The 72089-nt window shown below is 43.9% G+C and overlaps 2 protein-coding genes across 2 annotated transcripts; one reads left to right on the top strand and one right to left on the bottom strand.

Annotated features, from left to right (window-relative positions):
- Nucleotides 1-17400: 17400 nt before the first annotated feature.
- Nucleotides 17401-53396, bottom strand: EPDR1 (ependymin related 1). The gene is made up of 3 exons (XM_055710023.1): nt 53037-53396; nt 22752-22960; nt 17401-19889 (listed from the first exon to the last, which is right to left on the bottom strand). Exons 1-3 carry the CDS (start codon nt 53273-53275, stop codon nt 19699-19701), a joined length of 639 nt encoding a protein of 212 aa, XP_055565998.1. The 5' UTR covers nt 53276-53396; the 3' UTR covers nt 17401-19698.
- Nucleotides 53397-54902: 1506 nt separating this feature from the next.
- SFRP4 (secreted frizzled related protein 4) lies at nt 54903-67545 on the top strand. The gene is made up of 6 exons (XM_055708794.1): nt 54903-55516; nt 55662-55742; nt 55831-55896; nt 58526-58724; nt 61820-61883; nt 64315-67545. The coding sequence occupies exons 1-6, from the start codon at nt 54919-54921 to the stop codon at nt 64501-64503; spliced, it is 1197 nt and encodes a 398-aa protein (XP_055564769.1). The 5' UTR covers nt 54903-54918; the 3' UTR covers nt 64504-67545.
- Nucleotides 67546-72089: the final 4544 nt, after the last annotated feature.

The raw sequence follows: 72089 nt of genomic DNA, 5'->3' as shown, positions 1-72089 counted from the left end.
ACTTATACACTCACAAGGTTTAATTTCATCAAGTGATTCGAACAGACAGATATTTTCCCCTTTCACTTAAAGACAATACACTGTAAATTAGTAAATACACGATATATTCCTCCTCAGATTCTGGTAGAAGAGAAAACAGTCGTTTTCTCATTGAAGTAAAAAAAGTTCCATTTTATCCTCAGCTGCAAGAGTATTTGATCTATATTTAAGTAAATGAAAAGCCTGGCTACAGACTAAAAGTTTGAATTTCAGATCAGGTAATAATGATAATAATACCCCAAGAAATCAGTTATATGATAAAAGAGGATGAAAAAAAAAAAAGATCTAGAAAATTAATCACTACACAGTGTAAAATTTCTAGCACTATCCGAAGGGAAAATTATAACACCTCCTGTTAAAATACACAGTATGAGACAATAATACTCGCACAAAAAAATTATGAGTTTGAGTGCCTAAATCTGGGAACTTTGGATGATCTCCTTCAACAATATTGAAAAAGACAAGCTTCATGTAGTCCAAGACAGGTGTTAACAAAGTTACCTGTGTTGCAGATAGGTGAAAAGATTATTGTTTAGTCAACAAAGGTTATAAATAGGCATTTTGAGAGACTGATTTGTCTCCTAAAGCAGATCTCTCACTCAGGTCACACAGCTCACTCCATAAAGTACCTGTTTTGCCTCTAAGGGGAACGTAGATTTCTCAGCCAGGTGTAGAGCTTCCCATACTGGTGTCCAAGGTTGAGTACAATGAATCCCACCAAAACTGTCCAGATTGCACATGTAGCTTTGAAAATATCAGAGTGATTTTTAATTAAGAAGCCTAAATCTATGACTTTTTTGTTGTTTTTTTACAAATACTGAGCTTAAAAATTCCTGCTTAACTGAAAGACTTTGTTTATTTCCATTAGAGAGCTATGAAATGAGTCATGAAGTCTTTGACCTAAATGCCTGTTTGCTTGCATAGGTTTTCTGCAGAAGGCAGAACTAAACATTATTACGCTTTAGGTTATTTTTCAACATATGTACTACTTTCCAAATTAAGTATAAAAAAGAATTTCTACCCAGTTATATATGTCTGCTACCTGTGGCTGCTTTGCCCTCTCTTTCATAGGCACATCTGCGCTGTGCATTTCTTTCATGGAAATAGAAATGTCCTATCCAAAGTTTCTTCCTAAATTGAAAATTCAAGCAAAAAAGGTCAGAAAAGGAGAGGTTAAGCATAATTTCTAACACTACAAATTCATTCAGGCCATAAATAGCAGGGTGATTTGGTTTCCTAATGCTTACCATGACTTTGAAACTAGTAGTAAGGAGTCTCCAATGCTGGACAGTTGAAGGTTATTAAAGGGTTGTGAATATCAACCAGAACTTAGATGTTAACAATGGGGATATAAAACAGGCCAAATCTGGGCTGGCTCTGAAGAAGTAAGGGTAGGAGCAAGACTTGCTGAGTTTATGCCAGAGAAATTCTCGTTTGAAGAAATCATTCCACAAAATCCACTGTACCTTGTCTGTGTGCCAGCAGCTTTCACAAAGGCAAGGCATTGCAGTGGGACATTTTCCTGCTCGCCCCATGCAGTTTGGTGCTGAGCACCGAGTAAGAGCAAACATGCCACATTTCAGACCTCCAGTTCAGGCTGAGATCTTGCATGCTGGGTGCCACAATTGAAAAAAAAATGGACAGTTCTTGCCCAGGAGAACAAAACTTGCTCTGGAATTAGCTTGATGACCACCTTGGGTTAACCCTTGGGCTTACTTTGAAGGTGCCCATTCACAGTCCTCTGGTTAGGGTTTGGGTCTTGTTTTGAGTTCATTCACTGTGAACAGACATGTAGCTCAGTATTATGATGTCCTAGTGTTAGTACAGCATTATGCACTGGATTTTTCAATAGGTTATCTCAGTTTTGCTGTTCTGGTTCACGTGTTTCCTTGGCATCCTTACAGATGTCTCTGTGGCCTAAGCTTGGGTCTTGTCAAGGTATTTGATCCAAGTGAAGAACTGGTTATCCAAATTATTAACAGAGGATGCCACAAACTACATTGTATGGAAGCCTCAAGCAACAAGGACCTCTTGGACTCACACGTGTGCCTGTATGTGCACTGCAACTTGGGAGGCCAAACATTACCTTTTGTGTTTGTTGGGTTGGGACTACCTTTTGTTGTGCTCCAGGTGCACCGAGATTAGACCCATGGGGTCTGTGCACCAAACAGGACACCCAGGCAACGTCATGGAACCCACGAGTGATGCTGATGAGCACAAGTAAAGAAAATCCAATTTGTGCAGAGCACCAGTTTGCACAGCTCCCAAGTCCTGACCTTATGAAATGCACTTACTGGCAGAAGGCTGCTGTTTGCTTCCGCTTTCTTTTTCGCTGGAGCCATGTCTTTAATCGCAGCGAGTGCCACCCCTGCGCGGTCTGGCATGCACTCGTTAGGGGATGCTGAGCTCCCGGCAGCCTCCTGCCAGGAGTTCATTAATTACAAGAACAGAAGTGCCGCCTGTGTGCTGTGCCAGCGTGTGGCTTCCAGGTCTTTGATGGCGTGTGTTTATGCAACTGCAGACAGTGCTGGCGTCTGCTATGCCTTGCAGGGTGACAAGGAAATGACAGTAAATTCAAGGGTGTGCTCGTCCACCGCTTACGTGAAAACATCCTGCTTTCCTCACACCAGAGAGGGGCCAATGCCAGCACTCAGTGCTATGAGGTCACTTCACCAGTGTCATGTCACGCGTCCCCTGGGGTAGTTGCAAGGACAGCTCAGCCAAGTTGAGGGGATTCACAGTTTGTTTCAGAGGTAGTTGACCAACATGCCACTGCTGAGGTCAGTGAAAACGGAGATAAAACAGCCATACTGTGTAACGCTCTAACGTGGCTCTCAGAGCTCCCCAGACTCCCCAGCCCCAAATGGGTTGTTTGCCTGGATTTCACGGATAGCAAATGGTAGGTAAGAGTCAGTGGGTCATTCGGCACCAGCCAGTGTAGCTCCACTGGATGCTGTGAACTGACACTGGTTTGCACCATGCAAGGGTCTGGCGCACGGTCGTTTGGGCCTCCTGATTGCTGTGAGTCATCCACATTCCAACTGAAAAGTAAACCCATTTTAAGACAGTTTAAAAATGTAAAATTAGTGCTTAGTTTCTTGACTGCTAGCATCAAACCCGGCCAAGGCAGCTATCTGTAATTTTAGAATGTCTCAAGAAGATTTATAGATCTCATGAAAACATTCTTTTCCATCTCCCTGGTGATGATTAAGCCTTCCACTTGCTTTTAAACTTCAGTCCATCTTTAGATCCTGTGGAAACAACACTAAAGCTAAACACAGAATAAGAATGAGCTCACACCATCTGCAAAGACTTCTCTCCTGCAGATGCTGTGCTTAACTTAGGAAAACCCCTACCAGGGCAGCAGGAGTCCAAATGAACAGCTTTCTGTAATAAATGTATTTTAAGGGTGTATACAGTGATACAGAGCATCATACTTGCTGATATCCTTGCCAGAATTTGCTACAAAGGAGCATCAAAATAGAAATGAGCTTCATGAGTAGATGTCAACCTTTTTTATTGTTAGACCGAAACAAACTTTATAGGAAAAGAAAAACAGAGGAATAAGGTTGGAAAAACTTAATCTAATGATCATAGCAGTGGTGGGAACTTCCAGACATGGTGTTATGATCATTGCATGTAAGACGAACAATCTTCTTAACAATAGTTTCCATGTAAATAACCACAGTAATAATGATCAGTGCTTTCATACTTGGCAATTACATGTTAACCTTGTACGTACATGTGTTACATGCATACATGTACTGTAATATAATACGCTGTTAAGAGTGAAGGGTGAGGTGTTCTCAACTGCCATCTGAAAAGGGATCAAGTATTTTAGTATCATAAAAGGAATGTTTACAATATGCTTGTGAGTGTTTTACAGTACTCAAAAAATGGAAGCAGTGGGATGGAGTAACTGGAAAAACAAAGTGGGAGCTTGGAGCAGAGGCAAGCCATAGGTTGTGTAGGGAAGGAAGGACTTTTGAAGGAAAGTATAAGCTTAAACTTCAGTGGGTGGCAGCTGAGCTCTGCAGCTACTGCATCTAACTTGCAATAAAATGTTGGGATCTATAGAGCCAACAGGCTTGTGCTCTTCCGAGAACTGCATAAATTTAGGACACCAGTTTTTCGTCTTAAAGAGTTTTCCAGTCTTCCAGAAAGATATTTCACAATGGAAAATAAAAAACTGCAATGAACAATGAACAAATAAAGGGCCCAGTTCATTGCCGTATTGGGCCTGGAACTAAAGATATTTGATAGACTCTTTCATGGTGCTTCTTCACGTCCATCTGCAGATTACAGAGCCCTTGAGGCTCCTGCTACTGAGCGTTGCGTTGTCAAGTTTGAATTGTTTGTTGGGATGTCTGCTTTCCTATCGTACTTGCCAGGAAAACATGTGGCTGAAAGCGTGATTGGAAACCAAATACTTTATTTCTGTTATCTGATGCTACGCAATGGGTGAGACTAACTTCTTACTGTCTCTCAATGAAATAAAAAAATGCACTCCCTGGATTAATCTCCCAAGATCTATCTGGTATGAGGAAGATTTGAAAGGCCAACAAATTGTCCTTGGCTCCATACTTGCATAAACTCACAGAAAATTTAGGCTTTGACTTTTCTAAAAAATTAGATAATGCAGTAGTCCAGGTATTCTTCACAGAAGAGTATTACAAGCATTACAAGTACATTACCGTTACAATTAATGAACAAGAGCTGTATTCTTGAAGGCATTCCCAACTCCCTTTTTGTAGCCCAGTTAGCCAATTATGCTACTCCAGCAAACATGGTGATGGAACCAGGTGCTTTTATGCAATAGAGGTCCCCCCAAGTGGAAATTATCCAATGTTATTTGAGTTTACAAGAAGGGCATAAGGGAAGACCCAGGAAACTACAGCCTTTAGGGAAGACCCAGGAAACTACAGCCTTTAGTCCAACCTCAGTACTTGGAAAAATTATGCAGAATGTTATACTGGGTGTTAGTGAAAGACATTTAAAGTAGAATACAGTCATCAGGCACAGCCAACATGGATTCACAAAGGGAAAGTCCCGTTTAACTAATTTAATATTTTTCTACAATAAGGTCACCTGCATACTGGATGAAGGGAAGGTGGTGGGTGTAGTTTGTCTGGATTTTAGTAAGGTTTTTGATACTGTCCCTCACAGCATCCTTCTGGACAAGTTGTCCAGCTGAGAGATGAGCAGGTAGGTGAAGAGCTGGCTGAAGGGCAGGGCTGAAATGGTTGTGGTGAACACGGCTACATCTGGCTGGAGAGCAGTCACCAGCTTCGTACTTCGGGGTTCAGTTACAGGGCCAGGTCTGTTCAATATTTTTATCAATGATCTGGATTGCAGGAGTTGAACGGGCTGTTAGTAAGCCTGCAGACAATACTAAATTGAGAGGTGTTGTTGACTCTGCCAAGGGACAGGAGGCCTTGCAGAGGGATCTGGATAGACTGAACATTGGGCAGTCATCAATGGCACGACATTTAACAAGAACAAATGCTGGATTATGCCTCTGGGATGGGGTAATGCTGGATGCAGGAGTAATTGGGAGAGGAGTGGCTGGAGAGCAGCCCCGCAGAAAGGGGTCTGGGGGTGCTGGTTTCCAGGAGGCTTAGCAGCAGCCAGCAGTGTGCCCGGACAGCCAAGGGGGCAAACCCCACCCTGGGGTGCACCAAACACAGCACAACCAGCCGGCCAAAAGGGGTGATTATCCCGCTGTATTTAGCGCTGGGGTGGCCTCACCTGGAGCACTGTGTGCACTTCTGGGCCCCACCACTTAAAAAGGCTGTGAAGGTCCTTGGCTGCATCCAGAGGAGGGCAACCAAGCTGGTGAAGGGGCTGGGGGGCGTGGTGGCTGAGGGGCAGCTGAGGACACGGGGTTTGTCTAGTTTGGAGGGAAGGAGGCTGAGGGGCGACCTCGCTGCTCTCTACAGCTGCCTGAGGAGGGAGGTGGAGAGGGACGAGCTGAGCTCTGCTCCCTGGAACCCAGTGCCAGGGCGTGTGGGAGCAGCTCAAAGCTGCGTCTGCCAGGGGAGCTTTGGACTTGGCATGAGGGTGGTCAGACCCTGGGACAGGCTTCCCGGAGAGGTGGTCGATGCCCCCCTGTACCTGTCAGTGTTGAAGAGGCATTTATTTGGGCAATGCTCTTAATACCATGCTTTAACTTTTGGTCAGCCCTGAAGCAGTCAGGCATTTGGACCAGGTGATTATAGGTCTCATCCACCTGAACTATTCGATTCTCTTCTCCTGCACTCGTGATGAGTTGAATAACAATGAGACTGCTATTTACCTGAAATGGCAGGGTTTTTCAGCTACAAAACCACTCTCAAGGACACATAACACAATGGATGCAAGTGGAAACAGGATTTTTGTTCTCTGACTGTGTTTCAGGGCTGATGTTCACAAGCATTAACAAAATGCACAAGTGTAGCCAGGAGCAGGCTGATGCAATCCTCGCTTTAGCTTGAAAAATCATCACATGAAGTCTGGCAAAGGAAAGTCAGAGAGCTATAGAAAGGCACGAATGCCCTATGCCTTGTGGAGAGCCGTGTGCTCTTGAGGCTGCCTGGGGAATACCGATTTCTGTCTCGCTCCCATGTCTCTTGTGAGGAGGAGTTAACAGCACAGCTGGTACCCAGCACAGTTGCTAGGATCTCCACCTCTCCAGGCAAGTTTTCACACGGAGTTTCTTGCAGTGTCATGAATGACAGGCTGTTTTATCTTCCTGGTGAATGTCCTTCATCCAGGAGCAGCAGGGAATGAACTTGCCGGTCTGTAAACATCATTCCTTCCTAGGATGCTCTTTTGACCACACATCCTTGCTGAAGCCTGACATAGAGAAGACCCCAGACAATGGGACTGCCTGGAGCCAAAAGAAAGGGTGCCAGCTGAACCCAGCCTCCTTCAAATCAGGGGCAGGCACTGTGTCAACCCACAGCTGATACAACAGTCCTGACAATATATATCTGATACTGAAAAAACAGAAAATAAGTATAAAATACTCACCTTTGGCAGAAAGAGGAAAGCAGATAACTGTTGCACAAGACAGCTCTTTCAGGAAAGAGCTCAGAAACAGCAAGAATGTCATTTTCTCTCTTCTTTTGTAGTAAAATTCTTTGACATGTATTTTAGCTTGAAGAAATCCAAATCCCAAAGAATCCCACACCTAGTTTGTAATTAGATTCTCTCTTTGATTTCTAAATTATCTTGTTCTTTTAGCTTTTGACAAGAAAGGACTATATCTAATGTCCTGAATCACTGAGGATGCCAAAGCTTGGATAATATGGCAGCATGAATAGAGGCCAAGCAGCCGCTGTTTCCTGGAGAGTGAGGATGAAGTGCATGGTATTTCCAAAAGCATGGCACGCAGTGATGACAGGTATACTCTTCTGCCTTCAGAAACTTGCTTCGCTGTGCTTCTTGGCCAGGGATGCATGGAAAGCGCTCTTGTGCCTGCCGTGTGCTTCCACTGCACACAGGGAGAGCTGGAAAGTGGCAGGTCCTGATGGGGCAATGAGCCTGGAGCCCTGCCAAGCAGAGGCTGTTTTGCACAAGCGAGAACCCTTGGGGAGATAGTGCCAAGGGCAGAGCAGAGCTGGCCCATGGTACAAAGCGGCAATGGGCGAGAGAGTCTGAGAGAGCCGGGGCACGAGCGGTGCCTCGGGGGTGCGAGAGCAGCAGGCGAGAACCTGGCTGAAAGGGCTCGGAGGAGCCCTGGCAAGGGGCTGTGCTCGGTGCGACAGAGGACAAGAAGCAACCTGCGGGGGCCAGACTGGGGCCCCCCTCCCCGGGAGCCCCGAAAGCTTCCTCCCCCCGGGTGCGGGGCACGAGGGCCACCTTCGTGGAGCACGAGCAGCGGGCACCCAGCCAGAATGGCCCAAAGGAGCCCTGGCCAGGGGCCCTGCGCGGTGCTGCAGAGAAAGGCAAAAAACCCCCGGGGCGGGACGCTTGGTAGCCCACTGCGGGGGAAAAAAAGCCTTCCTCCCCCCAGCTGCGGGGCACGAGAGGCCACCTTCGCGGTGCACGAGCAGCAGGCGGTGACCTGGCCCGAGGGACCCGAGGAGCCCTGACAAGTGGTCGCGCTCAGTGCTGCAGAGGAAGGCGAAAAACCCCCGGGGGCCAGTGCCAATGTGCCCCGGGGGAAAATTCCTTCCTGACCCCAGGCAGCGCTGGCGATCGGCTGTTCCCTGAGCATGTGAGCGGGACCTGCTTCCTCGTCCCGCGGGCTGGGCATGCCTCCCGGGAGATGCCAAGCCTCTCCCTCTGACCTGGAGCCATCGCAGGGGCTTCCAAGAGTGACCAAATGCCCCCGGCCCGAGCTACTCAGGGGGCAAGACTCCTGCTGGCACCTGATGGGACACCAGTGGGTGCTCCAAAGCTCCGGGACCCCTGGCAATACCGCTGCATCTTGTTTCTTACGGCTGTTGCCCCTGGCTCCACGGGGATGAGGACGGCGAGCCCTGCGGCGCTCCTCAAGAAGGCGTTCCCGTGGTGTTGCCTCCGCTGTCCAGCTGAGAAGGCCCGACAGCCTCGGGCACTCCCAGGGGTGGGTGGTTCTTCTCCTCTCCTGAGGGGCTGGTGTCTGTTCCCCGAAGGCTGAAACAACATCTCCACCCATCGGATGGGCTTTGGCCGTGGCCCTGCCGGGAGCTGCCCTTGCAGCGGAGAAGCTCCAGCAGCCTCGTCCAGGCTCCAGGCTCCCTCCCTCAGCCCCCAGGGAATTCCATGATTCCCTCGAGGGCTCCCTCTCGGGTGTCTTCAGGCCGGTGCCAGGCCAGCTCTGGCAGGGGGACCCGGGATGATGCCCCTTTTATACTCCCCCAGGGCACTGTGACAGCGCGTTGCCGGGTGACGGCGCTGTGACATGGGGTAACACGGGGGTGACACATTGCCCCATGCGCAGCCCCACCCCCGCCCAGCACCCTTGGGAGGAAGGGCCCAGGGGGCTGTCCCTGCCCTCGGTGGCCATGCACGGGGCACAGCTGATGGGTGTCCCTGACGCCTCCTCTGCCACTCAGCTCCCGAGGACAAACCCCGGGCTGTTCCTCCTCTCTCAGGCTGTGGCAGGGACCATCCCTGCAGCCCAGAGCCCAGCCCTGTCACCATCCCCTCTCTGCGCCAGAGCTGATGTCCATGAGGCCACACAACAAGGAGGACCAGGGACACAAACTCTTTTGCGAGGGGATGACAGGATGGTGTTGGTAGCTGCAGCCTGGAGCAAAGCCAAAAGCGTAGCCAGAGCTGTAGGCAGGGATGGTCGGTGCCACAGATGCCATGGAAATGGCACAGGCTTAGAAAACCAAGTGAGCAGAGGTTTTGCTGGTGTGGCGGAAAGGCTGGTCATTTTCAGACCTAGAACACTTGGGTCCATGCCCAAAGCACAGCCAGACAACTCTTTCTAACAGCAAGTATAGCCCATTGCTGCTATTGCCGTCACATCTTCTCCCACTGAATCCAAGCTACGCAGCTGGCCGTGGTTATATGGGGTACAAAATATGCTTCATTTGTGGGGTAAAACTTCCACAGTTCATTTGTGACTTCCACCTTTATGAGCGCTGTTTACATACCTTGATTTGTGAGAAGATGTTCAGAGCTTACCTAAACCCCTGGCAAATCTCCTTTTCCTTTACGATTTAGTATTTTGAGTACTGAAGGATTAACACAAGTACTTTGTTCTTGTTTTGTACGTGTGTGCCAGAAGTCATATGTACATTGAGGTTATATAAAAAACCCAAAGGGGGAGTCGGTTTTATACCATATACATTTCTTTGGTTGTCATGATGCCGGAGACGGAAGAAAGGGGGGTTGTTCCCTCTGTGTAAATTTTGCAGAGACAGACGGCATGCATGACTTCCTCATCATTCCTTACCAATGCACAAAATGCCATGTGTTACAACACTTGTTATGGTGAGGTCTTCGTCTGGGAAAGAAGTCCTGGGTTGCTTTGTGTTCTTTTTCAGTAGCTCTTTTCCCGCTTTAGGCTTCCTCCTTGATACCTTTCTTGGGAGCGATGGCAGCCCTTTCAGCCTTTGTCTGGCTTCTTGTAGTTGTCGTCTTCTGTAGGTCCTCCATGCTCCTAATCAACTGCCTTTGTCTTTGCCTGCCTTCATCCCAGATGGAACATACCTTTCTTGAGCCCAAGGAATGAGAAATGTCCATAGTGGTGCAGGTGGGTGCTCCCCAGGGCTTTGCACAATGCTTGTCCTTCCGATACAGATACCTTGCCTGTCACACAAGAATGCGTTTGCCAGGATCACATCTGTGGCTTATAGTCACCCTGTGACTTACTTGTGCCTCCAGGAACATTTGCCTACTCCTGTCTTTTCAAATTGTAGCAGAAACCGACGGCGCTCCACCTGACGTTGTGTTACCTGTTCCTGCCCCGCAGTCCTTCATGCGTGGTGGGTTGATGTAGGGGGTATCTCTTCCGCGCGAGCTTCAGCCGGTAGCGAGGGTGGGGGCTGCAGAACTCTACCGTGAGGTACATCTTGTTCTGGTTTGTGGGTGGCATGAAATGGAGACTAGGATGTGTGCAATAAACGTATCTTTGGAGAAGGCAGGAAGCCTACCGATCCTGAATGATGTTTTTCTGCAATCTAAATTTGAAAGACTTGAGCATGAACCTCGCTGCTTCATAGATCTGATGATGTCCAGGCATGAATGGTGGAGCCTGAGAGCTGTGTTAAGGGGGCTTTCACCCATCAGTAGCCTGGTGGTGTCCAGCTCCATGCAGCCATGACCAGCAGATCCAGCCCTGCACCTGCCGGCTGAGCAGCAGACGGGCCGTGTGGGTGGGCTCTGGACGTGGAGCTGGTGGTGTCAGTCCAGTCACTTTCCAAATGGATGTCTGCTTCTTAGGGAAGAAAATAGCCACAGCTGATGTTAACGGAGCTTCCCCTGTGGAAGTTCCATTGGAGAAAGCGCCCCATCAGCCCCGAGAGTGGAAAAGCGACAAGAGTTCAAGCACTGGTGGGTCAGTGTGATGCAGTTAGTGGCACAGCTGTCTGCAAGGATATGCTTTACTCTCCAGCTGTGTGCATAAAGGTGGCTGATGATTTTTTAAATGAATCCTGCAGTGATTTAGTGAAGAGGAAGGTTGTTGCTGGTCATGCTGAGATGGGTATGGAGGTGGCTGGCTACCTGGCCATCCAACACTAAAAGGCCAGCGCCTCTCCGCACCTGTAAGATAGCTGCAAAGAAGGACTGAAGATTTTGCTTTTTATACACCTGCCTGAAACCACCTGAGAATGCTGGTGTGATTAAATGACTGATTATGTTACTTGGTTACAAAGGAACGTACTTAAGACTGGTTTTGTAATTAATGAAAGACACTATGGAAAACAGTCTTCTAACACACATTTTGTGGTGCTAATCAGTGTGCAGAAAGCTGCCAGGCTATGTTTATTCTGTTAAAGGATCTCAACGTTTTGGTGACAGCTCAGTGTGACGAGAGGCCCTCGCATGTGTCCAGATGGGTGTCTGATGGATCAGCCATCAGAGGGAGGCTGGAGATTAATTCCCTTGCCGCGAGAGCCCCCTGTCCAGACAGCTCTGAGGCAAAAGGCAGACTGTCAGTAGGAAGGAATTCAGACTATATGGACTTTTAAAGCTAAACGCAATGTTTTGAGTGATGCTGGAAAATTAACCAGTAGCCAGTGCATTCTAAGACCATGCTTCCTCTTTTCAGAGGGCCCTGGGAGGCAAAGGGATGCTGAAGGAGCACATCCCAAAAGAATTAGCTCTAGCTGTACTAATTGCATTCCTGTACTGTGCTGTATCTAGCAACAATCCAGACTGGAAGTAACAATTTCCTATATAATTGGCACTGACTGCCACATCAAAAAACCAAAGGTCACTCCTTTTAGCCAATGTAGATGGAAATTTTTTTGGAAGTGCAGGTGTTACTTGGCTTTTCTCGTTTATTCACAGTTTCTTGGCTTTTCTGTTTTAACTATGGCCACTGTCGGCCACATCTTGGGTTCATATCTCATCCCAAACAGTTTCCTATGAACCGCTGTTACGCAGCAGGGCACTTGAGCGTGAGCGTTATCGCTACAAAGCAAGTGCTGTTTACAGCGCTCGAGTGTGGGGATTGTGCTCACACCCTCGGGTTCAGGTGGCCCAAAGTTCATTGTAGCACTTGAGACACCTGACCAAACACATGCCACATACGTCTTCCTGCTGTAAAGAAAGCCCTTTGACAGCTGTGTTTCAAGCAGCTGCTGTAGAAATAAAGGAGGAAGCTTGAAAGATGTATTGTGCTTGGCCAGCCTTGCCTGGTGCTTTTGGCTGCCTGGGACATGACTTGCAGGGAGGCAACATCCAACATTTCCTTCTGCTCTTAGAAAAGATCCTCCGGGGAGGCAGATTTCATTTGCAAGCAGCGCCTGGCATCATACGAGCGCTGCTCTAACACGGGCCATACTGGCGCCACTCTTTGAAGCACAACAGCACTTTGCCTTCCCGTGGCTTAGCTGTTGCCATTGCCCATTTCACAAGTCCAGCTCGGGTGGCTGGTGCGATGGGAGAGGCAGCAGGTGCATGGGAACGTGTCCTGCCTTGCTTTGTTCTGGCCTTCTCCCTCTGATGATTTCTGCTAATGTCTCCCACGGGGACCATCTGTCCTTTTCATCCACATCTGTAGGAGTGAGACTGTTGGAAGAAATAATCCTAAGGGCAATATCATTTTGGCAGCGTGCGCTAGCACAAGGTGGAAATTAAATGGAAGGGAGTTAGGCGCTTTCCCTGTCCAAATTCAGCAGCTCAGTTAACTAAGAAACTTTTCTTGGAAAGGAGAGGACAGGGTCATAAGCGCTGACTGTTGATTTCCAGCACCTAGAGATGGTTTTGTGCTCAATCTGGCCGCTTCAGCAGGAGGTGCAAATGTCCGGTGCTTCCTTGAAGTGAGCCTGAAAGGTCAAATCTACCCAAGGCCTCCTTGCCACGGAGGAGATGGAGGCTGGTCCCCACGGGGCTGTTGGGCTCCGAGTGAGCAGCGCCTGCATGAGCAAACCCCACGGGTACCAAGTCAGGCTGGGCAGGTGTTTCAGGGATTTGCATTGCCTGAGAAGAAATGTGGGTGTTTAGGAACCTTTACACCTGGATTTGGTCCCCCGTGTCTTTTCTACAAACCCATAAAACAGGCTGAGAAGGGCAGCCAAAGATGGTTATGTGTCTTCTCCCTTTTCCTTTCTTTTCTCCTTGTTTTATTTGGGGCATGGTTGACTGGTTTCTGGGCTACCACTCTGTTGGCTCTCTGCTTTTTTCACCTTGCCCTTTCATTGTTCTCCTATTCTCACCTACATGGAACACGAACCTTAGAGATTCCTTGACTGTGATTTCCAGTCTAGGGTGTCAAGCAGGCCAGAAGCAGTGAAAAATGCCATCAGTTTGGGTAAGCTTTCTCCCATGGTAAGGGACACTGCCTGTTGCTCATAGCCTGCTCTGCATTCAAGCAAGTATATTTGACTAGAACCAAATCCAGGACAGATCTAGTGCTGACATAAAACATCCTCTTTCTTTGGAAATCTGGAGAATACCAAGTGTACTCACAAGTAAAGAAACCCCATCCCTTTGGCAGGACAAGGTTTCTAGGAAGAGGCAGTATCTTCATTAGCTCAATTGGTATGGTTGGAAAATGTATCAAAGTCGAAGCAAGAGCCCCTCTTCAAGACCACAACAGAAGCAGCTTCTTTTAAATCTGAATGCCACTTGAGAGTACTTATTCAGCATACACTCCTTCTGACAAGCTGCATTATTTATTTACTTTATAGTAGAAGTTCTAAGGCTGAAAAACTTTAGCTTAAAGCTACAGATTGCTTTATAGACACCGCTTTTGTTTCACTACAAATCTTTGGAACTTTTTACATACCATTTCTCTAATTCAAAAGCCAATTATTTTCTGCTGATAACTAAGTTTTACATCACTTCTGTAGAAGTGTGCTGGGAGAAAACATTTGTTTTTCTGTCCCTCTATGAAGCAACTGCTCGAGTGGGCTATAGTCATGCATACAGGATTGAGTACAAGGTATTACTTTAATAAAGTAAATGCAATGCAGTCTGCCCTGAATAGCTCTTGATTTTCCTTTGGAGAGGTGTGGGGTATTACTTGGGGTGAAGTGTCTACAGCCTATCCAGAGACCCCTCCCCAGACGTTTAACACTGTTGTGGTACTTGGTAGTCACTTGGGCCACCAGAAACAGGATCTCTGCTGTCACTCATCATTACTTTCAGTATCTCCACCCCCTGTGCTCTTACCAGTGCAAGCTGCTGCCGACATCAAGAATGTCTATCACTATTCAAGTCACTGAATATGAGATACTGCAGTAACAAACAAGGGCTGCTACCTGGCACCAAGAGGATGGTAAAAAACCCCAAGCTCAGCATCCCTATGACAAATTACCCCATCAAATTACAGAAGCAGCTCTCATATAAAGAAGAAAGGACCAGTTGAAGCAACCACATCAAAAATGGATTTCAAAATGGTACGGTGGTGGGAAGAGAGGAAGGGCTTTTCCCATGCCTTTGCAAAACCCATAGGAAAATGGAGAATAGCTGCCAGCCCTGTGAGCAGGGACAGCGAGGTTCCTGCTAGCACCTTGCTTGTCCTGGTGAGTGGGGGATGGGAAGGGAGCAGTGGGGACTGAGGTACACTGTCCAGCTGCCCGGGTGGCTGTTACAGACCGCTGGACAGGGGCAGGTGGTGCAGGCACAAACCCCTGTGAGCCAGGCTGGGACAGCAGCGGCAGGGGTGATGGGAACAGGCATGTTTTCTCCACCAAAACCAAGTCCCTGGCCTGGCCTGAAGGATAATTTTAGCGCAGAGGCTAAAACCCAGTCCTCTCCTTCAACATGACATGGGCTGTGACGCAGAGCTGGCAACTCAGCTGCTGCTGTTTCAGGAATGTCAGAGATGTTTATCAGCGTGGGGCAAGCGTGGGGAAAACCCCAGCCGGGAGAGGGGTAAGCCCAGCAGGCTTTCCTTTCCCTCTCCTCTCCCCTCCGCTCCCCTCCCCTCTCCTCTCCTCTTGCTCACGAGCCCCTCTGCCATCAATGAAGCCCGAGCTGAGCTTGCGTAATGCTGACAGCCACGTGCTGAGTGCGTGAGCAACAATCCTATGCACTGAGTGAGCACACAGGGGTGTAAAGGGTAAGCCCACATGTATAACACACACGCATAATTTTATTGCATGTTGGAAGGCAGAGGCTGGGAACCCTTTGTGACATTCATGCTGCTGTAGCAATGCTTCCAAGCCTCCACAAGCCCCGCTGGCTGAGGCAGTGATGTTGGCCCAGAGCTATCACAGTCAGGAAGACAAGAGCAGCTGTAAAGCAGAATTATTGCTCTCACTTTACGGAGCGGGAAAGGAAGGAGCCTGAAGTGGGTTTCCATGGGCAGGGTGGTGAGAAGAGTAATTCTTCTGTCCTTCGACATGCTCAGCTTACGCTCAGGGGCAGCAGGCAGCACTCCTGAAAGGCACACATATTTCTGTAGCTAAACAGGCAGGTCACCAGTCACTCACTCATGCCTGCAAAATGTGCACTGCTGGGCTATTTGTCCTTACTTCAAACACAACATCACACCGTAACTACGTGCATCATTTCATTCAGTACGCAGCTTCAGGCTGTTTTGAAACAGCCATATCAAACCACACAGATCTCTACCCTGGAGCATGTTAAACCAGTATGCCCTCGAAGTAAAGTCTGGAAATTTACCCTAGCAGCTTCACAGCAGCACCTCATCGTTCTTACCCTACATAGCTGCCACTGTTTTCTGAGATTACTCATTGGATCATAAGCTTTTGTCCCTCTCCCTTTACAAATCAATAAATGCTCACAAGTGTTTAAAGAGCCTTCCAAGCCTGCTCATTTGTTTCTATGCCTAAGTGCAGATGTGAAGATTAAATACCTATGGGCCTGAGTCCATGCCATATATGCAGCCTGCTGGAAAGGCAGCTGAGGGAGACCGCGGCATCTTTACAGTCAGGGACCTCTGTCTTTTTGTGCAAGTACTCTTTTGAAATCTTTATTCCTCATGACTAGGGAGCAGGCAACTAGCTGCTGATTTCCTGACGTGCCTTTCTGTCAGGTGGGAATGTCCTGCAGCTTGTCTCCAGCACCAGTTTGTGGCTGAGGATGCAGGAAATGCAGGATGTGATGTAGGAGCTGTGCTAAGCCCTCTCAGGGACTGGGATATTGGGGGACCAGCAGCTGCACCTGAGCCAATGCTGCTCTTACTGTTGGTCACCTACATGTAGTTCAGTGTACGGTGTTCACATTTCGTTATGGCTGGCACCGTTCCTGGACTTGAGAGAAGACTGCTGGTGAAATTAATGAGGTCATTCAGGTCCAGATCAGATCCACCAGGTACGTAGGTGCTGAACTACTGAAATAAATGCAAGTGAGAGTTGTAAATGCTGTTTTGGAAGTGGACTCCACTGGCATTAGGAAGTAAAGGGTGGTGGGAAAAGAGATGCTGCGTTGCAAGCAGTAAGTGTGAGCACTAGAATAAAATAAACTTCAAGTTAGAAAACACAGTAATTCCATTTGTGTCCCAAAGTAAGAATATTGTAGTGTTTAGACAATTCTTGACTAAAATTTACTTTGACTACGGATTATTGTATTTCTTCCTACATTCTTCATGAAAGTTGGCATGCCCTGGTAAATGGCAGCACTTCCATGGTGTGCAGCATGGCTTGAGGCAGCAAAATCTGGCCTCAATACTAGAATTAAGCAAACTGTTAAAATAGGAACTGAACCAATTCCTATTATGCCCAGATCTCCTCCCCAAACTCAAACTAAACCTGTTTTGAGGTTCAGGAATGTTTAGTTAACTTTAAATAAAACAATGTTGTGTTTCTACACATCCTGCTTTCAGCAAAGCCTCCAAGCAGAAATACAAAAATATGGCAGGCAGATCTATGTTTGCACTATTTCTGGCCCAGCTGAAACCAAGAAGCAGTGGAAATCTCACAAAAACAGCTTTGCCTCGCAGACTATCCAGCTCCCAGGTTCTGTCACTGTTACCCAACAGAACACAATGTACCTCATGTACATACCAATTTATTACGAATTTTCCAACAGATACCTGTGATAAACAAATTCCCCAGACTATCAGACAAACAAAAACCCCATACTGTGGTAGCACACTATATGGCTACTGTAAAGTCATTTTATGCTCATTCTTACGGAGTCATTGGCACAGTCACATAAAGACAGAATGTCCCTTGTGGTACATGACAACAAAATGCAGCAAATGATAACCAAGATAACAAACCAGGCATATACATTTTGTCCTTCATATTTGGTTCACAGCCAATTTAAAGCACATAATCCAGAAATTGGTTGTTTGACATCTCTTTGACAACTCTCTTTATTGAATTTGTAAAGCATAAATAAGAAGACAACAGCATTGTTTTAGATGTACACATTTAGCCATATAAAATTGCCCTGTATATCACGGCAAGATATTTAAAGCACTTCTGTGTAGCAGACTTTTCAAAATTCATATTTAAAAGAACGTTTAATGTTATTGCTAGAAATGGATTCACTGTCAGCAAAACATAATTTAAACAGCCTGATTACTCAGCTATCTGCTTTACCACAACAAAGTCATCCCAAGCTATACAGTACCACAGCGTCATGTTTGCTAGCCAGATTTATTATATTTTCCAGATTCTAACAAGACACAGATATTAAGAAATGCATGTTAATCATTGCCCTAATAAGAACAATATGCAGTTAGCATTTAGGTTGTCACAAAAAATACAGAAGGCGAGTACAGACTAAACGCACTCTAAATTCAATGAAACCAAATCCTTCTTTCCATCAGCGTGTTTCAGTGAAATGGTCACATCCAAGAGAAATTTTCTACTGAACTACCTAAATTTTAGCAGGTATGTCTATATGCTTTCATTAGGCACGAGGCAAAGTAAAATGCCATTCTGACCAGAACTGTGAAAGCAAAATAACCACTGTACCACTTGCTTATGTACCAAAAGCTATGAGCATATAAAGCACTAAAAGCCTGCCCAGGATCTCTCCTCCAGGGACACCAAACTTCCCAGTATTGCACTGTTTTCAGCCAGAGAACTTCTGGAGCAAACAACTACCCAACACATATAAGAGGACAAGAATCTGGCTTTAAACTTATTTGCAAATAATAAATAAAGTGCATGCCTACACTTACAGAATAAGCCAATTAATTTTATTTTGTAAAAGTGCAAAAGCCATCCCTACTCCACACTTCCAAGGGCCTGAAGGTGCATGAAGATTTGGTTTGAATTTTCTGAAGCAAAATATGTGTGCTTCCCGCACTTTTTTGGTTATTTATTTATTCCCCTTAAGGAAACTTTCACTTTCCCAACAGAAAAGGATGTGGAGATAATACGGTTTGAGATGCTGATGGAACAGCAAATAAGGCAGGCATCAATGGAGTGGGTGCAAAAGAAAGCAAGATTGTAATTTTTGCTTAGATTGCAGTGCCTTGCAGCCACGCTGCACAGAGGACATCTCTCCCTCTCCCTCTGATTCCTCCTCCCACCTCCCCACAGCGGTCACACAGCCCTGTTCACTCCATCCGGATCACCTGGCACTGTGAGCACGCTGATTTAGCCTCTACTAATTATACACTAAGAACGGCTTTTTTGCACATCTACCTGGAATTACAAAGGTATTTCCATACTCTTTGAGTAAGGACTTTTGAAAACGGTTACAAAATATTAAAGCTCTTTAGAGTGCAGTATCTCTTAATGTCTTTGCATAGGTTAAAACTAGTATTGCCTTGAAAAATTGGTGCTAAAGTAGAACATGACTGAAACATATCTCACTGCACCCTACTGGAACCCTTCACTAAAAGTGTAGTAAATCCAAGAAAACTGTAGCTTACTTTTTTGGGGGTGTACCTCTCCCTCCTTCTCTTCATTCTCCCTTCTTCTCTTCATTTCACACCATTCTCTCAAGAAACAGAAAATGTATTTTGTGCATGTCGGGTAGCATTATATGAATAGGGCTACTGCCGTTTCTTTTCATAGAGAAAAAATCAGCTCAAACACTAGACTACCAGCTTCCTGAAGAGCAAAAAGCAAAAAACACAAAGCAAAACAAAACCAAGAGAATGGATTTCCATACTTTTGACGTACATTATTCAAACGGGATATTTTTTGGTTAAGGACGAGGTCTTTATACCTTGTGCCCAGGACATATCTCTTTATACCCCTAATACCCAGGACATATTTTCCCTTCCCTTCAAGTCCCCAGAAGTAACAACAGCAACAACCAAATTTAGCTTTTCCTTCTAGATGTTACCATTATCACAATCTGCTTATGCTTTGTCTTCTTGAAAAAATAAATAATGAAACCTTCACAAAAGGAAAATCAGCCACAGCTTACATAAATAGTATCGATAAATATTATCTTAGTGGTAACTATATAATACTGCAAGTGCATCACCGAACAGATTAATGTAATGAAAGAGATCTTTTGTGTTACATATTTTACTCAGTGAAATGTTTATGTTCTCTTTCAAGTGAAAACTTAACAATTCCCAAAAGAGCAATAATAAGCTTGAAAAATCAGGTTAGACGTCAGCAGCTGACTATTAATAACAAACCTCTTGGTTAATATTTGCTTGCTGGGGACAGCCAGCGTCCATAATCAGCATTCATCTTTCATCAGCCTTGCCTGGGCTGTCTGGCAGGTGCTGGGTGGGGTGAACACTGAGGGGTCAGCAATGCCCAGCTGTAGATCAAAAAAGCGAGTGGAGGTTGTCACGCTGTAGTTCTTCGTATAGGTTTCCTGTACTGGGTAACAGTCTTTGACCGTGTAAACACCGACCCAGGATTCCACTGTAACCAAGCAGAAATGGGATTACTTTAGATGACGAGAAAGAATGCATGTGTCACAGCGATGTCAGAGAAAATGGCCACTCCTCAAGCCAAGCCTACAGGCTGGAACTGCCCGTAGTTCTGCCCATGTGCATGGCAGCACCATGAAAGGCCACAAAACTGGTCTAACTCGGACACTGCAATGATCTTAAACCTGTACATGTTGGTGTCAGGCACATTGCAAATCATGATACCATCATGGCATCGGTATGTCACCTTTCCAGTATGCCTCTACTGAAGGGCTGTCATTTCTGCTTAGTTCCACATTTAGTTGTGTTTTGCACAAGTCCAATTTCTCTCATCTCTTGTGCCACTTTCATGTCAGCACTTACTTCACCAGCAAAATAATTAAATGCTTTGCTTTTCCAGAAGGGAAATTTTGGTGCCATTGGCTTGGGTAGCACAGGGGCATTTCACCTTACACTCTGTTCTTGACAAGTTGAAAGGCGTGATTACTCAGAACCTGTGGTCCATTTCACAGTGCTGGGCCTCAGCATAGCCTTTGATACTTTAAAACAGTTTAGTTCCCCCATCTATGTGGGACATCCAATTCCTCCCCATGCATATGAAGTTCTGCACTCACCTACCCAAGGAAGCACTTGTCCTCTGCTGTGCTGGGAACTCCTCCGCACCAGAACTAACAGCCACAGCACCTTACTTCCTCAGCTTCTGGTCCTCTATAATCTTAACTCTCATTCGTACGCTGACAATACTTTAATACAAACAAACACAACCTTGCTCCCATTTTTTTTCCATCTGTCTCAAGCACAGAGGGCTTGTCTCGTTAGAAGAGGGACATTCCCAAACAGGACTCCAGTGCCTCCATCTCCTAACTCATTCCTTGTGTTTACCGTCATCTATTCATATCATTATTATCATGTTATTTTTTTTAAATTCCTATTCCTCTCAGGCATTCCCTGGATCATTATTTCAAGACTACACTCAATGCTGATCTCCTCCATGTATGTGATGTAGGAAGTCTGTCCCTTTTTTAAACTTCAGTTTAATTCCATGAAGTTTTTATCTCAGAGGTGTTCCCTTGCTCTTTCCCCCTCATCCTCTGCCATCACCTCCTCTTTCACCATTACACTGTTTCTGCAATCAATATCATCACGGTGGTTTCCTTTGAATATCCTTTGCTTTTAAATCCCTTTTATTAACGCCATGCACCTCTTCTGTAATCTTTCTTTACCCCTTCCACTGTTCACCACTTCATCCAGTTGTTTTGTATTTCAGATCTCAAAAGCAGAAACTTATGAGGTTAAAATACAAAATTACCTACTTCAATCATAAATCAGTTCCTCTGAGGGTTGTCTGTAACAATTTTTTCCAGCCCCAAGGAGGCTTATTTTCTCTCACTCTGCAGTCCAACATACTTATTTTCTGTCCTTCCGGTACTGTGTCATATGCTGTACCACAATCACATTATCAGAAATAGATAAAGTGTGACATGAAATACACATAATATATCTAAAGAAAGGGTGACAAGCTGAGCAATATTTGAACATACCTCTCCAGGGCATCCTAATATACCAAAACCATTCTGACTTAAATAAGTTTGGGTTTGAGTATCCAGAAATGAAGGCTTCTTTTCCTCAACAAGTCTTGTATCAGATTTTTGAATGAAAATATTAAGGTAAAATATGATGGTACCAAGGTATCTTATGTCTCTGCTGAAAATTTTATAATTTTTAACAAAAACATAATTTCTAGAATACAAGCCAATATTAGATGAAAGGTGGATGGGTAGACAACTTTAAGATATTATTTTTATGAATGATCACACAGAAAAGCACTGGAGATACAAAATACTATAGGATAAAAATAACACATCATTAACTGGATGTATCTGGGTATTAAGTTCCATAAAAATTCCAAAAATACTGGATTTGAAAAACAAAGTTCTTGGACTAAGTGACAATTTGCCTCTTGTAGAATACCAGAGGATGTACTGACCTAGTTACAGAAGTCTAACAATCTTATCCTTAATTTTCTACTTCGTTCTTCCTACTTTTATTCAAGAAAGAAATATTTTCCCCTGGCTAAAAGCTCAGGTTCATAACCAGCCTATATATTAGGTGTCTATAACCATAAGTATTGCATTAGCTGAATAGTGCCACAAATTTCATGGGGGTTTTAAAATAATTTTTATTATTGTCTATGTTGTCAGTAAACCATAGGTGAAATTGAAGCCAATGTGCTAATAAATTGCTATGCATCCAAAATCCATCATACTATACCCTGGAAAATTCAGCCTGCTTTCTTTTATGATGCAGGTGTTCAGCTGCCAAGTGCAAAACTAAGCCTCGCGAGCAGATGTTTCTTACTGGTGTACTGGATAACAAAACTTAGGTGCATATTAAGGATGTTCATTGCTGCTGAACCATATATTGGATGTATTCCATGAGAAAATTTGATAGTAGTGTGTAGACACACACCGACACCTGCTCTGTTTCTATTATGCACACTCTAGTTTGAATGTGTCCCCAGTTATACTACCAATTCTTCTCTAGATAAATATTGGATACAGGCTGCTGGATTCAGATGCAAAATGATGCTGTTCCATGCCAAAATCTAATCTGTATGATATGAACTAAAATACAATCAAGTCCCTTGGACATATTTGATCCTACTGAGATATGAAACATTTTCTTAATAAAATGCATTTATAATAAAATGATAAGCTGCGCACAGGGTAGATTTATTATTTCTTCCAGCAAACTCTATAGAAATATGGAAAGCTGGGGTGAAACATGAATAATTTAATTTTCCCTGGATAGCAGAAATGATAACTATTGAGATGAAACAAAAGCATGCCCATACATTTCCTGGCTGGTTTTCTGTCCGACCATTCCTGTACCATAATTTCGTCTCCAGGTCCCCCAATGTAGTATTGATCTTCATAAGTTGAATTGGCAGGAATATCATATGGATCCCATGGCTCTGTCAGAGCAATCTTTGAGCAAAGCTTTGTGACTTGTTCAATCTGAAACATCACTGCGTCTTTGTAGAGCAATATATACTCAAAGAATCTGTAACATTAAAAAAAAAGAAGTTAATGTATAGTCTTTTTCTATACTAAGCAAGGAGCATTGCTGATAAGTGAGCTTGCCTTTATCTCCTCTGTTTAAGACCATTTTCACTTGCATTAAACTTTGTCAAACTTTGAGAAAGGCTAACGAGTTGGGCTGAAAGTTCCCATGCTGAAAGTCTGCCTCAGCTGACTCTTTCCAAAATAAATAATTCAAGCTGAACTGGTTCAGCCATTTCTGAGAACAACAGAACAACTTTTCTGAGAACAACTGAGAGAAAAACATGTTATTATTCCTAGTTTTGTTTGGGGGTTTTTTGTTATTTTTTTCTTTTTTTTTTTTTTTTAATAACTGTTTCATTAAAAAGCTCTAGTGCCTCTATGTTTTGGAGAAAGAACTCAAAATTTGGCAGGGGAAAAGTTTTTATTAAAAGTTGCCCAGATTTGGCTAAGTTATAACCTTTTGAAAAGATCTGCTTGCATAGGCTGGATAGATTAAATTCCCCATAAATGTGGCAGAGCCTTTCTCTGTGCTGGTTCGATGTGGTATCTGCCATCCTCACAGATGCTCCTCTGTGGCAACCCATGTAGCTTAGTGGGACACACTGATGAAGGGGGAAACACATGGTCTCAAGTGAAGAATTGAGAGGCTCTCCCCCGTAATGGCAAAGTTTCTTTCTGGAAGCCACCAGACTCAAGCAGTAGTGAAAGGAGAATGCAGAGAAACACAATAGTAAGGCAGAGATAAGGAGAGATGTGGAGATCAATAAGGTTGAGAGGTCAGGAGGTGAAGTCAACAAAATGGATAGTTAATAAGGTTTTAAAAACAATCTTATATAGAGTATGAAGTGACCAAGCCCTGTTCTGAGGAGAGATGATAAACCTCTTAATGGACATTTTCACCTAGTTACTAGTATAGTAGTTGAGTTTACCACAAACACTGACTTTGCTTCCATACCTATAAAAAGGAGTTGATATGATCCTTACCTTATAACTGGGGACAGAAACAGAAAGAAACTGAAATAAAAATTTCAGAAGTATCAGCCAGTTTTGAATACGCAACCAGAAACACCAGAAGCCTCACTTCTGCAGGGTACTGAGCATTATCAATCAGATGATGAGTTGTTCAAAGCACAACTCAAAGCATCCTCATGCGTGCTCTGCACCTTTTGCAAAGAAGAGCCAGCAGTCACTCTCTAAACTCCCCAAAACTGTGCACAGATTAGAGGTTTCCTGTGAATATCATGGCTCAAGTATCTATGCTATGCGGTGACTCCAGAGAAAAGGGACAGTATTAATTCCCGAGAAAAGGAAGGGACAGTATTAATTCCCTTGAACAGCTTCATCTTGCCTGTCTGTAATAGTGTCTCTTTCCACCTGTAATTACTCGCTTCATTCATGATGCTGTCTCCATTTCCTGAGGGGGAAAAAAAAATGGCTAGGGTGTCCTTTCAACTGTGGCTTCTTCCACTTCACAAACCTGATGCTAGCCCCTAACAGTATTCATCCTGTGTCATCAGGAAGCTGGGAAGCTGGTGGAAACCACTGCATAATCCATGTAATTGAGGAGATGATGCACAAAAGCAAGAGGGGACCTTCATGGTATTTCTCAACTCCTGCATGTTTCTCTCTGCAGTCTTCATGTTCTTTTAGGGAGGATGTAAAGTTTACATGAAACAGAGCTGACAACAAAATAAATTTACAATGTTATTTGTTGCACTATACAGTTGCATCAGACAGGAATCACTTCACCCACCACTGACACAGAGGCATTTAAATGCTGCGCTATGAAAAGCGTCCGAGTACGGTTAAAAGCATCTGAGCAATATTCCCATCACTTCTTGACAGGATCATTTATCCAGCATGTGTGGAAACACAGGCAGGCTAAATGGCATTAGCCAAATTGAACGGTGATGAAAAATGTAAAAGGGGACAAGGAGACTGACGTGGGGTAAGCTGGGGAACACCTCTCACACATGACCTCGCACAGCACGAGAAGGAGCCGCTTTCCGTGAGGGAGTCAGTCACTGGGATCTTCCCACACATTAGCAAAGACTCACACAGAGAGGCTGACAAGCTGCAAGATTATGTATTAGCTTCCCTGCGGTAAAGCGTTCTCCTGTCCATATCTTAAAATATTCCTGCTTCTGTGATGACTCGTAGTGACCTGAACTCGCCTGCCGTTTTCTTCATCAAAGGCCACTCCACAGCCATGATAAACTACTGAAGAATTCAGTATATATATACTGGTTCTTCATGTAAAGCAAAGCCTGTGACCACGTAAGGGCATACATAACTTTTATATCACATTCAGTCCAGAGAACATACTCACAAGAACACTGAAATACACTTACGTACGTGTTTGTAACCAGGCTCTAATGACTCAACTACTGTTCAGCTGGGTGCCCTGCAGCTCCCATAAAAGTGGGATTGGAAATGCCTTACAGATGAGCCTGTCAATATGTTTGAGATATTTCAGTGATAATACAGTCATTTTGTGAAAGAACAAAAAATAAATATATTAGCAAAGCATTACAAACTACTCAGAATAAAATTTAAACAATTAATCTTTTTCTATTTTAAATCCTTACTTAAAATTTATTTTGCACAGATATTTTATTCGCATTTTTAGCAAATTTTTTTGTGTGCTTTTTTTTTCCTTATCCTCTCCTTTATAAATTATTTCATGGAATAAATATATTTTGTTCTAAATTTTTTAAGCTGTGAATCAATATCATTGCATGAAGGACACATGCCACCCTTACTCCAGCGAAACAGTAGTTTAAACTTTGATCTGACAAATGCACGTATTTAACTTCTAGCACATGGATAGCCACTGTGACTTCAACAGATAGCCTGAACAGTTGCAGAAGGAGGACCACAACCCCAAAAAGCCTACTTTGACTTTGCCATCTTCCATGCAGACAGCAAGGTATGCATTATGAAACAACAATGGAGAGAAGAATTTGACAAATCCAAACAGATCAAACTCATCTCCAAGTGTCTCTCTAGCACCCATTCTGCAGAGCAAGAGGCTCCACCACCTATATTTTTATTCCTGGGAGAGGCAAGTGAACACATGTGGAACAGACACCAGTTGTATGACTTCGTGCACTGCTGGGATGAACTCAGCAGCTACACTGGCATGCCCATGAGATGAGAACTGCAGAGAGCATGGCCCTACTCACTGTGCATGGCAGCCCTGGCTAAGCAGTGAACACGAGTCACACTGTCATTATTCAACCCAGATGTACCTCACATTCAAGTTTTAAAGAGAATTGCTCCTGTGTGTGTCCTGGAAATAGCAAGCACAGAAACCTAAGATTACCAGGATTTGAGTTTAACTGCATATGAAAGGTGAATGGCTAAGTTGTTGTTTTAAAAAGACAACTATTTACCAGCCAAAATTAATAACAAAATATGCATGAATATAAAAAAATCAGGTTTAAAGCAAAATATTTAAAAATAATGTCCTCCTCTTTTTTTATTATTATTTTAATTGGCCAAGTCCTAAGTATACTGCCTGCATTTGTTTTAGGTGCCTGAGATTTCATTGGATGCTTGAGGGGAAGTGCAGAGTCCTGAAAATAGGTCTTGGCAAAAAAAGAGAAGCAGAAATGATTTTTAATGAGGTTGTTTTTTCAGAGAAAATGTAACATATTTGCTGCCTGTGACCACCTCTAATATTATTCTTATAATAAATTCATTCTTTAACTGCAGCTTCAAGAAAGCCTCAACCTGTTCACTACTGTTCACTGGGCACCTTCAAAGAGATCTAGAGAAGTTACTTAGACAAGTTACCCTACTTGCCTGACTGAGATATTTCCCTTCCTTTCCTACCCTATTCCATCCTACCCTGTCCTACGCCTCACACCCTTTGTACACTACACCCTCAGTGGGACTCTCTCATGGTCCTTAATACCTCCTTTGTCTGTGCCTGAAAATGGATAAATTCCAGCATATAAAGATGCACACATGTTTTTTGCTCCTATGCTTTAAAGAATTTCTTCATACTGGACCATATCCTGTGCACATAATTCCATTGACTTTGCTGGAAGTAAATATGTCAGACAGGTGGGATACATGCTGTGTTCAGTACTCTCTTCTCCTGAGCTACAAAAAGTATTTTTCTGAATAAGAGACCAACTGAATCTAATGCAAGGGCAGAACACCGCACCCACACAATCATGAGGCGAAGCACACGCATTGAGGACATACTGCAAGGAGTGGGTGTGCATCCAAATACCATCCTACCTCTGAGATTCCTCCTGAAATTTGGGGAGATAGTTAGAGGTGCCTCCCAGGAGACAGCCCAAATAACATAGAGTCTTTTGGACCTTCATAAATGACTGAAACCAATAAACTTAACTAATGACTTTTCTTTTGAATTGGTTACTGTTCTGCATGTTAGCAATTTGTCTGAAAAAAAGTCATCAGACTCAAGACCATGCTACCAGCTCTGCTTCAGGTACTCGGTCTTCCCTGAGTCCTGCTAAAAAGTGCCCCATGCTGAGGTCCTTCCCAGCTGGCAGTCTGTCCTGCAGCCTGCCCATCACCTAACACATCTGCATGACTCCCAGGGTTTACTTCTGCACTTCCGAAGGCTGCCTTGTGAGTGTCAAACCTAGAAGGAAGGAGCTGCTTGCTGTCCAATTGCCTTTGTAGTGACTCAGAGGAGCAGAGGTGCTGGCAGTGGCATGCCAAGACCCGCGTGATGTATTGAAGCACATTAGACAAGGTCATTTGCTAGAGAGAAGCAAAATAGTGGTCTGAGGTTGAGACTGGGTAAAAGAAATTCCTTGTGTGCTATATCTGGCTCTGCATCATTTCGTTCTGTGGCTTTGGACGAGTAACCTACAGGACCGGAGCCTTAAAATGTTATTCTTGTTATTTATTTTTTGATTGCTGTAGCACTGAAGAGACGCTAATCAGGGATCAAGAACCAGTTGTGTGAGGCATTGTATTAACAACGAACAAAACCACAATTCCTAACCCAAAAAACAATGGAACAATAGTTCTTGTAAAACAGACTTCCCTTTCCTGCAAAGACATACGGGGTTTCAGGCATCCAGGGCTTTAACCTAACCGGTTCAGTTTTCCCAGCTGCAGCTATTGTATCCTTAAAACTCCCACTCGTGTTAGCCAGGACTTGTATTACCTAGTAAGTGGTAAAAAGGATTGAAAAATGAAAGCAAAATTGCATGTATGATTTGTAGCAGAGATATTGTATTACTCAGCAGGGAACAGTATTTGCTATTTAAGATACCAAGTTGAGGTTGCTGCAATTATTCCAAGGCTAACTTTGCTTTCTCTTTTGAGATTAACTAAAAGTTTGAAGCATCTGTCTGCTTTTGTGGTCTTACTTAATTCTTTGCCGGTTCTGTTTGTAAAAAGGCATTTTTAAAGACTGCGAAAGAAGTTAAAAACACTTCTAACTAGAAGAAATTTCACTAAAAATATCCCAAACAAATTCTCTGTTCTGGTGTGCACGGACAGGTACATCCAAATACATAATTCTTGAGTTACCTTGTATCCTCTTAATAACATACCCAATAATAATAGCACTATTTTTCACACATTTCTTACTGAAGAAAGATGTACTGGGAGAATGGGAATCTTTACTCAAAGGATGACTACGAAACCTCATCTTCTCAGCTCTTCAGATTAAGAACATTTTCAAGGGAGCAAAGCTGCCAAGCAGACACGCAGACAGTTGATAAACACTCATCAGGTCAAGAACATTCATCTGCTTTTGGAAAGCTCTGGCAAGCTCATTTCAAAACTGAGAAGCATTCGTTTTTCAATGTATTTCTGGGAACTCCTTTCCTCTTTCCCATGAAGTTTTCGGTAATTTCAGGCTTGTGTTTTTCTTCTGGTGTATCAGACCTCAACAACAACAGTAATTTACCATATTTGATCTCACATGTTTGGCAGTGGTGCTGGACTATGGTATATTGTACAAATACAGTATTGTGCAAATACATGTGACAGTAAATGTAATCTGATATTGTGTAAAAGCAGTATTTTTTAGTCTGACTTAAATCATTCACAGACTGTAAAGCCCTTATTTTATTTTCAAGGGAACGAAGCCCCCTGTATCAGGTATCTAATTAGCAAGGTATATGAGGAACTTTGACAGCACTACCAGTTTCCAAAGCAGAGAGAACTAGTTTACGTCCAGTTAATTATGAGGTTTGTGTAGAAAGAAAACCTCAAATATAGGAATCACAAGCTAGAAAGCCAAATCTACACCAGCTAAAGAGTGACATATTTTTATGACTTCCATTATGAAACCCAGTAAAAAAAATTATGCAACGTCTTATTTTTTTAATTGTTTTCCCATAAATTACATTAGCTAGTTTGGCAAATACTAAGGGGAATTAAGTTCTTCAGCAAGAATGATGTTTCCCCTGCTGTCCCTTTTTGGCTATTTGACACCCCATAATAATCAGTCTGTCCACCAAGTTGCACCCCTGAGAACAATGCATTTTAATTGAAGTTGAAATTCAGGGAAACAATAAAGCATTGTGTCTAAGGAAGTCATGTTTTGCAAGGCGCTAAACGATGCACTGTCCTTAATAGAAAGCATCTGTGTGTTTCCGTAAGTAACGGTATATTCGTGAATTGGAACCCTCTGTAGACAACAGGGTAGCTCCGAAGGAAAGGAATGGAAGATGCAGCCAAAATGCCAGAATGCTTTCCAATGAATCAATGGAATCACCTCTTGGGGAATATGGTGTATACCAGTGGAACCACCTGATATCAAAATATACTTGGGGTCAGAGATTATTCTCCTGTTCTGAGTTTGTCAAAAAGTCTTGCACAGTGAAGCCTTGCTGCCCTGAGTAGGATAATAATAAAGGCCACTGGAAAATCACAGCAGGGCTTAGAGGAGACCAAAGACAATAAGGAAGGCCAGGACTCTCAATATATGCTAAAGAGTTTAGGAAGGACAGAATAATGATGAGGGAAATGACAGAGGTACATTATCATTTATTGTATTTCTCATCCCCTTTGTGGTATATACAGAAGGGAAGTAAATAACTCAATGGAAAGAGTGGATGCTCTAAACTGAGAGGTGGAAATGCTTGTCTGAGCGTGCAATTATATTAAGGCACCCTATGAGCTTGGAAAAATTAAGAAAAAGGAAGCAGAAATTTAACATGTAGAGAGCACCAGAAAAATCATGGTTACAATGACCGAGAGTATCTCAAGAAAAGAAAAGAAAAAAACCCCAACATAAAAGACATACCTCTGTTTTTAATTTTACCTCTAGAGACCTGCTGGGAGCTGGCGGCTCACAGGGCAGCGCCTGGGCAGAGCCGGGCAGGGCCAGAGCAATGGCAGCCAGGCCCCCGTGAAGTGAAACAGGCAGGGTCACAGGAGACCCCCCTCTGAAGGGGACAGAAGGCCCCATACGGGACCGGACCCACAGCTCAGGGCAGCTGCTGCCCCACTGGGGCCCAGGTTAAAGATAGGAAGGGAAAGCTTCCTACCCTGGTACGGCCCTCAGATTACCGTCCATTACGGATTTTTCAGGTAGGCAGCGATGAAGTTGGAAGAAGTAGCCCAAGATCTGCTGTTTGTGAAGGACTGGTGGGTGATGTGATGGCTACAGGCCGTCTCGGGCACAGCGATCACGAAATGGTAGGGCCCTCGATTCTCAGAGAAGTAAGGAGAGGGGTCAGCAGAACTGCCACCTTGGACTTCTGGAGGGCAGGCTTTGGCCTGTTTAGGAGCCTGGTTGACAGCGTCCCTTGAGGGGCAGTCCTGAAGGGCCAAGGGGTCCATGAGGGCTGGACATTCTTCCAGAAGGAAGTCTTAAAGGCTCAGGAACAGGCTGTCCCCACGTGCTGAAAGATGAGCTAGTGGGGAACAAGACTGGCCTGGCTGAACAGAGAGATTTGGCTGGAACTCAGGAGAAAAAGGGAGAGTATATGACCTTTGGATGAAGGGGCAGGCCACTCAGGAGGACTACAAGGATGTCGTGAAGTTGTGCAGGGAGACAATTAGAAGGACCAAAGCCCAACTAGAACTTAATCTGGCTACTGCTATAAAAGACAATTAAAAATGTTTCTATAAGTATATTAGCAACAAAAGGAGGGCTAAGGAGAATCTCCATTCTGTATTGGATGTTGGGGGAAACATAGTGACAAAGGCTGAGGAAAAGGCTGAGGTACTTAATGCCTTCTTTGCTGCCGTCTTTAATAGTAAGACCAGTTGTCCTCTGTGACCTGCTAACACCACTTAGACACACACAAGTCTCTCAGGAACAGATAGAAGCCACGCAAGGGCACTGAGGGAGCTGGCAGGAGTGCTCACCGAGCCACTTTCAATCATTTGTCAGCAGTCCTGGCTAACCGGGGCGGTCCTGGTTGACTGGAAGTTAGCCAACGTGACGCCCATCTACAAGAAGGGCAGGGAGGAGGATCCAGGGAACTACAGGCCTGTCAGCCTGACCTCGGTGCCAGGGAAGGTTACGGAGCAGATAATCTTGAGTGCCATCACACGGCATGTGCAGGACAACCAGGTAATCAGCCAGCATGGGGTTAGGAAAGGCCGGTCCTGCTTGACTAAGCTGATCTCACCCTATGACAAGGTGACCCGCTCAGTAGATGGGGGAAAGGCTGTGGATGTCTACCTGGACTTTAGTGAAGCCTTTGACACCATCTTCCACAGCATTCTCCTGCAGAAACTGGCTGCTCATGGCTTGGATGGGTGTAGTCTGGGTAAAAACCTGGCTGGATGGCTGGGGCCCAAAGAGTGGTGGTGAATGGAGTTAAACCCAGCTGGTGGCCAGTCACAAGTGGTGTTCCCCAGGGCTCAGCACTGAAGCCAGTCCTGTTTAATATGTCTATCAATGATCTAGAGGAGGGGATTGAATGTACCCCCAGTAACTGCAGATGACACCAAGCTGAGGGGCAGTGTTGATCTGCTAGACGGCAGGAGGCTCTGCAGGGGGATCTGGACAGGCTGGACTGATGGGCCAAGGCCATTTGTATGAGGTTCAACAAGGCTCAGTGCTGGGTCCTGCACTTGGGTCACAACAACTCCACCCAATGTTACAGGCTTGGGGAAGAGCAGCTGGAAAGATGCCTGGAGGAAAAGGACCTGGGAGTGCTGGCTGACAGCCACCTGAACATGAGCCAGCAGTGTGCCCAGGTGTCCAAGAAGGCCAATGTGGCCAGAAGGACTGGGGAAGGGATCGTTCCCCTGCACTGAGCACTGGTGAGGCCACACCTCGAATCCTGTGTTCAGTTTTGGGCCCCTCACTACAAGAGGGACATTTAGGTGCTGCAGCGTGTCCAGAGATGGGCAACAAAGCTGGTGAAGGGTCTGGAGCACAAGTCTTATGAAGGGCAGCTGAGGGCACTGGGGTTGTTCAGCCTGGAGAGGAGGAGGCTCAGGGGGGACCTTGTTGCTCTCCACAGCTGCCTGAGGGGAGGCTGTAGGCGGGGGGTCGGTCTCTTCTCCCAAGTAACACGTGACAGGACAAGAGGAAACAGCCTCAAATTGTGCCAGGGAAGGTTTAGATTTGATATTAGCAAAAGTTTCTTGACTGAAAGCATTGTCAAGCATTGGAACAGGCTGCCCAGGGAGGTGGTGGAATCACCACTCCTGGAGGTGTTTAAAAACTGTGTAGATGTGGTGCTTAGGAACATGGTTTAGTGATGAGCTTGGCAGTCCTGAGTTAACAGTTGGATCTGATGATCTTAAAGGTCTTTTCCAACCTATATGATTCTGTGATTCTAACTGTCAGATTTATCTGGAGTTTTCATACCTTTCTGAATCAGGCTCAGAGAAAGGATATTAAATTGGATGTTAGCTCTGCCTCAGTATGATATCTATCTTACACATCAGAAAGGCATAGCAGAACGAGGTCCCTAATCACAAATAACTACACTTAAATAATCTAACTTTTCCAGACATTTACTTTGGAATAGAAGAATAATAAAAAATAAACACTAGTTTTTCAGCTAGGACTGGACACTGCAGCTTCTTACACATTTTAACTTTTGTGTAAAAACAGAGACGGATCTTCAGAAACCATGAATAGGGACTGTAAGAAATTCAGGAGATCTATATTGTTCTTCATTGAGATTGTAAATCCCATCATGTGTATACTTGGCCAGTTAGTTGCTCTTCAGTATCCATTCCTGTACAAAAAGTAATCACAAAGAAGTCTGAGGCACAGATTGCCCTTTGGAACACATGGGGAGTAGGTCCCTATTCTGATAAAGCAAACTTTTCTTTCACTATGGAATATTCCCTGGAAAAATTTGTGAGGATACGTGCTTGTACCAGATTACTGCCCCAAGACATAATGATTTCCACCTCCCATCCGCAATGATCTCCTTAAGACGGATGATTCAGGCCTTTCAGGTATCTGTCCAATGTAAAAATATGAAAAAACACCAGGTCTGTTTTCAAGGGAGTTTGGAAGTCAGGCCAGCTAGGATAATCAAACAACACAGTTTGAAAGCTAAGTACACTTTAACTTTCTAACATCTTTATCCAAAAATTTGAGTATAGCTTATTTTTAAAGAAACTTTGTGAAAGTTGGAGATTCACTTCACTGGAAAAAAATGCAACCTGAAGTCCTGGCACTGCACTTCATTCTCCCTCCCCACCTCTGATGTAAAAACAACCTCTTCATTTCATCCAGAAGTCTTTGTGCAGGTCTTTTTCTTCTGCCTTCAGCAGCTATCAATCAAATGTAATATTGGTTGCCGAGTGTGTAAATTAGTGACTGGATTCAAATACAAAGCGTTGGCATGTTAAAAATCCAGGTAGAGCTGACAAAGTGTGCAAAATAAAAGGATTACAGGAAAGAACGTAATGTCTGTGTGAGAGAAAACATATCATTAGGGACAGATGTCAATTGCTCAATGGTTATAAAGCAAATGGCATTTTGAACACTTATCCATTGAGATGTGGTACAGTACAGTGTAATGATTTAGAAAGGCAAGTTTATGGTTCTAGGTCAATTAGAGGGGTCATTTATTCTGTTCTGCTTAGCCCCGATGAGGTCAGAAAGGTAACGCTGTTCCTGGTTCTGGATGCCACTCTTAGGGGAACAAACAGTCAAGATATAGTCCAGAGAAAAGCAAGAATGGTGCAATATTTAATAAACAGGACCTATGAAGAAACTGAGCATGTTTATTTACAAACAGAAGGCTGAGGTAGGACACATAATAAGCTGACCAGTATATAAAAGGCTAAAAAAGAATGCCAGTTGTTCCCCATCTTACCTGAAGGTATCACTGGAAGAAAACAGCATCATTTTAAGCAAAGAGGGTTTACTTACGAGATAGTCTGAAAACGTTTGTGTGTGTGTCTTCTTACATTCCAGGTTCTACAAGAACCAGTAAGAAAACCAGGGGTCAGAGACATCCCAAATAAAGCTTTGCTTCTCCAGGATGGAGGAGCAGGTTATATGGCGACTCGGATACCTTCCCAGCCTTACATGTAGGTGATGAGAGAATACCGATGGCTGCTCATCTCTTCTGGTAACAGACAACCTTAAGCAATTAGTTCTGACATTATCAGTTCTCTGTCTTGGATCCTTGGCACTGTTACCTGCCCAAAGGTGGTGAACAACCTTCGGGGATCACTTTCTGAGACCTCTCAAAAGCAACAGCGGCAACTCTGCCTCCTCTCTGAGGAGCCTCAGCAGAGGGCTGAGTCTTCATCTTATTTCACACGGGGAGCCTGGGGATTTGAAGGATGGTGCCATCTCCTGCACACTGATGATCCTCAGCTGTTTGCTTTTACAGTTAATCCTAATTACACCACCACTTTGTTATCAGTGCCTGACGGAGTTAAAGCCAAGTACTGTCTAAAATCAGGACCAGGGAGATAGGATTCAAATGATACATGCTCAGCATTCAAAGGGAATAATTAAAAGGTTGAACTACCAGTTAAAACTGCTCTTCACAAAACTGGTTTATTTGGTCCTCTATTGAGTTACTGGGCTTTTTCTTACAACTGTCCAGTAACCCACAACTTCTCTGACTTTTTGGGGGACTTTCAGCAGTCAGCACACATACACTGCTTGTAGGAACCCTCTGTAAGCAACATCCATGATGCATTACCAGAAACTGGCAGAACTCAGTATGTTCTTAAATAATCAGCTGGACGGGAAATACAGGAATAATTAATAGATGAATACGAATCTCAAAACCTTTCTCTTCAAATTATTAAGTATTTGCTTTAGGGTACACATTGGTGTATTTGATGCAGAATATTTCATAGATTATCTGCTTGTCCAGCACAAAAACAACAGCTGCTGAAGACACAGCAATCAGCTAAAGGAAGCATGGCTAAGGATACATTTCTATTTTTAAGAATGTTTATAGCCATTTTAATTGTATTAAAAACTGACACATTTATTTTTCATTCAAGGACAGTTCTAAGAAGCAGTAGCAGGGAGGGCAAGACCTGTAAATAATATTGGTATAAATATACTGCACTGGCACAGCTGAAAGTTTTCCATTACTCAGGAAAAGGTCACTAGACCTATTGAACATGTTTAGACTACCCATGCTGCTTAAAACATGACAGAAATAGCTTTACCATTTAGCATCTGACACAAATACAAACTGAAGCCTTTAGCAAACAGTCTGCCCAATTTTGGGGTGTTTTCCTGACACAGAGCCCAGTGTTCATACATACACTGCCAGGGAGCCGTAGTTTTCTTTCAGCTTTTCTTAATTAATATGAATTCAGAACTTTTTTACATGCTAGAATTATCTTCCTTTACCATTCCTATAACCATAACAAGTATGAAAATAACTCTTGTTTTTAAAGTACAAATGACTTCATAATTATTTAAAATTTACACAGTGTCTCACATACGCATACTGTAGTATTTTGCTGTTTTTAATTGTGTTATTTGATACATTTAATGGGCAAGACTTTCAAAACTGACCACTGATTTTGAACAGCTTTATATTTTGGATGTTCAACATGGAGATACTTGAAAAGGGCAGATTTTCAGAGAGACAATATTCGGTATTTTCTAAAACTCAGGGTGTCGTCGCAACCATTGAAAAAATCAAGGTGCCCAGCGTTACTAGACACCTTGTTTCTATTCAAAGACTGCATAAGAAACTCCTGAATTCTCTCTCCAGAGAAATGCATCAGCAGAAATCCCTTTTCTGCCCATCGGATTTTCCCTCCCATCTCTCATGCTACCCCTGGCTGTCAAGAGACAATTGTTCTTTCCACATCCTAACAGCAGATCCTCATGTAACTGCCGCTGTTTACAATTGCCACCTGCCAGCTATGTAATTAAGAGATAAATCTGGCTGTATAACTCCTTCTCCAAAATTACACATCAACCTGACCCAAACCCCTGTGAAATCAGCCATAAAAGTTTCACTGATTCTTACAGATGTTACGTCAGGTGTTTATTACCTGTTCCATTTAGAAGAAAAAATAAGCCGAAAAATGTTTAAAACCTCACACAGCCATCAACTTACCTCAAATGGGCAACCTGAGGATGCTGGAAGGCAAACATAAAATGTTTTACACACTCTCAACTCCCCAAAATTTATTTCCACAAGTTTAAGTTGACTTTTGAATATCCTGGCTGTCATGGCTTTTTGTTTTCTTGTTTGCTATGTCTCTTGGGGTACTTGCTCATGCAGGTTTTCTGCTTTGCATTAACCCTGCAGTTGGACTCATTCAGGGAATAGGGAGGTGATTTCAGAGGGAGCTGTTAAGGAGTAAAAAATCATAGAGGAGACTCACTCTGGCCAAGACAGTGATTCAGCTGCTGCTCATCGCTTCTTACGAAAAGTATCTGTGTGGAGGTATGCCCAAAGCCCTGAGCAAGTCCAAAGAGGAGACCTGTGTGATCACTTCTCTCACCCTGGAAATCCTACCTATCCTTACAGCCTTGCAGGGCAGCAAGCAAAGGCTGTTTTATAACACACTCGTCGTGACAACACAGTCCACCTCCTCCAGAAAACTGCTTATTAGTGCTGCCACACGTTAGGCAGGAGGCTGCCTGGCCAGAGACGCGCTGCTGGGCTACCGCGGGTCCCCTTCCCAGTGGCATGGGTCAGCCCTTCCCAGCAGAGCCAGCCACCCTCCATCAAGTCACTGCGCTTGCTGCTGAAACAAGGAGAGGAGCAGAGCAAGGAAAAAGTCTCTTCTGCACCAGCCAAGCCCCATGTTGTCACTGCCTGCCCCAGCCCTCTATAGCAGGTGTATCTCAAGTGCATTGTAGCTGGAGGCTGCTATGAAAGCTGAATTTCTACATACACTGCTTCAGTATAAACAGTTTCGGCGAATGATTTAAGCAGGTATTTGTCTTTCTATTTGATGCTTGTTCATACCTGACACTCATTTCCTTGCAAACATCATATGCATATTGTAATGATGAGATGTCCTCTTTTCGTAATATTTTAAGTGACATTTTAAAAATACAAAAATGATCTATGGATTTTTACAGCCTGAAACTGTATTTGAATAATTGGGAGGAGGATGAATTACAAAGACCAGACTGATTATAAATGGGGGCAGCAATTGCAAACAGTAGATAATTTATTAGCCCAACATAGAGGAGAATAGTGGATATTTAAAGAATGCTTCCATGGTTTAAAAAAAATAATCCAAAGGACATTGAACACATTGAACAATGTTTATAGTTACTATCGCTACGGTATATAAGCATCTCAGTTACCATACATATCCTGCAGAGATGTAATACAAGTTTTGTACGTGAATTTTTCCATTCTTTCAGAGGAAGGAAATTCAGAGAACCAAACTGTGTTTCAGATGTGTTAGCCTTCAAAAAAATGGTAAGAGTGGAGATTCCAGTCGACCCACCATGGATCCCTTTGCCAGACTCCAACTAAGCAGTTGTGGTACCTACATTTGGTGGTGCCTTAAATGGCAGCTCGTGCCTTCGTGCCAGACTGTATATCACTTTGGCCTGACGACTATATTAAGCACAACCGATGTGACAGACTAGGTAACCTGAATGTATCTGAATTACACTTAATTTTGCCTCCATCTCTTATGGCCAACTGTTTTCTATTTCAGAAGACTAGATTATTTACATTAAGGATTTTGGAACTTGAAATAACCTGCCTATGAGGTATGTATGTTGTGAAATCACCTGCTCTTACAGGCAATGTAACTAATGAAAAATTAAGATAAATATGTCAATAAACAAAGAATATGTATCAGTGTAGTAAGAATCAATATCTATGTGCTTACATTTGGTTTTGGAGACAGGCAGACCTGAAGATAAGTTAAAAAAAAATAGCAAGTCTTTCATCTTCTACTATGTTGAGGCAGTTAGATGGTCCCTTACATTTTCACTCTTCAATAAAAAGGAGGACAAACAAAATGAAAGGGGGGTCTCCACTCTGACACCCTTATCTCCTTTTACTCTCCCTGATACTTTAATAAAATAATACTTTAAATAAAAAAGTACAGGAGACACCACACACCTTCACAGTTTATCAAGCACATTACCCAATTTTTTCCCTATTGTTCTCTTCTGGGACAGGTAGGGTAGCAAACCAGTCTGGCTTTGCCAATCCATGTACATTTTTGTGCCCAGGTATTTAAAGTAATACAAGGAGGCATCCAAGTTCCCAGATGCCACCACAGAGAAGAAAAGAGAAATTTATTTCTTGTACAGAAGATGTAGGCCAACAAATCTGGATCTAACTAAATAGTGATACATCAATTTGGGAACTAATTGTAGTAAGAACTCCTTATCCTGTATGGAACTCTGCTTTCCAAATAATAAACAGCCTCTGAGAATTACCATAACTGCATAGCGTGAGTAAACTTTCCAGTGCTGGCTGCCTAAAAGTATGGCAGAATCATAAGTTTCCTGGCAAGAAAAGTATCTGAATATGATAAAACCACAGTTGCAAATGGTATTAGGAGATACTGAAAGAATGAAAATGAGATCTTTCTTTGCTGAGTTCACTGTATCAACTCTGTGCTTCATGTGAGTGTTCAAAAGCCTTTCGCACTGGCATGCACAAAACTGCCCTTGGAAAACTTTGGGGAAAATCTGGCTGTTGCCCCTCAGAAACATTAATTTCTGAAACAACATACAAACAGCAGGTTTCCAGACAAACAGACTATTTAAGGAGAAATTCCCAGCTAAACTTCATACAGGTCTCACACAAGCTTTCTTGTGTAGGGTTTCCACCAAAATAAATGGCAAATGCCAAGCACACCACATTTTTAGGAACCCTCTTATCTGCTGAACCACTTGATTCTCAGATGAAGCAGCAATCCCCATGAATCCCCACAAAGAACTGACAGAAGGACAGCAGATAAAAGTTGCTAAGTGTGGAAGAAAGGACAGAGAAATAGATGAGCAACATCAGAGACTGAAATCTCAGTGGAAGATCTTGTAAGTGGTTGTTGTCATTGCTATCTTACACCCTTTTTTTTTTTTTTTTCCTGCAATGATCCAAGCTCAGAATAAGAAGAGAGCAGAACAAAGGCAGAAGCTTCTGTTCTTTATCTGGATGGTAAGTGTTACCATTTTGTGGCGGTGTTTTGGGGGGGGTTTATTCTTAGACCATTAAAGCCTTAAGCAAAAAGTCAGTTCTTAAAAAAAAAAAAAAAAAATCTATTAGAAAATAGTTTGCTCCCAACAGACAAACTGAGATATTAGTTATAGATGTCATAAAACTTTTCCTGCTTTACTGCTAACTCCAGTAAAGCAGCTGACAGTGTGTTTTGAACATACACTCCAAAATATGAAATAGTATTTGGCAATAGCTATAAAAGAGCAGATTCTGAAGAGCACATTACTGCACAAGTCAATCAACAGGGGTCAGTGAAGCCATTTTTGGAATAAATTACTTGTGAGCTATTCAACCAACCAAAAGGTAAATATGCAGGGCGTTATTACAATGTTATTTTTTAAATGGAGTAAAGAAACAAGGTTCATCATAAATAGCCTTGATACGGGATGTTGCAATACATGTGGTAATTTTGGTCTTCTGCATTGTTTTGCTATCAGTCACAATATCACATTTCATTATGAACTGTCCTCAGGATAAATAATACATGTAGAAAATAAGGTATCTACTAAGTATGCAATATTACCTTCCATTTGAGTTGGGCAAATGAGTCTAATGAACTTAAGGATAAGCCACTTCTCGGATATTTCATATTAAAAGACAATTTCAACTGCAACGAAGAGATTACTTTTGCTTATAATTTAGGGAAGAGCTAGAGTAACACAGCCTTCTAAGATCCAAAAGAAGGCAGCAACTGAAATTTTTACTATTCCTCCAGATTTCTACAAACTTTATGCGCTTTTATACCTGTAGCTTTTAGATGGCTATTGGGGGACATTTGGGTTGAATCAGACACTTACGCAGTTCTACATGTATTTCTATTAATTTTTGAAATGTTCTTTTTTTATTAAAAAAAAAAAAACAAACCAAAACCAAAAAACAGACAAAGCTCCAGATTCAGAATAATCTGGCATCAATGATATCTAATAATCCAAATCTCTTTATCTGCCAGAATCTTACAGGTTATTTTTATCTGACAAGAAATTAATAATGTCCCAAGATCACTCAACCCTGCGTTGTTTTATATGCAGAAGAAATAAGCTGTACACATGCCGTATGGCATCTGCACATATTGCCAGTGATTTTTCCATTACTCTTCCAACACGGCAGTGCATACCACTGACCCTCATCCACAGGCGTGATTGACTGCAGTAATTTCCAACCTATGCATCCCGTCTCTTCTGCTCCTCTGACACGGAACAGGGGTGGCAGCACAGGGGGATCCAAGTGCCAGGCAATTATTAAAACAACAAGGAGCTATTCAGCAGGGAAAGGAAGAAGGCTGGATGCAAGTTCCCTCTGGGATGGATTTGGCCCACAAAATAGATTCTGGATGATGCCAGAATGAAAGGGTAAATTTCATAAGGAATGAAAGGGATAAAATAGGCTTTCATGGAATGAATAGCTAAGTAGCTCCCAAGACATATGAAATCTCAGTAGCCAAAGACTGAAAAATCATAATAACTACAATGTGAGCACTATACAAGACAAAAGTGCCTGCCAAATTCATGTTCTGATGCCAGAAATTCTGAAAATCATGAAAATCTGAAAGCAAAATCTGAAAAAGCAAAAATATGGTCATTGCTAAGTTATGGGAGCAGCCGTACTGACTGTAGAAATGTCACTAATGCAAGAATTGCAAAAATTACCCTTGTCTTACTCACCTTTTGTGGTACAGGGGAAGCATCTTTTAATAACCAAGTGGGACATAAAGCCAAATGTGTGCACATGACCTTCAAAAGAATGATTAAACTGATTCCCAAAAAAATGTTTGTCAAAGATCTATATTTATAAAAGATGAGAAAAGAAGGACAAGTTCAGATGAAAACAAGTGATTCTTTCTTTCTTACTACCACCTGTCATAAATTACGTTTTGGACAAGGACAGTTATGCTGCTGTTGGAAACCCCTAATTTACTCCTGGGTATGAAAGTATAAAAGGTACCAACTCCGGAAATTAATACACTACTGGAAACAAGGACTGTCTCACATGTTGAGCCTTCTGTACTTTTATGCATGGGAATAAACTCGTGGCAGAAAATCCCGTCCTTGACCTGTGACCCAGGTATCACAGAGTGACCACGATAGAGGCAAAAAGCTGTCCTCTGAAGTGTCGGGGGGGGGACGACACAGCTTCCCTGTGGAATCTATGATCTCTTGTCAACACACATGCATCTCCCCCAGGGCCATAAAAGTGAGGCAGTAAACAAAAACAGCTGAAAGAAACAGGTCTGCTTGGCAGGGATGAGGAGAAATTTCACTGGCCAGTGGTACCTTCAGGTTATGCAACGCCATGCTGGGCATAATGGTCCTTATTCTAGAAGAGCCAAAATATTGCACAAGGTAGCCCTGTTCCACTCAGACATCACCCCCTCCCCAGCACACCAGACACTATACCATGCCTTAAAAACACTTTGGAAGAGAAAATAATTTCCCCTTTGAGTTAAGAAGGGCAACAGGTAAAAATACTTTGAGAGAGAGAACTCGGTAAGCTGCTAAGCATGCAATTCCTTGCAGATCTACCGGGAAGGCCAACCTGAAGGTCATCTGAGATGGGGATGAAGTTGGCCCACATGAGGGTTAGAACCTGGACTGCTGCTGCTGCAGTTACACAGATCCACAGCCCAAAAGTCACTTGGCCAGACGGCCACAAGTCCACTTCTCCAGAAAGCAGGCCTAGCACGACAGGCATGGGAAAAGACTCTTTCCTCCAGCCTTTGCACAGATCTGTTGCCTAAGTCCTGGCTTGAGAGGAAAACCCCATCCTATTTTCTACTGTGCTCATCCCTGAATTGTCAATAGTCAATTTCTAAGACTGCATCAGTTTCTAATCTTACACATTTATTTACATGCATCTTATTCCTACTCCTACATCTTCATGACACGTGGCCACTGTGGCAAGTATTCTTCTTTCCCAAAGCTCCTTTAAATTTAACCTTCTCCCATGTCATGTGACAGAGAAGTTTATTTATGCTTTTTCGGCATAACTTGGTATTATTTCTTATGCCACTTTCCTTTCCTAGATTGAAATATCTATTCATGTCAAGTTTAGCCATCAGCTCATAGCAAAACAGAGAGGAAGGAAGAATAGTTGAATCCTAACCTTTCAATTCTGCATCAGCTAATGAGCTGGCATACTGATAAAGGCATAAATTATTTCCATTTCACTGACTTCACTTGTCTATGAAAATGTGATGCAGTTGAAAACCTGTCCCATACAGTTAATAAGTGGACAAGCTTGTTGATACACAGAACGAATCAGTTCTCTAGCTGGAGAAGAAAATTTTCAGAGCAGGATGACCTCTGACAGGAAAAGAATCACAAGAAGGGCATCCTCTGAACAAAATAATTAACTTATAACCAATAAATTCTCATGTCACATGAACAAATCAATAGCAATACTAACTAATGAACAGCAGTAGTGCAAAAATTAAGTACATTAGTGAAGGTTAAAAAAAAAATGTTCTTATAATTAAAACATCCTGCCTTCTTCCCTGAACACTTCCTCTCCTCTAACTGGCAATCACCTACTAAAATTCATCCTTGCAAGTACCAGCAGAGGCAGGGTGTGGACCAGATTCAGAGGCACAGGTTTTATCACTACATCTTCCAATTCCACTCACATGACACAACACTAAAAGCTGTCCGCCACAGTTATACCATTGCTGTCATCAATACAGCTAGAGGCTGAGTGATGGTTTCAGTTTTGGCAGTGTGGACCAACCTCAGGAATTGAGGCTGAGTTTGAACTGGAAACAGGCAAATGCATTTCTTGTACATACCTCCCACGTATGTTACAAATGTGCATTTAATGTAAAGCCCTGGGATGAGATCCTTGTGCCAAAGGCAAAATTCTCATCGACTTCACTAAGTTTGCAGCCCTGAGTTACTAAAGTAAGCAAAAAGGAAGGGAAGAATCTTTCATTTGTTAACCCAAACTCTTCAGCTTTTCAGTACGGTCTCAACTGTAACATACACAGCCATCATACTCAGAACCCTTCTCTTTCTGGCATGTCAAGAAAAATACAGTTCAACTGCATATGGAAGATAAACCATGGGACTGAACAATCCAGCGCATCCCCTGATCTTAGCTCTTTCCAAACTCCAGGATGCAGTAGTACATCCTAAATCCTGCTCCTGGGAACATGCCACAGCCCCTCCCCAGCTGCTGGGACAGTACTGGAGCATATTCCCTCCCCCAGAAATGAAGGGACCCCAGATAACACACACCACTCAGCCCAGGGACAGCTACAAGCACAACAGCAAACTGATGGATTCACATCTTCGGGAAGAAACCATGACCTAAACTACCCTATCGTGTCATGCACTGCAACTGCAGTGAACCAAACTGAATGGGAAGATATGGAGAGCCTGCAGATGGGAAAGATTCTAAAGGGTTATAGTGTGTTATTAACTTTATTAAGTTCTTGACCACACAAACAGACATGTTTCTAGACTTATTTCAGTAAATGCTCTCTTGAATACCAAAATCAGTTCTAAATTACTGGCCCTTTTACATTAAGGAGATCTGGATCCTTAACTTAAACAGATTACAAATTGAAGGACTAATGCATCAACTGCTAAAGTGTCCTTTGCAAGCTTTTATCCCTCAGATTTCTCTGAAAGCAATATACAGTCAGTTTTCTTCTCAGCTCGCTGCAGTGCAAGATCAGCCCTAAATTAGAAGATTATAGTTTAACCTTCAGAGGAGATACTTTTTCAGACAAATGGCACTTGGTCCTGTGAGAATAGGTGTGATGTTGCCAGTTGTGCCATCTGAATTACGTCAGGCCTCAAGCTGAATGAATCCCAAGTTAAGATCATGAATATAAAGATTTCTTTCATTGTGTTTGTTTAGCTGTGCAATCACGTCACCATCAACTGTCTGTGTGCTGTCTGCAAGCACAGAACAAATTATGAACTTGAATCTCTCTCTATTAATCTACACTCGTAAGTCTCAAAAAAAAAAAAAAAAAGTAAAAAATCCCTGAATAAAAATGACAGTGATTTATCTTGTGAAAATGTGAAAACACTGGTCCTCTGGTAGAAGTTACAGAAACGTAGGCATATTATATCTTCAGTGCAGTTCCGGTCTTGCTTTAAGTTTTCACTGTAATGGCTGACAGTACAAAATGAGCCATAAGTTTCAATGCAAATGCACATTATTCCACATAATTCAAATAGACAAAGAAGAGATGATAAGGGGGAGCAAGTATTCCCCAAATTTAAAGGATTCAGATGGATAAAAGGCTTAAGCCAATATACACTAGTATCAATAGCAATACGGTGCCAGTGGCTATCATTTAACAATGTTTTTTAGAAAAACAAAACTTATTGATGAGAACTTCTATTTTTTTAAGAACATCCAGTCAACAATATCTATAGTGGATGTCATAGTAATGACCCCATTGAGTGTCTGACAGCGGTTTCTAAGCACACCAACCAGCACTTCAGCAAATTATCAATTTGGGGTCACTTGACACTGCTTATTTACATTTTCTCTCCAGCTTTAAAGGGTTTCATGGATCCTGCTCTCTCTAACTTAAGAGCCAGTTGATTTTTTGCAGTTTGGGTGGGTGCTGAGTTTCAGTAGCATATGAAATGGCTCCAGAGTACTTAGTAAAAACAAGGGTTTTGAGAACACTACACTAAACAGAATACAGCATCCCAAAGCAACGGATCTGCTTTATTCGTACTCAGGTTCTTTTTTTTCTCCTCCCCCCCCCCAACTCTGACAAAGATGCTGCTGTCCAAGGGAATTATCAAAAGCCTAAAACACAAGACAGGAAAAGCATTGCTAGCCCAATAGTTCCCAGCTTCCTCTGAAAGAGTTCACTTGCTTGTTAGTGCTGTAGCTTGAAGGCTGAAGACTTTCAACTGTCTCCCCTGAGCCGTGCTTTAATCTCTTCTCACTCAGCCCACCTGTAACAAGGAAGGCAATTGGCTTCACTCCCTCCCTGAACTCTATAGCCTGGCTGACTTCCAACAAGATCAAGAACTTGGAAAGGGAAATGGCTGTTGCCTCTCATAGGCAGAAACAAACAAAACAAACAGTCTGGGCAAGATGAGATGTTCCTCCAAACAGCCCTCATGGACCACAGCTCCCTCTTGTACACTGCTCTTCTCCAAGGAATTGGCCACCTTGGCAGCAAGCATCACTGAGGGACTCAGTAAACTTACTCTTAAAGCAGCTTAGGATGGAAACGCAAAAGTTGAGGCTTGTACAGCCAGTCCTCTGTACCCCAACATCACACAACTCTCACTAGAATAACTGCTGCACGCTTCAGGCTGTTGCCTAGCATCTGCCTGCCAGCCTGCATCTGTCGCAACAGATTTCCAGGGCCACCTTTCCAAACTCACAGTCATTACCAGAAGCAGACACCTGAAAGAACTTGGCACCTATGGGAGGAAAGTAAATGCAGGAGGTTTGAGTACCTTCCATTAGTTCTTATTCTCAAAAGTGACTTATATACACAGCAGCTTATGAAGCACTGGACTTACATACACAGCAGCTCATAAAGCATTTTGCATCCCAAGAACTTGCGTTAGATTTAGAGAAACTGCTGAAAATTCAATTCTATGTTTCACTGCAAATTAAGGGTCTCAGAAGTTTGTACACTCTACATAATCTTGAAAAATGGGGCTTGGGTTCCCAAGTAACTTGGCCAATTCTGAAAATTGTACCCATGACCATCATTCATTCCCCTAAACGTTAAACTGTAGAAACCACTCCCAAAACCAAGTCTGGGAAACAAATTTGCAGTCACTCAGCGTAGCACAATACTTAGCCTGTTGAGTCACCATAATGACCACAGAACGGATGGATTATATGATTTTAATAGTTCAGACACCGCTGTTTTTTCCTTTACAATCACACATCCTAAAACAACTAAGAAGTAGTTGAGATAAGTCAGACACGCATGCCCACACTGTTTATTTTGAAAAGTCATCACCTCTTCCCCAGAATAATGTTGTTATACTTGCACCTGACCATATGCTGCTTCTCTTCAGTCAAGGACAGGGATTGAGACATGCATGCAAACAGCCTGCTGGAATAACAGACGTATTTCTCTAAACACAGCTTTGTTGCTCCTCTATTGTACTAGCAGTTTTTGTTGCCAGGTAAAGAGGTTAATCTTGCCCCTATCTGTGCCTGTCTTTTGCAAATACAATTGAAACAAACAAACAAAAAAATTACCAACATCCAGTTCTGGTTTTAAATAAACACTGATGTGATATCTACATGTTGGTTTTCTGCTCTGCAGGTACGGTTGTTAAGACAAGAACCCTAGAAGTCTCAAATATGTAGGCACCCCAATGTGCTGCACACTACGCAACGGCCCATAGAGGTTACTGTGAAAATACACACATACAAGAGACAAATGAATCTTCTTCCTCCTACCGACTTTCCTGACCACATGACAATTCTTTTCTCCCCACCACTGCATTTCTCATAGGACAAACTATTACTGGTCCTCCCCTGAAAATCACTCAGTGAAAAACGGTATGGAAGATAAGAGTGGAACTCTATGAATATGGTATGTGACAAGTAACACCCCAGCCTTCAACCATCACCCGTGTGATTTCTGCTCTGCTTCCCACTTTATGCTTTTCTTCCTTCAGAACTGAGCACTAATATCTGTTGACTGGTGTTGGGGCTCTTGCTGTATTGAATGATTATACTGAACTCTGAAGCAAGTGGAAAAATACTGAAGAAATAAGACGAGGTTACGGCCAGAACAGTGGGATGAAGAAAAAGGAGCAAATTGCAGATGTTTGCTCAAAAGCAAGGCCAACGGGACGTGATAAGAGGAGCTGGGAAACCGCAGAAAGGAGCCTACATGCCAGAGAAAGCAGAAACAGAAATCTTCCCAGTAAACAATTGTTAACCAATCATATTATTATACGCTTGTAAAATAGCCAACCACATTATTGCACGCTTATAGAATGCCTTATAAAAGTCTACCTGGTTTGTACAATAAACGGATCAGATCTTGAACTCTGTGAGTATTTGAATCTGACTCCCGCTCGCCCGAAATGCCCGCAGCATCTGGTGACCCCCGACGTGATCCGATGAGGGTCGACAGGATCGGTTAAAAGTCAGGAAGATTCATTAAGGATCGTGTTACAAGCTGCGGAGCCGGCGAGGATCCTGCTGCCAGCGGAGAGAGAGCTGGGCGCCCGAAGAAAGGCGGAACGTGCACGGCTGACCGGTGAGTCAGGAAATTTAAGCAGGATGGGAATCACTGCATCAGTGGTGGAAAAAGCAATCGTAGACAATTTGATGAAACTGGCAGAAAAAAAATGAAACGCCAGTCTCACGGCAGGCAGTAGTTGATCTGCTATGTTGGAGTCGCCGCCGTGGTTACCTTGCTTCTACGCAAGATATATATAATAATGAAACATGGAAGAAAGTAGGAGAGGACTTATGGGAATCTGTGCAAGTTGGGACTAAGGGGGTAAAGACTTTGGCTTGCACGTATCGAGCTGTACGGGGTATGGTCGCGCAATTACCACCCTGGTGTCCTGAAAAGGAACAAGCGGCGAGCGGCGGCGTGCGGCCCGGCAGGCCCCGTCCCGGCCGCGGTTTCTCTCCAAGGCGGCACCCCCCCTCCACCCCCCCCCCGCTCCGATCGGCGCCATGGCAGTGCAAGCGGCCAAGCGAGCTAACATCTGGCTGCCCCCAGAGGTCAATCGGATCCTTTATATTCGGAACCTGCCGTATAAAATCACAGCGGAGGAAATGTATGATTTATTTGGGAAATACGGACCTATTCGACAAATCAGAGTTGGAAACTCTCCTGAAACAAGAGGAACAGCTTAAGCTTCTCAAGGAAAAATACGGACTTGATTACAAACCCCTTCCCCCCCCCCCCCAAAAAAAAAAAAAAAAAAAAAAAAAAGAAAAAAAAAAAAGGAAAAAAAAAAAAAAAGAAAAAAGAAAAAAAAAAAAAGAAAGAAAAAAAGAGAAAAAAAAAAAGAAAAAAGAAAAAAAAAAAGAAAGAAAAAAGAAAAAAAGAAAGAAAAAAAAAGAAAAAAAAAGAAAAAAGAAAAAAAAAGAAAGAAAAAAAAAAAAGAGAAAAAAGAAAGAAAAAAGAAAAAAAAAAAGAAAGAAAAAAGAAAAAAAAAGAAAGAAAAAAAAAGAAAAAAAAAAAAGAAAAAAAAAAGGAAAAAAAAAAAAAAAAGAAAAAAAAAAGGAAAAAAAGTGCTTCAGATGTCACCTACAAGAAATGCGTTTCTGCTTTGAACTAGCTTTTGAGCCTTTGGGAGTAAACTATACGGCTATAAATCAATCATATTGGGGTTGGTTAGATAAGAAGTATAATGACACGAATTTTGGCTTTAGTGATAACTGTACCTGGTGGAATACTACACTTGTTAAAAATATGTATTTTTTGCAACAGTTGATTTACCGTTTAAATGTATCAATTTATTTACCTCAACAAGAATTGAGGGTGGTTGAGGGATTTATTGAAACAAGGTCTGTCTACATTGTTGTTTGTTATTCTTTTGTTACTTTTAGTGCCTTGCCTTTTACAATGTTTTCAGAGCTGTGTGGAACGCAGTATTAATGCTGTATTTAAAAAGAAAGGGGGAGGTGTTGGGGCTCTTGCTGTATTGAATGATTATACTGAACTCTGAAGCAAGTGGAAAAATACTGAAGAAATAAGACGAGGTTACGGCCAGAACAGTGGGATGAAGAAAAAGGAGCAAATTGCAGATGTTTGCTCAAAAGCAAGGCCAACGGGACGTGATAAGAGGAGCTGGGAAACCGCAGAAAGGAGCCTACATGCCAGAGAAAGCAGAAACAGAAATCTTCCCAGTAAACAATTGTTAACCAATCATATTATTATACGCTTGTAAAATAGCCAACCACATTATTGCACGCTTATAGAATGCCTTATAAAAGTCTACCTGGTTTGTACAATAAACGGATCAGATCTTGAACTCTGTGAGTATTTGAATCTGACTCCCGCTCGCCCGAAATGCCCGCAGCAGACTGGCTTCAGCAGTACCAGGCAGTACACCTCTTGCTCCGTTTCTCCAAGAAAATGAAAGGTGATGGCAGGACACATGAAGTTCTGGCCACAATTCAGTCAGTAGGATTTTGGGTTTAGCCCTTTGTAGTGCCAGAATTTCTCACCAGTTTGCAGTGATGTCATATTCAAATCTGAACCCATAGATGTTACCGTAAAATGAAACACTTTTGCCCCAAAGGCAACACCATGCTGATGACTGTTACCTATTCTGTGAAGTGTCCTGAGATGGTGGCCAATAGAGGGTTGAAGAAGAGCGAGGAAGTATTAATATACAGAGAGCACAAAAGGACGTAACTCTACGCAGCAGGCAATAAAGGATTAAAAAACACGTCCTGTGTTTAACAGGTAACGTGACACAGCTCTGCCATGAGAGCTCTAGAGAACCATTTCAAGTGCTCTCCTTTCACATCACATGATAACCCTACTGGCATGGCCTCTTCCAAACAGGAAATGGCACAATCTACTCAATAAAAACCTGATTGTTTTCTTTTCTCTTCTCCTGAGAGCACTACCTGACACTGACTACCTGACACTGAAAGAGAAGACTGTCCCTGTCCTCCTTGTCTATCCCCAAAATTTTCATCCTGAAGGAGAAAGAAGCAGTGCAGCAAGGCACAGTGGGGAAAACATAGGATGCAGACTGTAGCTAAGACTGGGGATGTAAAAGAAGCGAAAAAGAAAGTTCAGTGATGAATCCAAGCGGAATAGGTTCTCCTCTAAGAAGCTCAGCCTAGGATCACCATTGGTAGTTTTCACAGTCCAAGCCGGAGTGCAGGCAGTGAACCGTATGACCCAGTGAAACACACACCCAATGAGCTGGCCGGAACAACCATCAGTGACTGCGTTAACGAACCAGCTCCACTTTGCACAGCAAGCGAAGCATGTGCCCTGGCAGCAGGTGACAAGGCTGCAGCTGGCTGATGGGGAGCGGGCAGTCTTGACCAACACAGTCACCGCATCTCAGGTGCTCTTGCAATGACTGTCGAGCAAAGAAGTGATGTTAATGAAGCAGCGATGGGATATTTACCTTACGGTTACTTTTCAGGAGTTTACTTAAAATACTGGGTTGATGTAGGTATGAAAAAGCCACGTAGCAAATTACACGAATTTGAAACATACATATACAATGAAAACTGAAAGTTTCAGGTTTTCCTGTGGTTATGAGCCTGCAATCTGTTCCACAAGGCAGATCTTTGTGTCCCTGATTAACCTCAGTCAACTAACTTAAATGGGGCTGTGTCTGATTAAGGCCCACATTTGCAAGCTTCAGAAAACACTTTGCATAGAAATCTGGTTGTTGGCCAACCCTGATTGCTGCATGTAAGTCACATCTGATAGGAGCAAAATGTGTCCGTTCATGAGAATTTAGACTGAAATTTCCTTAGAGACCAGGACAACACTATTTTTCTTGTTGCTTTTGTAGTTACTGCCTCAGTGTAATTACCCTTTTCTTGCCAACATCAAAGCAGAGTGAGGGAGAGGTTATTTTTCAGAAGACAGGATAAATCCCTTCGCCTGTAACTTCTGAAGGCTTCAGTTTATGACTCACTATGTCCACAGCGAAACGAAGTTGTGATCACAACTCCAGACCCGATCCAACACACATTGAAATCAATGAGAGTCTTTCCGTTGACTTCAATGGAAGCTGGGTCACGCCCTTAGCAGACACTAGCTGCGCACATTACCAAACCTCCCTCCAGCCTTGGATGGCAGAAAACATGGTCAGCCTGGAAACAGCAGGGATCCCTGGGGTCAGAGCTTGTCTACAGTAAAAAACTTATACAGGAAAAACCAACAGAGAAATGCTTCAAGTGCACCTGTCTGCACTCTGCCTCTTTCTAGCCCTATCAGCCCAGATGAAACTGCATCCAGAGCAAATATTTATTAAAAAACGTAAAAAGAGCAGACCTTGGCAAAAGTCAAAATACAGCCCGGAGTAGAAAGTGCAGAATAATTATTCAATCTGAAAATAAAGATATTTTTTAAAAAAAAAAATAGACATAAGCTTGAAGAAATGAGCTCAGGATAACTTAGAAGCTAGAAAAGACTTATATCAGACTTTGTAGCACAGTTTCACACTTGCCAAACATGAAGGTCAGCCTGGGACTTCTAAAAGAAGGGGAGTATGAGCACAGGCAGTGTCAGACTCTGCCATATGTTAACAGACCACCAGCAAGCAGCTGTATGTTGCCTTTAACATCCTTCACATGGCTCCTATATGAAAACAGTGATAAAAAAAAAAAGCTCACGAAGAGGGAAAGGGCTAAGCTTGAAAACGAAACACATAAAACAGTTTTAAGAGTGTTTGGGGATCGTCAGAGAAAGGACTGAGGAAGAGCATACACTTTGGAAAGATTAAAACAATGACTATGTGATGTCGGTAAGAAATTTTCATCGTCGGGGTGAAATTAAGCCAGCAGCAAAAAGGAATATTGATCTCTCAATAGCAGAGACCATCCAGTTTGGATGATGCAGCATTTGCAGGCTGGTCTTCACCATGGCTTAGACATTCCCAGGACTGTTGCACTAATATTTGCACAGGTTTTAGGTGGGAGAGGCAGAGATACTGGCAGACTGGCCACCCTCAGGCTAGCAGGTATGTCTTGACATGGTGTGGGAGAGTCACTGATGCTCAGAACCCAGAAACGCCTCGCTCAGGAAGGCCCCTCCAGGATGATCATTTCTGCATGACCCAACCTGTCAGGGCCTCAGCCTGAGGAGAAGAAAAAAGGCCCTTCTTCAGGCAGCCTTTTCCTGTGCTTTGCAGCAAATCAAGAAACACACAATGACACAGTGGGTTTGTTGGGATAGTTATGGGCTTAACAGATATGTACTGTAGAAACCAAGAACAGGAAGGCCCTGCAGGGCTGGGTAGCCTGTGCAAAGTGACCAAGCACGCTGTACCACGGGTGGCAGAAGCATCCCTGTGGCACCCTGCACCGACACAGTGCTCCCAGCAACCCAGAACCACCGGAGAACTTGTAAAATGTGGCTCGACCCTGTTAGCAAATTCCTGGGCTGAAAAAACGCCTTCCCACCCCCGACATTAATCTCATGTTCAAGTGTAATATCTTCATTATACCTCATTACACCCGTGGTTCCTCACATTTTGGGCTGTATTTTTGGACTCGCTTCCCATTCCATTTAAAAGCAAAACAAGAGTTGGGAGAGAGGATTATCCCCGGAGGCACAAAGCTGACGCTTGGTCATCCATCTCTCGCTATATATACACACACACAGACACAGCGGCAGCCGCGGCGCAGGGCTGAGCCGTGCCGGTGCCGGGCTTCCCACCGCCGAGCCCCCCGTCTCCCGAGGGGAGGTGCCGCCCCGCAACGCGGGGGCCCGAGGGACATTCCCCCACCCACCCCCCCGGCCGGGAGGCGCCTCCCGGGGCTCCGCGCCGACCATCGCCGCCCCGCCCGGCCCGGCCCGGCCCCCCGCGGGGTCCCGCCGCGGGCACCTACTTCTTGCAGGGGATGAGCGCCTTCCTCTCCTCCAGGATGCGGAGGCGCTGGTTGGGGCCGTCGTAGGAGACGGCGGCCCGCGTGTTGCGGCCCGTGCCGTGCTCGTAGGACACGGTGCGCCCTTCCCACTGCCGCGGCGCCTGGCACGGCTCGACCCCCGCCGCCGCGCCGCCACCCCGCAGCAGGAGGCCGCCCAGCAGCAGCAGCCGCAGCGGCAGCCCCGGCGCCGCCCGCGCCATGCTCCGCTCCGCGCCCCGCTCCGCGCACGGCCGCCCCGCACGGCGCGCAGGCGGGCGGGCAGGACTGCGCCGGGGGGGCGGGGGCGGCCCGCCTCCAGACCCGCATCACCTCAGCGGCGAGAGGCGGCTGCTGCCCGTGCTGCGGCTGCTGCCCGAGCTGCGGCAGACCGGCGCGGGGGGACAGCGGGGCGACAGGGACGGGGACTCGCGCCCTGCCGTGCCCCCCCAGCTTGCCAGCCGGGAGGGTGTGCTTGCCACCGGCCCGCCAAGGGTGATGCCAAAGGGGCACCCGCAAGGCCCGAGCAGGGGTTCTGGGCACGCTGCGTGGGGCATGGCAGGGAGGGGATACACGGACGGGGGGGGACGTACTGGGTGAACCGCTGTAACGTTGCTCTCGCGGGAGGAATTCCAGGGGCTCCCCACGGGCACCACGCACACGCACCCACCCCTCCGCCTCCCGCTGCTCTCCCCGGTTCCGCAGCTCTGCTTCCCTGGCCGCTCCGGACGCGCTTCTCCACCCCCACCCCCACCCCCCCCCGAGCCGGTGCCCCACAGATGCTCCGGCCCTGCAGCACCCAGGCCCCGGCTCTGCAAGGGGAAGCGCCGGCGGGCACCGCGGGGGCGGGCCTGTAGCCCTGAGCCGCGCTGGGGCTTTCCCAGGCCACTGCCAACAGCCTGGCATTGAGGTCACCTTGTTTTCCCAGCGGGTCCCTCAAAAGACTGGGGTGCAGCATTTGCCCACGGTGCAGGATGGGCCCGTAGGTCTTTCCCGCGCACAGGGACCGCCCGGGGGAGCAGAGGGGGGGGGCTGGGGAGCCCCTGGCACCCCCGTGGGCATGCCAGTGCACCAGGGGCGTGGGGCCCCGCAGCACCAAGGAAAGACAAATAAAAAACAGCCTATAGAAAAGCCTGAAGACCCCTCTCCCACCCATTTGCAGATGCGACTGGGGGGCGGGGGGTGCCGAGGCGGCGGGGGGAGCGCAGCGGGGGCCTGGCTGACCGCAAAGCGGCCCCGCACCTGCCCCGCCGCCCGCTCCCGGCGCGGGTCAGCCCCGCCGCTTCCCCCGGCCCGAGCAAACCGGCCAAAGAGCAGCCACCCCCCGCCCCCATCCCCCCATCCCCGTCCGCCTCCGTGCCGAGCTCGCGGAGGAGCCCTGCAAGCTCCTGGAGGCGGCGGGACCGGCCGCCGGAGCCCGCACAAAGTTTCTGCTCCGTGGCCCTTGGGAAAATGCAGCGCCAAGTTCAGCTCCGGGGAGGGGAAGGGGGGACGGGACGGGGTCCGGCTGCGGCTCCCGCGTCCCTCCCGCTGCCTCCTCCCCTCTCCCCGCGTCCGAGCAGATGCGTGTGGTTTGGGTTTGACCCCCCTCCCTGCCCCCCCCCCCCCTTCCCCCTTCTTCCACCTGAAGGAATTTATGACACAGATGAAAACTGAAACGGAGCTGGAGCCGCGGCCGGGAGACGCAGTGATGTCGCCGGGGGATTAAACGGGGTGGAGGTGATGTCACCGTGCCTGCACAGCAAAACACACACACGCGCGCGCGCACACCCCCCACGCCCCCCCCCCCCCCCCGAGGAGCGGGGCTGCCAAGGGAGCGCGCTCGGCCCCACGTCACTCGTGCCACCGGTATAAATGCCGTCCCGCGATGTCCATGGCTGTCGGCGCGGCGGCTCCCGCCACTTGCCTGCAGCCGGGCGCCGGGAGGCAGCGCCGCTCCGTGCCCTTGGGCCGCCGCGACCCGCGGGGCGGCGGCGGGCGGCGGCCGAGGAGGAGGAGGAGGAGGAGGAGGAGGAGGAGGAGGATGCTGCGCGCCTTGGTGGCGGTGTCCCTGTGGCTGCGGGTGAGCCCGCGGGCGCAGGGCGCGCCGTGCGAGGCGGTGCGCATCCCCATGTGCCGCTCCATGCCCTGGAACATCACCCGCATGCCCAACCACCTCCACCACAGCACCCAGGAGAACGCCGTCCTCGCCATCGAGCAGTACGAGGAGCTGGTGGGCACCGGCTGCAGCCCGGTCCTCGCCTTCTTCCTTTGCGCCATGTACGCCCCCATCTGCACCCTGGAGTTCCTCTACGACCCCATCAAGCCGTGCCGCTCCGTCTGCCAGCGCGCCCGCGACGGCTGCGAGCCCATCATGCGCCGCTACAACCACAGCTGGCCCGAGAGCCTCGCCTGCGACGACCTCCCCGTCTACGACCGCGGCGTCTGCATCTCCCCCGAGGCCATCGTCACCGACCTGCCGGAGGGTGAGCGGCCCGGGGGCGGCGGTAGGGCGGACCCCCTCAACCCCCGCGGGGCGCCCCGGGCAGGGGGGCTGCGGGACCCGCCGCGCCCCTGCCCCGGGAGCCTCTCCCCGACGGCTTTCCTTCCCCGCCGCACCTCTGTTTGCAGATGTGAAGTGGACGGACTTCACGCAGGGCGTGCTGGTGCCGGAGAGACCCCCGGAGCCCGACTGCAGAAGCCGTGGCCAGGGTGAGACTGGGACGCCCCCTGCCTCCCCCTCCCCGGGGCCAGACCCCCCTGACACCCCTCAACCGTTTCCCCTTCTCTTCCTTTGAAGAGCGATGCCGGTGCAAAAAGACAAAGCCTACGCTGTCGACCTACCTGGCCAAGAACTACAGCTACAGTAAGTGCACGGGGGAAAGTGCTTCCCTTTGCCGGTCCTACCCCCTCTGTGCCCCCCGTGAGTTATGCAGCTCCCTGGGGGTGCTGCACCCACACCAGGCCCATCCAGCGGCAGCCTTTCCCAGTGGTTTTTTTTCCCCCCGAGGGCACCTAGCCGTCCCCTTCCAAACCCCACCGCTCGTGCAGGCAGTAGTAGGCGTTGCGCAGAGGATAGTGCGATTCTGCCAAAAGCAGAGAAATGTTGGTAGTGTGCACTGGCATCAACAGGTCGCCCTGCAGAAAGGCTGCTTACTACTGGAAAGGTCACTGTAGTAAGTGCAGTTACGTCTAATGTGAGCATAACCAGGTGCTGCTCGGCCAGCTCCTGTTTCCATCCAGCAGGTGGAATAAACAGAAGTTTATCACCTAAATAAAACTCATCAGTGTGAACGAAGCTGAAGCAAGGTAAAAAGTTATTACTTAGAAATTCCTGTATTCTTTTACTTACCAGCCAGGGTTTCATCTGGGGCGGAATTGTCAGAGATTAATTGAATTCAGTGACAATGCTCACCATCCAGCCGAGGAGCTGGCCGATAGCTTTATCATTTGTTGCATGACATACTGGCAATACAATTAAATATTCACCCCTCTTCTCCCTTGCCCCCCCCCCCCCCCCCCCTCCCATTTTCTGGTGCTGGGAGTCAGGAAGAACTCCGATTAGGATTAGATAAATACCAGATTAAATGTCTCTAACATCAATAGAAAACCCCTATTAACTGTGAATTTAACATGAGGTATCATGGTCTTTTCAATTTATGGGCTTTTGCTCAGATGACAGTTATTTCTTCAAGGGATTTATTCAGTTCTTACGCAATACGGTTATTATATCCATTCCATTCCTATTTATCTGATATCAAATGGAAGGAAGTTTGTGGTTATTTGCTTCTTTATTAGTATAGAAAAAAAAATCCAAACCCCAGTTTGGTGGGAATAATTAATAAATAAACATCTAACTTAGGTAGTTGTACACTTTTTTTTATTTTTTGTTACGGCATTTTGGTGCATTTATATAATACGTTTTATTTTAGTCTAATTCTTAATTTCTCTCAGTACAACATAGTGATATATTCAGGTGGGACAATGAACTTCCATGCTTCTCTGAAATATATGAAAAAGCAGTGATATAAAATGACTATTCTCAAATGAAATACAGGTGTTAGTTATATAAATTTTGATTCCAGTGACCTCAGTAGGAGTGTTGCTTGAATAAAAACTTAGGTTGGGGTCCAAAATTTAATTCCATTGAATTTCTGAAATCAAAGTGGTTTTATTTTGAGAGAGATGTTTTTATTCAGCCTTTTCTGAAAGAAATAGAATGCTTATACAGAAAATTAATTGGGAGACAAGACAAGGCAGAACAAGTTACAAATAAAATCAAACTTTTTCTGAAATCATTTAATATATACAGCCAAATTGTGCTTCCAGCTGGTCAGAACTTGGTTTCAAGTCAGACTTGAAAATGGATTGTGAATCTCCAAGAGTGAAATCCCTCATGTGTTTTGTGGCTGTTACACATGCCCTGATAAAGTTAGCACATAAAATCCAGACTGCGTTACAATTGCTTGTCTCTGGTTGTCTACATGCGACGTTTATTCCAGATGTCAGGAGGTCCATTTGAAGGCTTTTGACCTGGTGGCTGCCAGGGACAGCGTCAATGCAGGCTGATCGCTCTGTGGTACATTCACTTCTCCTGCTTCTTGTACTGAAGTATTTTGTGATAATAAGACTCTTCCTATTTTGACATTTCCTAGAGACAAAGTCCTTAGTTTAAAAATTGTACTTGATTTCTCTGATCTGGTACTTCTCACAAGAGAGGAGGGGTGAAATGCTGCAGTGGTAGGTACTGCCAGAGTCTGCAGGTACAAAGTTAGCCAGGGGGCATCCTCAGGGCAATCTACACAGCCACACCTTCTGGCATCCATTCAGACATGCTGTATTCCTCAATAAAAGGTAAAAATATGAATGTTTGTGTGTTCAGAAGAACCCATTTCAGAGACTGTTTAATGTCAGTGTCTTACTGTTGATGGGTAATCCAAAGGCAAAAGTTGAAAAAAGTATATACCAAGTAAATCATGACAATCCTAAGCCTCTTAGTTTTTGACTACTTGTTTCAAACCTTCCCATCTTTTTTATATTAAAAAAAGGGCTTTTTTATGGATACACCATACAGGGAAATTATGTTACTATTGAAAAGACTGAATTTACCCTTTCTGTGAGGCAAATTATTCATCACTTAATTGGAAATACCCAGATGTGGCTATAAAATGGATCAGATTCATGCAATTCGTTGTTCAAGTCTGAATCAAAGGAGCTGTTTGTGCATGTGCTTCCAGGAGAAATCACTTGGCCTGATCTGGCCAAGTTTGAAGCACGTGTTTCATTTTGCAGTTATCAACAGCCCTACTGGAAACCAAACTGGGATCAGGCCTCTCTTATTCTGAGCCACCGAACGTGCTCACACATGAAGAAGTAGTTCAATTTTCACAGCTGAAACAGCAGATTTCAATTTAATTTGCTTTATTTAATTCTGAAATGTGTTTCAATGTCTAAGGCCATTTGTTGTTCTCACGCCTGTATTTTTCTAATTGCAGTCATTCATGCTAAAGTAAAAAGCGTAGAGAGAGGGAACTGCAACGAGGTAACGACTGTGGTGGAAGTCAAAGACACACTCAAGTCCTCAACGCCAATTCCTCTGTCCCAAGTGCCTCTTCTTACAAATTCCTCCTGCCAGTGTCCACCTCTTCAGCCAAAGCAGGATGTTCTCATCATGTGCTACGAATGGCGCTCCAGGTGAGCCCCGGCAACGTGGTGCAGGAAAGTGTTGTAGCTACCTGTGATGGATGGGAATGAGGAACAGCTCCCTTCCTCACCGTGGGCATGTCCTGCTGATAGGTTTTCTTAGGGTAACTCACATATACACCTATATGTTTCAATTACATTCACAATTAACTTTTTCCACTTAATCAGCCTCAGCTCTGCGCCACGATGCAGTGTTTACAAAACCTGGCTCACACATAAACTCTGGTGGCATTAGGTGCCGACAGCATGTTGCTGAATGCATCGTGCAGTGGTTCAGGCATCTCCAGCTGTTCCGGAGTGTTTTTTCCAGGACCTCTCTCCTTAGGTATGAGCCGCTCCATGTGCTACAAGCCCGATGGTGACTGTAGATGGTGGTCCATATTGGCAGGACCATGTGGACGGCATAGCTCTGCCTCCCCGACCCCAGGGGAGGGGACAGGAGATGATACACATCTCCTGTCCGCAGAGCTGCTGGAGACAGAGCCAGGCCTTCTCCACTGGCCTATCCATGCTTCAGACTGGTGCCATCAGTGAGATGTTTCTAATCCCGCAGCTGTACCGGGACAAGCCAAATCTGCAGCCATTGGAGCTCTGGCTCCTGGATGGCAGATGAAAAGTAAATACTCTCAGAGCAGCTTGCCAGTCCTGCTCTATGATTAAAAGACAAAACAAAACTAACTTTACCAGACCTTTCATCTGGCAGTCAGCCTAGCCCCAGGCATGGAAGGAAATCCAGCGCGCTGGTCTGGAGGGGAGGGAGTGATGAATCACAGCTCCCCCTTCTCCCTGGGTCCTTGAGGCAGAAGGGGACATCCCATCCCTGTTAGCACCCCGACTGCACCAGCAGTGACAGAGGCCAACAGGACAGATTGTGGCGTGGTAGGTACAGGTGCCTGTGTGCTGAGGGTCAGAGGGAAGGCTGTGAAATGTGTAACATTGTAAAATGTGCAGGCTGGTTTTGCATACAGTGATGTGACTGTTAACTGACCACGCACACTTGTAAGGACCATAAAACATTTACGTGCAGGACTTGATGGGCCATATCTGTATTTTCAATGAGTTTTATGCTGATATTTTAGAAGCATTTTATAGGTGTTTCTAAAAGTTGCCACCTGATACCTTATCACCTTCACTTTTCTTGTGAGCTAACAGCCATAGTATTTTATTACTACATAGCACCTTGCCCCTCCGGGTCTGGAAGTGTTTCACGAAGATTAATGTAGAGCCCTCTATTTGTGTGAGCCATTTTAGGGACACATGCTCTGAGTCACGCCGTAGGACCACAACCAAGATTGCGATCGAGGAGCTCTGAGCTGCAGGGCTTTGTTGGAGAGGACCCTCAGAAGGCTGTCAGGAAGGGGAGATTTCAAAAGTGAAAGATCACAATCTGCTCTCCATTACTATGGAAAAGCACACCATTCAGTAAATATTTTGTGATGGTTTTTAAAGGTCACTGAGGTTTTTAATTTCATATAATGTACTAAAAGGGATTTGAAAAAGAAACATAAACTATTATATGTGTTTCCTGTTGAACTCGGTGGCATGCAAACAGAAGGTTTTGAGTTACAGCAGCTTTTTAAAATGCCAGAAGCAAAATGGGTGGAAGCTGTATCTCCACTGAAGTCAATGGCAAAACACCCGTTGCCTGTCAGTAGGGTTAGGGTCTGACTCCACAATTTGACCTGAACAGAAGCTGCATCAGATGTACACCCTGTTGTGGCTTCAACCCTGTACGTTAATTCTGTAATCTCTCCTTGGAAAGAAAAAGAGATGTGTATCATGTTGGTCTTGATTCTCTAGGGCTTGCGCTCACTGTAGTCTTTTTATGTGTGGGCAAAGTGGATGCACAGTGGCTAACGGCTACAAGTGGCAGCATTTTGCACTCTTTTTGAACTGGTGTGAGAAGGAAAGCTTTCATGGAAACTGGAGGTCAGGCCCTGCTATGCTGTGTAAACTTCACCCATTGGCAAAGTGCTGTATGAAATTGTGTGCATTTATAATGATTTATAACACTGATGCATAAGTAAGACCTTCCAGAATTAGGTAAATTATATTAGAGCATATTAAAGCCCAGTATCTTTTTTAAAGAGAGAGAGAGAGAGAGAGAGAGAGGAAAAGAAGGGGGTGGGGAAAGTGAAAATAGTTAAATAGTTAGTAGTAGAGGAGATACAGTAATTCCAGCATACCTGTGCAATACAATGGTTGTTTCTAGGTTGGGACTTTGAAGGTATGACATCAGACTGCTTTAGAGTAAACCATTTTAGAAGCTGTTTAAGGCATATACATTTAATAGTTATATTTTTATTTGTTCATTTCATAACATCTAGACTCATTATTTTCATAGAGGAGCTAGCCAGATTTCAGTGGTAGGCAAGTATCACTGCCCAAACATCTTCCAAATTCACTTTAAAGCACTTGCTAAGTAGTTACATGTAGGAAATACATAATACTGTCCTCACGTTTTGTAAGTAGAAACGGAGTTGATTGCAAGTGATCAGTTAATACGTTACCACTCGTCAGCTGAGCTGTATTAACTCGTACATGTGAAAAAGTTGTTTGTTTTTTTTAATTCAGAAGTAAAACACATTAGTTTAAACTACTCTTCTGCATGCAAACAAACACACAAACATATAGTGGGCATAATTAAAAATATATGTACATATACATTTAAAGAGTTTCATGGGATGTTACCCAACCCATAACTTTGTTAACAGTGATCAAGATGGGACAACTTTTCCCTGCAGAATAGCTGCAGGTGAGACAAAGGACTCTAAATGTTTTCTCAATGTTGGCCATGCACTGCAGTTTTGGCTCTAAAATCTGATTTCTTGGGAAAACTATTTTCTGTTTTTACAGAGTTTAGAACAGAATTTCAGAAGTATCAGTATAAGCACATAGAAATCCATTAGAAAGCATTTAGGGATGAAGAAAAGTATTTTTCTGCCTATCATCTGATACACAGAAATTGCTAGTACCAGTACCTGCTGGTGTATTTCAACCTCAGTCTGCATATAATCATCTGGAATGACATCTCGGGAATCAAAATCAGAAATGTCTATAACTTCTGTTTATTTTTTGATTTTCAGGTTGATGCTTCTTGATGGATGTCTAGTTGAAAAATGGAAGGATCAACTAAACAAAAGATTTAAGGTAAATACAACCAATGAAAAGAATGATGATGTTCTTGATAAAACACCTTTGTTCTACTTCAGCATTGAATAACTTGCTTGACTTTCAGAGATCCATAACACCTCTGGGTATTATTATTTTCACTTCCATATTTTCATGCATAATAATTACGTATCGGTGTAAGTGAAAATTTGAAAATTGTAGTCTCAAAAACTTTATTTCTGTTTTATCTGAAACTGTCCCTAAATAAGATGGATATATGATCTTTGTGTGAACTCTGGCTTATTACAATAATGACTCTAGGAATTTATTTCATATCACTACTAAGGCAAGTTAACAGTCAGATAGGTGATATGCAGATGAGTATACAGTCCGCATCAGGTAAGAAAGGAAGTTGAAATCCACTTTTTTTTTTTTTTTTTTTTAATTTGGATAAATGGGCTTTGCTGTATTAAGGATTGCAGGCTGGAGACACAGACTTTGCACCAGCTACTTCCCGCTAAAGACCCACTGAAAGTATTGGGCATCCCCTCACTGGTTTCAGGGAGTAATGGAAGGAGAAGTCTATAGTGTGGAGAGCTGGGAGGCAGGAGCAGCAGGTGCCTCTGCTTTTTCGGTCTTCAGGATAGCACTTGCTATCACTCCCTGCTTGTAAACTCCTCTTTATAACAGAAAGGATGGATCAATGTCTGACTCTTCCCCACATTTTAGAGATGGAAGAAATTTATTTCTGGAATTTAGAAAGGGTTTCAGAGCATCAGGGACATACATATATATTTACTTTAATCATGAGCTGACTGGCAATTGATAGAGAGGAGGAAAAAAGATTCATGGATCCAGCAGTAGAAGCTTTTAGATTACAGACCAACTTATTGCGCTTTTATCATTTCCTTTTCTCCTCACTTACTCATGTAAAACCTATGTGTGAAAAGGAAGATATGCTTTCAATCTTTAAAAAATAAATACATTGCAATGTGGGATTTAGGAGAATACTGACATATGACTCGGATTATTGAAATCCCTTAGCTGTCAACTTAATGGCCTGTTACTGGCAAAGTGTGTTTTAGTGGCTTCCTCACACTGCTTTGTCATTTCTAATTGTGTCTTGAAACCTGTTTGCACATTCATTTCCAGACTGTCAAGTAGATGCATGACTGCCAAACAAAATACAGCTCAAAGCATGCGTCATTCCTTCTGATATTAATGGTTTCATAAAGTAAATCCTCATTTAAACGTGCTTGAGTGGGACACACCTAAAAGCCTGCTGATAGGGTTTTTTTTATGAAGACCCTGACTACACAAAGATAGCCAGTATGGAGCTAGGTGTCATCTTCATTTTAATGCCCATCATTCATCTCTGAAGACTTGAATCCAACTTTCATCTTGAGTTACCACTTAAAATGATTTTTTGAGCTTCCTGTGGACCACAGAAGATGGCTGTTAACATAACCACAACCTGACTGGTCCCTTCTCTAGCCAGGACAAGAGTCTTGGTTGCAACAGGGTCAGTGCAGAGATACTAAATAGGAAAGCTGAAGAGCACTGCTCTTGCTCTGATCACTGGAAAAAGCTCCTGCCTTTGGGAGTTTCAGAATCGAAAGTTCATTAATAATGGTGAGAGATGAGACCCTTTCCATGTTCTACTATCTACCTTGCTTTCATTAAAATAAGTATTTCTATTCCTAGAGGTGAAAGACTGCAGGCTCTGCTGCAGGGTCATGGATCTCTCCATATTTTGGACCACTTAACCTCACTGAAAGAACCTGTTTTCTATCCGCTGTACTTTTTGGTTTGGAAATCTGACAGCTGTTCTCTTTGGTGGGCTCATGGCTCTTACTGCTTTCCAAACTTTCTCAGGGATGCTGCTGAATAAAGCTGCAGGTGCATGATTCACAGCCATCCCATTGCAACTCTGAACACTGTGATTTCAGTGGGCATCTCTGTTGTCTGTCCGTAAGATAAGCTCTTTCGTGCCCAGTCCTCTCCACCCCAGGGAAAAACAGATACCACTTTCTCTTGTAGCGGTGTCTTTTCATGCATAATGAAAGGATAGCCTGTGTTCTGCAGACTTTTCTGAGGAACACGTTCAGTAAGACAGCAAAGAAGGGGTTTGCAAAGGAGTTCCAATGTGCAGATCCTGTCTTCTTGATGGTGCCAGCTCCCCTGGATTTCTGAGAAGGAGTGAGATGTGCACTCACGTGCAGCATGCACGTGAGATGTGCGGTTGTTCTCATCACCTGGTATCGTGGAAATTCCCCCACTCAGCAACACGGGGCGGGTTCCCCCTGCAGACAGCCAGAACATACTGACATCAGTGGCCCTGTAGGATAGAGCACAGAGCTGCTAAAAGCGGCTCTAGTCTCAGTGGTTCAGGGTAGCTTTGATTAAGCCATAATTATTTATGATTACGTCCTTCCCTCACTCAGCCTCTTTGTCTTCTGCATTTCTACAGAGGTGGGAACAGAGACTGCAGGAACAAAAGCTGCGAACGGCCCGCAGTAAGAACCCGAATGCAGGACGCAGTGGGCAGAGTGGAGCCTCCAAACCATCAACCAAGAACACCAACCCACTGGTCAGTGGCCCCAAAAAGGCCATGAAAGTAAGAACTGGCCAGAAAGAAACCAACCCTAAAAAAGTATGAGTGTGAAATTTCCCAAAGGAAAGACTTTCCCTGCGCGATGAGGGTCACGATCTGGCTTGTTGGCCTGTTTTATTAATCCAGAACTCATCGACTTAAAAACTCATGGCAGTTTCTACATAAACGTTTTTGCTGCACTTTACTTTTAAAAGGTTTGCTTTTCCTTTCAAGCCACCGCAAGCCACAGAGTGTAGGTTTGCGCTAATATGTGGCAGGCATATTCAAGCTGACTGAGCTTTATCTTAGGGCTCTGATTTGCAATTCTAGATAGAACTAGCCTTGGCTGCCAGAGGTTTTAACTCCTTGTGCCGGTTGCCTGCTCTGCTTTCTTGCCAGAGGCTGGAGAGCTGCATGGGGCATCTCTTCTCTCCTCAGAAAGTGCACTGGTGTAGCAGTGGGTGAGTTAGGCTGTGGCTGAGTCTGGTGAGCCGAGTGCCATGGCAGCTGAGGAGCAGCAGAGGGATGGTAACCTCTGGCAGGCATCTCGGGCAGCCACTACTGCAGCTGCTGGAGCTGAATCTGTCTGCCGTTTGGAATCACAGCCTTTGTTCAGCGCGTTCAAAAGTGTAGTTTACCAATAAGCATCTGGGTATGCATTATGTGATTATACTTACGTGTGTGCCAAAAATATGCTTACAGTGTTAGTATTTGATCTTGTGGGTTTGTCTAGCAAAAATGCATTGAAAGCAGACTTTTTTTATTGTACTTCAGGCTGGCTTCTGTTGTTATAATTTCAAATATATTTAAGCATCTAATTGAAAAATCAGTATTTTTTAAAAGGACAGATTAAAGTGAAACAGATCTGTAGGATTCTTAAAAGTTAACACTTATGTTTCCTGTAATATAGCTTTGTTATGAAAACTGGAATAGATGTATTATTCTAAACAGAACTGACAGCTGATGTACAGTACTAGGGAGAAGATAGGGCTCCATGTGGCCCAGTGTTCATTTGGATAGTTTTTTATTATTTGACTCCATATTTCTAAATCTGATACCAAATAAATAAATAAATAAATAAATAAATAAAGTGAGGCTTGTCTCTATTCATGAACTTCTCAAAACAACTGGCTATCTGCAGTTTTACTGATCAGAAGGTCACATTTACCATAGAAGGGGTCACAGACAAAGCAGATGATTTTGGTTATGGACTGACTTAACATTTGCCATATGAGGTATTAAAATAGCAAAAGCGATATAAATCTAGTTGACATAACTCCAAGATGGCATTTATGCTATTCCTCCTAAGCTGTGCTTGGATGAGGCAGTATGGAGAGCAGAGTCCAATTTCTGTTAACACGTAAGATCACCTACATTAACATCGTAAGAGCTCATGACAGACATCTGAAAGAACTTCAAGAATTCCTGCAGCAAAACTAAGGATTAGACTTGGCAGTTCTGGTACCTAGAAAACAAAATGAGAATTTCTAAAATAGAGAGGGTCTACATCAGAAGAAGAAAAAAAAAAAAAAAAAGAGAGAGTTCTGTGTAGGTTAACATAATGATTTACAATTGTTCACGTCAGTATATTGATCTTTGTCATTGCAAGAAGCCCAAGGAAATTTGCTTGAAAGAAATTCAAGGCAGAATATGCTGGAGTGATTTTGGTAGCAGCAACAATGTACTTGGTAATATGCTGACACGAGCTGAAGACACAGGTGCCAAGTTAGAACGCTTAAAACAAAGGGACAGAGGTGTTATAGGAAAATAGAATAATAGAGTATAGGGTAGTTCAGGAAAAAAACCCACCAACCCAACCCTACATGATTGTTGCTTGAGATATGAGCATTTGGTTAAAATATGCAAAGGTCAGCATCTGAGTGTAGCCCTTGCTGCTAATTCTGGGCAGATGCAGAACTTTATCTCCATGGAACATCTGCAGAGTTAGATTCCAAATTCAATCCAGGTGCTAGGAATGCTGAGCATATATAGCATCTATTGACTTTAGTGGGAAATATGTGTGTTTTGACATGTCTAAAAAAACAGACAGCAAACCTAGGTGCCTAAATGCAGACTATAGGTGAAATCTTAATCCTGTACAACGAAATGGAAAAACTGAAATCAAAATCAAAAGAGACAGGATTTCACTGCAGGTGACTAAATTAGGTGAGTTTGAAAACGCTGACTTAAGAAAGCATGTTCTAAAGTATCAATATGATCGGAAGGCTTCTAAAATAGTTTTATCTACTGTGTAGCAGGAGTTCTTAAGCTTCGATTACTTATTGATCAATCCCAATTTAAAGTGCCCCAATAAATACATGTAAGGCTAGCTATTAAAAATGAACAACAGTCCTATCAATGTGATGTTGAAATAACAAATACCAAAGTTGTGATGTTTCACTCTAACAGGTTTTATTGTGAACGTAGTCAAGTGTGTTTGTTGAATGAAACTTTTGGAACAGCTAGCTAGACTTCATAGCAACATTACATAATATTTTACAGCTGTTTAAATCAAACTTTTTTTTTTTTCATTTTTTGATAGTTGGAATAAACTTTGAGGTACTGAGCCTAGTGTTTCCAAACTCCTTGACATTTTAATGTATGCTTTATTATGACTAACTTCCATTCTGATATGGCAAAAATACACAAGAAGGAAAGGCAATACAACAAAAAGCAGGGGATATCGTAATACAAAGAACAGATGGGCAGACAGGGGGGATGAATTAGTAAGGTAGTGTGTTTTCCTGAATCCATTTTTTTCTACTTTTTAAGAAGCCACGGGTCAACCCAATTCAACACGCCTAAAGTCACTCCATTTTGAAAATTCCTTACAATCATTAACTCACCGTGACATTCAATGCTGGCTAAATCTAGACTCAGAACGACCCCACTGGCCTTCCCTTGCAAAGGCGTGAAACACATGTTGGAGCAGTGAGGGCTGCTCGAACAGGCAAATGTGTCCCCACGTGCCCCACTCACCACATCTGCTCCCCAGCATGTGTCAAAAAGACTCACCTCTCCTCGTGCATGTCCATGGCCAGGTGGTGTCATTGCTGTGTTGGTGCACCCCAGCACCAAAGCCAAGAAACCTCAGTTTAGCAGAGAGGCCAAATAGTTCACTGATGGGTGAAGTAATTACTGTACCTATTTATAGCTGAAAAATTAACAGGCCAAAACTCGAAGTGTCAAGTATTTTTCTTCTCAGTGTTACAGCTGCCTTCCTACTGAGGGGCTTGGCATTTTTTTAATTAAAATAAAAATTGCCCGGAACACCAAACATACGCTTCTGGTGTGTTTCTTAGTACCTCCCTCACACATGTGCCTGGTTTAGTAAGAAGTGCCATTGAATATTTTCATTGAATGTTCTAATCTCTGTTCCAAAAGAATGAAACCTGAAAAAATATTTACTCTATTTGTGAATAATTGGCACCATTTTAGAAGTTCACTGTAAATGCAAATCAGAACTCTTTATGAACCACACTTAAAAAAAAAAAAAACAACAACACCCCATAAACCTCCTTCCAACAAGACCTGAACCTGAATGACCCATTCAACTCAGTGTTGCAACTTGGTTACTTTTGTCCACTCATTGCATATAACTGAGAAATACTTCCTGTACAAATAAAAAGAAGATATTCCAGTCCAAAATACTCAAACAGCTCTTAAATTATTTTATCCAGCATTGTAACCTAGATTCCAAATGAATGAAACCTGAAAAAATATTTACTTCAGTTATGCACAACTGACACACACTTTTTGGTTGAGTTTAGTAGTTGAATGTAAATGCACATCTGAAAACATTTCCTCAACCAGATTTTTCTGGTAAATGACATCAGCTCCAATTAATTTTGTAAATAAGTAGAAATCCATCAATATGGGTCAACAAACATTTAGAATTATGTTTCCATTTATATTATAAACCAGTAACTTGCAAGTTATTAATTTCTATAGAGTTACATTACTTCTAATTAGACCTAGTTGAGGCTCTGTGGAAAAAATACATTGAGTTTCAACTTCTGACACTATTTGTCCTGTAAGGTCTCTGAAATGAAACTTGTTGGAAGGTGACACTGGATTTTAAACTTGCTTGTTAGATGTGCAGTAAATTCAGAGGCTTCCAGGTAATCCGTTAATATCAGACTGGCTCCTATAGTTACTGCCAAAGGGCTTGTGGATAAACCAGAATGGCAATAAGCATAAAACCCCCCAACATCTGGAAGGAAGGACACACTCCTTTTCTTTAGATGAGATTGCTAGATCCAAACCCCAAAGTACCTTAAATAGGTCAGTTTATATTACAGATGGGAGGTTAACGGATGCACCAGTGATCAAGAGATGCCCCAAACAGACCAACACCCTAAGTATTTTGATTCCTTCTGGCTACAGTATGATGAAACCTTTAGTTTGTAGATACCCTGAGCACATCAGTTTTTATCCTCTGAGCAAGGTAATCAGGAAGTTAATGGTTTGCCCGCAAAGAACTGGATGAACTGAACAGATACTTGCAAGGTCTGACTTGCCAGTGTAGCTCATTCAGCAGTCAGAGCAAAGGAAAAACAGTGCAGTGGTGCACAACCGCAAGCTGATTGACTCCATCTTCTTGGCCGGGAAAAAAGCTTTTTCCCCACTTCTCTTGTTTTATTATGCAGTAATTCAGTACAAATACTCTACAATCAGATGTACTAATTCTTCTTAAACAGTATTTTGAGATTCAGAACCAGCTTGTTTATAATTCTAAACTGAAACAGATCTTTAATATAGTCTTAGTGTCAGATTATGATTTCATTAAAGTACCTAAACAAGGAAATATGTGGTCTGTTGTACAAATAAACATGCCCTGTGGTTCCATTTCTCTCCTGCTGGGACAAAAATCAGAAGAATAATTATGTTATCTTTTGTTAGTCTTGGAAGCATTTTCATCACATCTCCGTACCACCTAATTCTACACTGAACCGCGAGATATTTTCTAAATAAACGGTCACAAAGGTCACATTCTCTTTTGATCTGTCATCTAGAGATGAGATAAAAAGACAGAGTCAGACTTTCTGTAAGATTTGTAGGCAGAGAAGTTGTGTAAATTTAATTGTAAGAAGATTTTAATCTGTGACGCTCAATAGAGTTTAAGTTGGAACACATTTCTCCTGACTCCATGAATGCAAATGCTTGCCGATCCCATCACAAGTGCTCAAACTCTTAAAAATTACATCCCTGTCTCTCTCACAGTAATATAAAATTTGAGGAAGAGTGGATGACAGTCTAAATTATGTGTACAACGCCTAAGTTTTGAGTTGAACTTCTAAAGAGACAAGGTAATCTCTTATTGACAGTATTTCAGTTATCATGCTTTTGAATTCACGATATTTTGATAATTCACCAGAAGCCTGTATCTCAAAGATCTAAAACATTCATGAATCTGAATCTCTTCATCAGCTGAAACAGTTATATTTATTGTTTTGAAACATATCTCTTAAATTCCTCCTTTCCAAAGCTGCTGAAAGACATTAAGGTCACGAACGTGTTTAGGAGAAGAAAATAAGCATTGATAAATTAGTTATTTCCACAATTCAGTTTGGGTTTGATACTTATGCAATGTGAAGAAAACCTGTTGTAGCTTTATGCATAATATTTCAATGTAAGCTACTGGATCATTTTAACCAAGCACGAAACAGGGATCATAATTAGCATGTGTGAATACATGAACCCAAACAAAATGTAATCCTTCAAAATCTAATAGTCCAATCAAACTGAAAAAATGCTATATTGATTAAGAGTGATGTAATGGAGGATGAGGAATGATGGTTAAATGAGCAATAACTCAGTATATAAAATTATATCACACTTAAATAAGCAGAGCTGCTGTACCCCTAAAGCTAACTGAAATTTCCAAGGCTGGTGCAAGAAATGATCCACAGTATTCAAAACCTGTGTATGACGCCTATCGAGCTATATGGTTGTGAACTTCCATCAGAATTTTCATGAACTCTTAATAAGACATAAATGCATTTTGCTGTTTTCAGCATTTCTGCTCCTGTCAAAAAAATAAACCCATCTAAACTTTCATCACTGTTATTTACCCCACTGCTAGGGAAGCTCCAGCAAAGATCTCGGGAAATGGGCTGAATGATGTATCTGAAACTGCCCTACTCAGGTGTTTTCTGAGACTGCTTCTTGTTTTAAAGTACAATGTGCCAGCACCCAAAAGACCCAGAGTGCTGAAATAATGCCAGGAAGAACAGCTTTAGTGGGGTTTTGAAGTGAAAAACAAGCCAAAGAACATACAGCAGTTCTGAAGCGTGCTTCTCTGAACTCATCTCACCAAGGCTTCCTCCAGGGTAGCTAGCCTCAACTCGAGTTTGTGACAGCAAAGCAGCTGTAGGTGAAAATGGGCCACCAGGAGAATGCTCAGTCCAACTTCTGCTGGAGGGATGCCTGTAATAACACACGCCCCATCACAACAGAAATATTTATCAGGAAGCTCTTTAAAATGGCTACTTGTATTAAGTACAATAGGAACAACAAAGAAAGTGTGAGAAAGAGTTTGTTCTTTCAGGACTTTGCACTTGTAATCGATGCCTGAACTAAGTTCCTTTAACTGAATGCCATACTTTAGTACCTGAACCTTCAACAGACTCAGACAGCAGAAGTGAGAATATATCAGCTACAGAAGAATATTTGTGTTCTTGATGAAGGCCAGCCAAGTTAGGCTGAGACAGGATACACATTCACTAGCTTGGCAAGGAGGTGTATGTCAAGAATGGTTGTTATGTAAGAGCTGGCTTTATATTTTACTTCAATTAATATATTTGAGTTATGTAAATGGACTGGAAAGGACCATCTAGCTTATTATTCTGCCTGTGGCAGTACTTGTTAGAAGATGTTCAGGGAAAGGATAAATAAACAGTACAAACGTTTCTCAGGGCCCTGGGGGAACCAGTAGTCCTTAACAGCCCTGAGCAGTCCCACCTGGGATGCACACCCATACTGTTGACCAACAGGCCCAAGAAGCCCCATTTAAGCTCATACTTGCTCTAAATACTTGCCTAAGCTGTGTTGCAAGAACCCACCTCTGGCCCTGTTGTTCCTGACTGGACCCTTGAATGGGTCCTGGACCTGCTTCATTACTTGTTTCATCTGTGGTTGTTGATGGATGTGACTACCCGGTTCTGCTTGGGTGCTGTGGGGCTGTGCCCCACTGGTGAGGGTGCAGCCTGTGCTGCCATGATGCTCCTGGCTCCTTCTAGCTTGCAGAGCATTCCCACACTTGCTGCTGCTCCCTGCCAGTGCTGTAGCACTGCCCCCACTGTCTTTCAGCATTTCTCCTTTGCAGGCTGCCTGAACTATCCACTTCACGGTGGACGTGTCATTCATAGTGTTTTAATGACCTTCCTTGACCCTGTTTTTTTCAAGGTAGTTATAAACAAAACACCTTAGATTCCTGGAACTGTTGGAAAGGCATAAAACTGTTAAAGTGATAAAAGAAAAACAATCTACTAAACATACATGAAGAAATCATTACTAACATCAAACTTCTAGCAGGTATGACTTGTTACATTGGTAAGTTTTGCAATATGGCAAAGCTAATATCAAAAACGGATGGAGTATGAATGAAAATATATGCATATACATAGTCTTAAGTATAGGTGGTTTGGTAA

Source organism: Falco cherrug, chromosome 4, assembly GCF_023634085.1.
Source record: "Falco cherrug isolate bFalChe1 chromosome 4, bFalChe1.pri, whole genome shotgun sequence".
NCBI classification, from domain to species: Eukaryota; Metazoa; Chordata; class Aves; order Falconiformes; family Falconidae; genus Falco; species Falco cherrug.
This window is presented reverse-complemented; position numbering and strand designations above follow the sequence as displayed.

Coding starts and splice junctions, on each gene's coding strand:
- SFRP4 (XM_055708794.1), top strand. CDS start 54,919: ATGTCCATGGCTGTCGGCGCGGCGGCTCCCGCCACTTGCCTGCAGCCG. Junction 55,517..55,661: donor CGTCACCGACCTGCCGGAGG/GTGAGCGGCCCG, acceptor CTCTGTTTGCAG/ATGTGAAGTGGACGGACTTC. Junction 55,897..58,525: donor GGCCAAGAACTACAGCTACA/GTAAGTGCACGG, acceptor TTCTAATTGCAG/TCATTCATGCTAAAGTAAAA.
- EPDR1 (XM_055710023.1), bottom strand. CDS start 53,275: ATGGCGCGGGCGGCGCCGGGGCTGCCGCTGCGGCTGCTGCTGCTGGGC. Junction 22,961..53,036: donor GCGCTCATCCCCTGCAAGAA/GTAGGTGCCCGC, acceptor TTAATGTTACAG/ATTCTTTGAGTATATATTGC. Junction 19,890..22,751: donor CAGAAAACCAGCCAGGAAAT/GTATGGGCATGC, acceptor GCTTGGTTACAG/TGGAATCCTGGGTCGGTGTT.